At 44.3% G+C, this 72,089-nt stretch overlaps 1 protein-coding gene across 1 annotated transcript; it reads right to left on the bottom strand.

Annotated features, from left to right (window-relative positions):
• Positions 1-35,305: 35,305 nt before the first annotated feature.
• has2 (hyaluronan synthase 2) lies at positions 35,306-59,012 on the bottom strand. Its single transcript, XM_041190434.1, has 4 exons — positions 58,789-59,012; positions 46,739-47,365; positions 40,693-40,794; positions 35,306-38,269 (listed from the first exon to the last, which is right to left on the bottom strand). Exons 2-4 carry the CDS (start codon positions 47,363-47,365, stop codon positions 37,340-37,342), a joined length of 1,659 nt encoding a protein of 552 aa, XP_041046368.1. The 5' UTR covers positions 58,789-59,012; the 3' UTR covers positions 35,306-37,339.
• Positions 59,013-72,089: the final 13,077 nt, after the last annotated feature.

Consider the following 72,089-nt stretch of genomic DNA (forward strand, 5'->3'; position numbering starts at 1 on the left):
TTATTTTATCCAGATACTTCAAGACAAAGGACTAAAGAAATTCAAGCAGGCTTGACTTATTTTAAAAGCTCATTGCATTGCTTTGCATAACCTTAAGAACATAAGAAATGGGAGGAGTAGGATAGTCCCACCATTAAATAAGATCATGGCTGATCTTCTTTTATTAACCACACTTTTCCACCCTGTCCCCCCTATCCCTTAATTCCCTTAGCGTCCAAAAATCTATTGCTCTCTTTCCTGAATATACTCAATGACTATCCACAGCTCTCTGGGGTACAGGATTCCAAAGAGTCATAAACCTTTGAGTGAAGAAAATTCTCCTCATCTCAAGACTAAATGGCCAACCCTTGTCCTGAGGCTGTGCCCCCTAGTTCTAGGTTCTCCCACCAGGGGAAATAACCTCTTTGTGTCCACCCTGTCATAGCCTTTATGATCACCTCTCATAAATGTCAGAGAACAGACTTGTTTTGCTCACTCTCATACAACAGCCCTTTCATCCCAGGAATCCATCCAGAATGACCTTCTCAAGGGCAATTAGGGATGGGTAACAAATCTAACAGCAGTATTTGGAAAAAGAAACACGAGGAAGAGAAGACTTGGAAATAACTCTGCACTTTTCACAAAGTCAGGAAGTCCCAAAGCTCTTTACGGCCAGTGGAGTCCTTTTTGAAGATGACACAGGCTCAGAAGTTCATGTTTTGAGGGTGATGGAATAAAAGATCTTACCAAAGTCAAGAGAACAGGACATCCAGCAAGTTTAGTTTAGGGAAAACTCAACATCAGTCGCTATGGCAAAATAGAATGGAACTTGTACTCAATTCTCTGCCATGACAATTAACTTCAGAATTTGTGGAGACAGACAGCCTAACAGGAGAGCTGACAACTGTATTATCAGGATAAAAGAGACTTGTAGCAACACACACATTCTGTGAAAGAATTTTTAAAAAGTAAATTTGAATCGTTACAGCTTAGTGATACTTTATGACACAATGCAGGACTATTGTACCATCACCTTAGTCAGTTAATAAAGCAACTCTTTTGTAACTTTCTCTTCAAGTCTCTTTTATCCTGATAATACAGTTGTCAGTCTCCTGTTAGACTGTCTGTCTCCAAATTCTGAAGTTAATTGTCATGACAGAAAATTGAGTACAAGTTCCATTCTATTTTGCCTTAGCAACCGATGTTGAGTTTTCCCTAAACTAAACTTGCTGGATGTCCTGTTCTCTTGATTTTGATAAGATCTTTTATCCCATCACCCTTAAAATATGAACTTCTGAGCTTACCTCTGCCTGTGTCATCTTCAAAAAGGACTCCACTGGCTGAAAAGAGCTTTGGGACCTCCTGACTCTGTGAAAAGTGTGGAGTTATTTCCAAGTCTTTCTCCCTCATGTTTCTTTTTTTTGAACTATCGCAGGAATTCCTTGTGTTTCCTTCTCCCTAAAGAAAATGCCAGCATTTATATAGCATCTCTCATGATGTTAGAGCATCCCAAAGCTCTTTCACAGCTAATGAAGCGCTTTTGAAGTTTAGACGCTGTTATAACGTAGAGAACACAGCAGCCAAATTTGCACACAGCAAGTTCCCATAATGACCAGGTAATCTGTTCCAGGGATGCTGATTGAGGAATGAAAAGTGGGCAGGACACCGGGGAGGACTCCCCTGTTTTTTTCCAAATACTACTGTCAGGTCTTTTCCATCCACAAAGGAGAGCTGACAGGGCCTCAGTTTGATGTCTCACCTGCACCTCAGACAGTGCTGTGGTCACCCAGTGCTGCACTGACCCACCATCCCGGATTTAGCGCTCAAGTTCCGACAGCCAGACTTGAACTCACAGTTTAGCCGTTGTCTTGACATTAGTGGAAAAACAGCACAGGGAGATTATCTAATAGGAAGCAAAATTGCTGCAGTTTATCTTGTTAATAGGATCCAAGCTGATTGTTGAAGTCGGAACCAAGACAAAGAGCTTTTCTTTATTGAGGAAGTTTATTAACTTGTCAGTCTCACAGCTCTCCCCAATCAGCCCAGTGCCCTAGCTATCGCCTAGTTATGTGTGCTCAAAGACAATTAATACCCATCACCTGTCTCCCTCTTAACCTTAACAACGTAATGGACATGACATTGACAACCTTAACAATGTAATTGACAACACAGTGACATATCTTTGCCCTTGACAAGTAAGGAGCTGAGCTATGCAGATTGGAAAGGTGAGCCATGAGATTCCTGAGTTTCATGATCCGAGGCAGGGTAATCCAATTGGTTGCAGTTCTTCTGAAACCTGGACCCTGGCCCAGTTGGAAAATGCACATTTCTGGACGTCCATGCATTTCAGGTCAAGGAGGACATGATTCAGGTGCAATGACTGACATGGTGAAATAGCCTGCTGAAATTAACCATCCAAGCTGAATACTGGACGACGGTGAGTTCCTGTGATTCCACAAGCCAGGCATTGAGTGAGTGCCTTCAGGAGACAGCAGGGAAAAGAAATGGGAAAAAAAAACTTGTGAAAATTATCGTGCAACTTTGCTGAATTAACATGTTGGCAATATACGGATACCTTGACAACAGATGTATGGCACATCTGTTTAATAAGATTTTCTAAAACATGCATGTCTTGGAGCTGGGACACTGAATGAATACATCTCTTATACAGAGCGTTACACAGTGGCGCATTCATAGTAAACAAGCAAGCATTTTTCAATTGGTTACGGAAGGTTGGCATGCTTCAGAGTAACAGAGAGCGCAGAATATTAAAACGATGAAGTACTGTATAGGACACAGCACAAGCCGGAATTATTTAGTCAGTTGCTTTCTAAATCACAGAAATATTTTTGAAATTAGCAATATTATACAGTCTGTGGAGGAAATCAGCTATTCCTTCAGAATCAATGATTTTTTTTGCTCTATTTTAATCAGTAGCACACCAGAGAGAATGCCTGACACAATACACTTGGTGGATGGTGTGTAAGAAATTCTTGGGAGCATTATCTTCAATCTATTTGTCTTAAAATAAGATGGATAATTTTTCAGTCCCCCATATGCCTTGTCAAACAGAATACACCTGAAGTGTGTTCCAGCAACCTCATTCTAATCTGGATCTCAGGGCATTTAATATGTTCACCCTAATGTTGCCAACTCTGACTAGATGCAGTCGTGGAGCTTAAAACCTGAACTCCTGCCCATGCCCATTTTCCCCCCTCATCTCCAGTATCTTAGTAACCAATTTTTAAAAAAACGTTTGTAGAAAGTTTACCAAAATCACCACTTTTTTCACTAAAAGCAAAATATGGCGGGTGCCGGAAATCTGAAATAAAAAAAATTAAAAACTGTCTGTTTTTAATGCATGTCCTCCCAGGTATCACTGGCAGCCGGGTCCTGGAGATGAGGCTTTAAGCCCTGGAAACTCCAGGGCAATCCTGGAGTGTTGGCAATCCCTGCTCCACCTCTTGGTGAGGACTGTGCACCTAGAAATGTGAGGAGGAAGCCAACTGCTCCTGCTGACGTCTCAGGTATGCAGCCACGGTAATAGCTGCCAATTTCGCGATTCACAAAAAGCTGTCCAAAAGCCAGAATGTGTCCAGCACTAATTCTCGTCTGCCTGCACCAGAAACAGAACAGAGCTGCCTGTGTCCGTGTTAGCACCTTTGCTGAAGACGATCTACACTGAGGCAGTGAGGATTAACTAATCCCAAGTGTTATTTGACCCCGAGTTGAGCTTCTGATCCCATATCCACTCCATCACCAAAACTACCCATTTCCACCCCTGTAAGATGACCCTACTCCTCTCCTACCTCAGCTGATCTACTGCTGAAACCCTCATCCTTTCCTTTGTTACCTCTGGCCTTGACTATAGCACCACCTGACCGGCCTCTCGTGTTGCACCCTCCATAAATATAAGTTCATCCAAAGCTCTGTCCGTGTCCTAACCTGGATCAAGTCCCATTCACCCCGTCAGCCTTCTGTGCTCACTGACCTTTGTGGCCCCTGGTCCAGCAACACCTCAATTTTAAAATTCTCATCCTTGTTTTCAGATCCCTCCACTCCCTCGCCTTTTTCTGCCTCTGTAACCTCCTTCCACCCTACTGCCAGAGAGAGACCGTAGTAAAAGGGACAGATAGCCAGTCCCAAGCTAAAGAAGAACGTCCCCAAATCCAGGGGCGTGGAGCAGGACAAATTCCCAAGGAGACCTCAGAGGCAAAAGAAGGAGAGGAACCCAGAAAAGGGGACAGGGTCCCCTTCCAAGATCTCTGTGCACCTCCTATACTGATGCCGTGCGCATTCCAAATGTCCTTCAACCCACCGATGACAGCCATGCCTTCAGCTGTGTCGGTCCAAATCTATGGAACCCCTTCACTAAACCTCCCCACCTCTCTACCTCAATTGCCCCCTTAAGATGCCCCTTAAAACCTATCCCTTTGACCAATCTTTTGGCCACCTGCCCTAACATCTCCTTATGCGGCCCAAGGTCAAATCTTGGCTCATGACCCGCCTGTGACGTGCTTTGGGATTTTTATACTCCAATGAAGGGTGCTATGTAAATGCAAGCTGTGTGTTAATAACAAAATTCAGAAACAGTTGAGTTGTTTTGTGATAATATAATGATTTCTATCTATAACGTGTAACGGTGCCAACACTCACACCAATTCAATTCAATGAGGACGTGCTGGCAGCCAGTTTTGGCTGTTTTGTGTGGGATTGAAGTGGACAAGGCAACAAGTGTAATTTCGGTTCTGAAGACTTTTAATCAACAATTAAGGCGAAACTCTCAATCTCCAAGCACCATCTGGAGGATTGTGATAATTCTTGTTGCAAGGAGCTTGTTCCAACAAGTGTTTACCAAAGCAGAGTGTACAGCCAATATAATGAAAAATAATGAGAGGTTATGATGATTGCATTCAGGGCAAAGGAAAGAACAGAGGCATGCCAACACTCACAGCAAGAATTGGAAACTCCCACATGAGGACACGCCACCATAAAACTAGGGTTTTCTGGTTTCTGAGCAGAATCTAATGCCCATGATGATTGTTGGCTAAAACCTGGCTAGAATACTTGACACAATCCCTGCTATCACAGCAACTGGAGTTTATATAACATCTGGACCATCAAAGGAAGAATGTACAACAACTTGCATCTATGTAGCACCAGTGGCAGTGGGTGTGTTACAATTCACTCAGGGAGTCTCAGTTGCTGTGGCAACATCCAGTTTTACATGCATGTTGTAGCCTGGAGCGCTGGATTGTGAGGGAAGAGGCTCCAACATTCCTTCCATCGCATGGCTGACCAGGAATCTCTCCCGCTCTTACCGCCTCCCATTGGCATGTATTGGAAAGATTTGGCAGGTTGATACTCAACCTGTTTGGCCGCGTTATGAACACACCTTCCTTGGCCATCAAGCCATGGGGTAAGGCTCAAACCCGACTCTGGCATAGAGGTGGGGGGACTCTACCAACTGCACCACAAGACCACTTAACACCAACATCATAGTAAAGTCTCCCAAAGTGCTTCACAGAAACAATATTGGACAGCATTTGACATTGAGCCACACAAAAAGACATTAGGAAAACATCCAAAAGCTTAGTCACGCAAATGCGTTTTAAGAAGCATCCTAAAGGTGAAGAAAGAGGCAGAGGCGTTTAAGGAGGGAATTCCGGAGCGGAGGGTCCAGTCAGCTGAATGCATGGCACCAGCAGTGGGGTGAGGAAATCAGGGATGTCCAGGAGGCCAAAAATTGGAGGGCCTAGAAATCTTGCTGGGCTGTAGAGCAGGAGGAGGTTATGGAGGGAGGGCAAGGGAGGAATTGTCAGTTCGACTTCAAGGGCAGAATATTGAGCTCGGGGTGGGCTGGCATGAGCCTGACCGGCCAAGCGTAAAAGGACAGCAATGGGTGGGTGTCCTGACATCATCGCGTAGACCCGCAATATTTGTTCGCCGGGCACGCGCTGGAGTCGACAGCACGCCTGCTGACAACTAAAAGGCTTATTAAGGCCATTAAAAAGTCATTAAATTCAAACTTACACTGTCCGTTCAACCTTACGATTGGCGGGCAGGCGAGAACGCCAAGCGCCCTCTGCACTTTTTAGGAAACCTCATCCACGGGCGAGACGGGGTTTCCTGAAGCAAATAGAAATAAAGTAAAATTTTTGCACTTGAATTAAAAACATGTCCCTGCTCATGTGACAGTCACCTGAGGGGACCTGTCTTATGACATTTTTATTTTCTTCATTAGTTTTTTTTAAACAGTGCTTCGTCTCCCTGAGGCAGCTCCTTACCTCAGGGAGATTGAAGCGCTCTTTCACACTCATGCTCAAACTGCACGCTAGGCCTGCTCATAGAAACATAGAAACTAGGAGCAGGAGGAGGCCATTTGGCCCTTCGAGCCTGCTCCACCATTCAATATGATCATGGCTGATCCTCTATCTCAACGCCATATCCCCACTTTCTCTCCATGTCCCTTGATGCCTCTAATATCCAAAAAACTATCAATTTCTTTCTTGAATACACTCAGTGACCCGGCCTCCACAGCCTTCTGTGGTAGAGAATTCCACAGGTCGACCACCCCCTGAGTGAAGAAATTTTTCCTCATCTCCGTCCTAAATGGCCTGCCCCATATCCTGAGACTGTGGCCCTTGGTTCTAGACTCCCCCAACCAGGGGAAACATCCTCCCTGCATCCAGTCTGTCTAGCCCTGTTAGAATTTTATATGTTTCAAACAGATCCCCTCTCGTTCTTCTAAACTCTAGTGAATACAGACCCAGTCGAACCAATCTCTCCTTATTCGACAGTCCTGCCATACCCGGTATCAGCCTAGTGAACCTTCGCTGCACTGCCGCTATGGCAAGTGTATCCTTTCTTAGGTAGGGAGACCAAAACTACACGCAATACTCCAGGTGTGGTCTCACTAAGGCCCTGTATAACTGCAGTAAGACATCCCTACTTCTGAACTCAAATCCTCTTGCAATGAAGGCCAACATACCATTTAACTTCCTATTTGATCGCTGCACCTGCCTATTTACTTTCATTGACTGGTGTACAAGGACACCCAGATCCCTTTGTACATCCACATTTCCCAATATATCATCATTTAAATAATACTCTGCTTTTCTATTTTTCACACCGAAGTGTATAACTTCATGTTTATCCACATTATACAGCATCTGCCATGTGTTTGTCCACACATACAACTTGTCTAAATCACCCTGAAGCCTCCTTGCATCCTCCTCACCACTCACAACCCCACCCAGTTTAGTGTCATCAGCAAACTTGGAAATATCGCATTTGGAAAAAGATCCATTTATTCCCATTCTCTATTTCCGGTTTGTCAACCAATTCTCAATCCATGCCAGTATATCACCCCCGATCCCATGCGATTTAATTTTGTCCACTAGCCTCTTAAATGGGACCTTATCAAAAGCCTTCTTGAAATCCAAATACATCATATCCACTGGTTCTCCCTTATCTATTCTACTAGTTACATCCTCAAAAAACTCCAGTAGATTAGTTAAGCATGATTTCCCTTTCATAAACTCATGCTAATCCCGTTTGTCTAATCCCGTTAATGCTTTCCAAGTGGTCTGTTACCACATCTTTTATAATAGACACTAGCAATTTCCCCTGATGACTGGTCTGTAATTCTCTGTTTTTCTCTCCCTCCTTTTATAAATAGTGGGGTTATATTTGCCACCCTCAAATCTGTAGGAAATGCTCCAGAGTCTATAGAATTTTGGAAAGTGACCACCAATGCATCCAAAATTTCCAGGGCCATTTCCTTTGGTGCTCTTGGGTGTAGATTATCAGGCCCTGGGAATTTTTCAGCCTTTAACCCCATTAATTTCCCTAGCACCATTTTTTTAATAATATAGATTTTCTTCAATTCCTCCCTCTCACTAGACCCTTGGTTCCCTAACATTTCTGCGAAATTATTGGCGTCCTCTTATGCGAAGACAGAATCAAAATATATATTCAATTCTTCTGCCATTCCTTTTCTCCCCATTATAATTTCCCGGGTTTCTGACTGAAAGGGACCTACATTTGTCTTTGCTAATCTTTTTCACTTCACATATACAGAAGCTTTTATAGTCAGTTTTTATGTTCCCTGCAAGTTTACTCTCATGCTCCATTTTCCCCTTTTTGATCAATCTTTGCTGAATTCTAAACTGCTCCCAATCCTCAGGCTTGCTGCTTTTTCTGGCAATTTTATATGTCTCCTCTTTGGATCTCTCTAGTTGGTTCCTCAACATATTGGTCTAAAAAACCATCACATACACACTCCAGGAAATCCTCCTCCACAGTATTATTGCTAGTTTGGTTTGTCCAATCTATACGTAGATTAAAGTCACCCATGTTTACAGTTGTACCCTTATTGCATGCGTCTCCAATTTCCTGTTTAATGCCTTCCATTACATCTCTGTTACTGTTTGGGGGCCTATAGACAACGCCCACCAACATTTTCTGCCCCTTGGTGTTTCTTATCTCCACCCAAACCGATTCCATATCATGATTTTCCGAACTAATATCCTTCCTCACTATTGCACTGATTTCCTCCTTTACTAACAGTGCAACCCCACCTCCTTTCCCTATTTGTCTGTCCTTCCTAAATATTGAATACCCCTGGATGTTCAGTTCCCATCCTTGGTCACCCTGCAGCCATGTCTCCGTAACAGCAACTACATCATAACCATTTATATCACCCTCCTCCTCCTACCCGCACAGGCGCTGACGCTCGCGTTCCACATTGGGCGAGCCTTCATTGGCCCACCAGCGTGAAATCATTGTGCGGTGCCAATCGTGGGCTGCAGTCGGCTTCTTGACCACCCCCACCCGGTCCCAACGAGCACCCCTGCCAAGGGTAAAATTCTGCCCCAAGTGACAGTTGTAGTGTTCAGTTGTTCAATTGGTCTGTGCTTGATTATGTGAGTCTGGTAACTCTATGCTCACTGTGTTTGATTGGTTAAGCTTGGGTCTGGACTCAGCTGGAGTAAATACAGAAACTGCTCGAAAGTGAGAGCTGGAATTAGCATGAGTGCAGACATTTTGTGATTGCAGAGATATTTTAAAGCACTGTAAATAAATCTGTTGTGCACTTAGAAACTGGCTTCATCTCTGTATTGCTTTGAGGAAATTCAAATATATTAAATATACAACAAAGTGGCAAAACACGACAACATTAATCTCGCTACGAAACAAGGTCTCCAACCCGTCACAAATTAACTCTGGGAATCTCTGCAAATAAGGGGTCAGAAGAGCAGATTTTATCTTCACATGTAACCTCCTTCACTCATCTCCAGAAGGCAAACAGAGATGGATGATGAGGAGGGGCTGGGTGCGGAGGACAGACTGGTCCAGTAAAGGAGTGTATCTCTGGAAAATTTTGGGATATTCAGTGACATATTTCTTCCCTGTTAGATATCATCCAGTCACAAAATCACACAGAATCACAAGATCACACAGTACAGAAGAGGCCCTTCAGCCCATCGAGTCTGCACTGACACGTGAGAAACACAAATCCTTTGAGTTTTTAATGAATGACTTGGAATTTAGCCCAGGTACCGTTCTAGACGTGATCCCGTTAACTCATTTGTTAATTGTTGTGGTCCTGAATTATGGAACAGCATCAACAGTGATGCAAGGCTAGTGCTGAAGCAGATTCTCACACCCAAGAATCACTTTATTTGCAGCTGCTCCACTAACAGTGCACATTTTCCACTAAGGAAACGCTGAATTATTCTATCCAACAATCCTTCAGCACTCAGTTATTCAGCGCCTGGCCTATGTTAGCTCTGTGTTATCGACATATGGACCAAATTTTAATTATTTTGCTGCTATTTAATTAATCTGCTGCCATTGCACACCCATCTCCTGTCAAGTACAGCAGTTTCACCTTTTGTTTTGGTGGGGGGGGGGGGATTTTAAAAAGATATTTCGGGTAAAGTATTTTCAATTGGGTTTTGAAATTGTATTAGCACTTCTATTTTTTATTTTGGTAAGGGGCCAGGAAAAAGCGTGATGGTAATCTGAATCTAGCATACATCCCACACTGCCTCCCCTTCCCAAATGAAACTCCGTGATTAGCCGGGGCAGATGTGTTGTGTCGCTGGTGAGCAAATTATTCCAGCTATCTAAAGTCTGTCCTAGTCTGACTCATCACTGAGTAAAGACCACCGCACAGTCAGATACACACAGGAGACTTTGTAACCAGATGTGCTATGCAATGTAAACGCTACAGAGTGCAGAAATTCTCAATATGTCCCCAAATGTACACAAGGAAGAAACAAATTTATTTCCACCCTTAATTGGAAACTGTGGTTTCAGCTGTGACAAAGTGTTAGGAGAGAGTGAGCCCAGCTGAAACAGAATTTAGGAACTTGTAAGTTACAATCCTAAAAGCGACCCATATACTTTAACTTATTGTCTTCTTAGCTATGTCACATTGTGAATCGGATCCAGCCAACACAGCTGTAAAACAGCCAGTGATGTGGAGACTGATCACTGCCTCCTGAAACACACTGAACAGGAACTATCAAAGTGCCAGAAACCTATACTTCAATCCACTCACATTTGATGAAAGCAGAGGGCAGAAGGATTTGAATATCCTTCAAATATTTAACACAAGGCTTCACCTGCCCTAATTACACTCCAGCAGATAGACCTTGTAAGACCATCACCACAGCTCCCTCGAGGGCTCAAGCACAATAATCTGCATTTATATAGCACTTTTTAATGCAGTTTAACATCCCAAGGCACTTCAGAGGTATACAGTCTGATGGAACTGTAAAATGGTGGTTACACTACTGGACTGTAATCCTCAATTAATTGGCAGACATGAGATTAAATCTCATGATGGTAGCTGCAGATTTTAAATTCAGTTATTAACCAAATCTAGAATGTAAAGCTAGCACTAGTAACGGTGACCATGAAACTACCAGATTGTTGTAAAAACTCATCTGATTCATTAATGTCCCTTTGGGAAGGAAATCTGCCATCCTTACCCAGTCTGGCCTACATGTGATCCCAGACCCACAGCAATGTGGTTGACTCTTAACTGCCCTCTGAAATGGCCGAGGAAGCTGCTCAGTTGTGTCTTCTGGCTTTGAAATGTCGAATGAGAATAAAACTGGACAGATCACGTGGCTTTTACCTAGGCATCAGAAACAACACCACCATGCCCTGCCTGGACAACCCCCTGCCCGAGCAGCTGGACAGGTCCACCACAGTCCGCAGCACAGTGCTATACAGAGAGGGGGCGACTGGCCCTGGGAGTCCTCAATATTCACTCTGGAGCCCATGGGCAGAATCGTCCCAGATTTGCACAAAGTGTGTTCCGGGCGAGAGACAGCCCCGAAAGCAAAGAAGGTGACAGCTCCTAAATTTAGTGACGTCTCTCTGGGATGCCTGTTGGGACACAGTGGAAAGCCACCACAATGTCCTCTACCCCAGCTCTGGCCACAGGAGGTCCACCAGAGTGACCAATCCGGCCTGGGAGGCGGTGGCAGTGGTGGTCAGTACCACCGGAGCACAGAGGAGGTCAGCCATCCAGTGCAGGAAGAGGGTGAATGATCTCATCTGTTCCCCAGGGTAAGTCAACCACCTCATCACTCTCAGCTCACACACTCACCAACCCGTCACACACCCACAGGGACCTCACACCTCAAGGGACAACACCACTAACTCTCACACACACCCTCACATCTCCATCAGCCTCATATCCTCTGGAGTTCGTGTCCTCATCCTGTCCATGGCTCCGCTCACCACACAAACATCCCACACAGTGCCATGTGTCCTGCTCACGCTCTCTCCATCTGTTTTCATGCAGGAGAAGCTGGTTCACAGCAGCAGGGAGAGGTCCCAGGCTGGGGGTGGAGTGGGCCAGATTAGGCCCCTCGCTCACTTTGAGGAACGGCCATAGCGCTGACTGGTGAAGATGTGGACTGTACCTGTGGCGAGGGTGAGTTCGATGGTGAACACCCACATGAGGATCCTGCACCACATCATCCCCCTCTCAACACAAATATGAGCAATTTCTCTCCTGCTTTCGACTCCATTGCCATGCACTTTTTAGCTGCACTTTGGTTCACAGGGATCTCTGCCAAGCAATTAACGCCCTCAGCCAGCCAGTCCCTCGTCTCCATCCAGGTCCTCACCTCCAGCCAAGAGGACACCTCCTCCATTGAAGAGCTGGAAATAAGCAGCCTGGAAGACCCGTCACAGCGCTTACCCACACCCTGCACCAGCGCAGAGACACACACCTCGGTGGGGCCTAGATCTAGAGCAGGCTCAGGTTCACAATCTGGTGGTCACCGTACGGACTCATGTCCGCAGTAGGAGGAGGCAGATTCAGCCGAGCTCCCCGGCACTCGGAGGACTGCTGGGGTTCAGGCATCTGTGAGGTCCGAGACAAATGACAAGCCTCTGGATTCTGCCTTCCAGCTCATCGTGGAGAGTCAGCAGAATGCAGGAGAACATCACGCAGAGCTGTTGGAAGCCCTCAACAGAGTGACATGCAAGTCAGAGGAGTGCGTCTGCCTGCTCTCTGATGAAGTGGTACCCATGTGTCTCCATAGGAATGATAGCTGACGCCATGGAGACCCTGGTCCAGCAGGATGTGGACATGCGCACAGACCTGCACTCCATCACAGTAGCCATGGGTGAGTTCCTGCAGCAGCAATGTGAGAGGGAAAGGGGGCACCTCGACATCCCTCCAGGTGCTCCTTCCTCTCAAGGAGTCTGGTCGTGGCCTCCCCGGGCACCCAAAGGGAGGAGGAGCAGCAGCTGGACACCCTTGAGTCATCCACTTAGGAATCTCACAAGCTGTCCACTCTCTCCGAGTCCGCTCTGCCTGTCACCCCCTCAACCCCATCCTCTGTCACTGCAGAGGGAGCAGCTGGCCCACAGGACAGAAAAAGCAAGCTGGGGCCTTCAAGCCTCAGCTCTCCAGAGGACCCAAGCCGAAGTCATCAGAGGCAACACGTCAACAATTGCACAGGCTGTCTCCACCCCTGCTGCGGATGTCAGGGCAGCACCTAGAAGAAATGGTGGGCCTAGAAACGTTAAGAAATTCTGATCACCAGTGGTGGCATGGGTGAACACATTTTGTCATTTTATAATCTGAAAATATGTTCACTTTCACTGAATAATGTGTAATGTTGTATTTCAGCTCCGTTGACAGGCTTCACGAGTCCTCTGCCTGAGTTCACCACCCCCCTCACCTCCCCCCCAACCATTAGCAGTTCAGCTGCACGTAGCCAGACCATGAGTGATTCTGGAGGGAGGAGTGTGTGTGTGGCAGGGCCTTTGGGAACCCCGAGCAATCATCCTCCACACACGCGGAGCCTTCATCCATCACACTCATCTCACTGCCCTGAGTATTTCCAATGCTGTCTGCTGGGGTTCGCTTTCGGTTATCCATCTGAGCTGACCTGCATCTCCACCCACCCACTGACCGCACTCCCATGCAGCATCTGTGCCGGTCCAGCCCGAGGCTCCGCTCACTTTTGATTTCGATAGCCATGGTTGTGGTCAAGTATAAGTATCTTGTCGGCTCTCCCATCATTTTTCCTCCCCAAGTCATCCATGGCCCTTCCCCCATCACAGTTGACCCTCTGCATCACCTTCCTCCTCCCCCTCGTAACCTACCAACCTGAACCCTTGTCTTTCCAGGATGTCCAGGTGAACGTGTACATTCTCTACCCTCCTGGGAATCCCAGCCCCATCCACATTGACATTCCCGACCTCCTCCTTTCCTCCCCCAGGGTCCGTGGCTGCCTCCGAGTCCCCACCAACCACCCTCACCGTCCTTTCTACCGTTAGCGACCCTCTGCCCCCCTCACACTCACCATTCCCTCCTACCATACCCACCCTCAGTTCACTCCCCAGGAGGCAGCCATTGACTCCGCAGACACCTCCCTTGCACATTCACTCGGACATGCCCCTCTTACTCCCTCGTCCACCCTTGCTCGCCCCTCCCCCTTGAACGTCTTCCCCCTTCTGAGCATCTTCCTCCTCCGAACACCTTCCCCCCTCCAAACTCCCTCCTTACACTTTCATCCCACTTACACCTCCCTCCCCAGTTGCAGCATTCCCCTCCATTACATGATACTGCCCCCGTACTCCCTCCTGCCCCCTCTCAACCTGACCCCCTCCGACACCTTCATTTCCCCCTCTCCCCCACCAACCTCACCCTCCTGACACTTTCGTCCCCACCCCCAAACCCCCACCCCTCCCCAGCCGGTACACCTTCCTCTCCCACTCACAGCAGCACATCCCTCTCCCCCCCTCACCGATTATCCATAACAGCCCACGGCCGAGACCGGGATGATCCGAAACAGACCCCAGATATCAACGGAGACCTCCCACCTTCCGAGAGCTGCTTCGTGGTGGAGCCGTGTCCACGAGAATCCACCCAGCGGGTGATGCACGGGTTCCTCCAGGGTCCGGTAGCTGTGAGGGCTCCAGCATCTTGTGTTCCTCGGATGTCCGCGATCTGAGCAAGGCCCTAACGGTAAGTCCAGACTTCTGCACGTCACACTTGTCCAGACGTGATCTGGGTCGCGTGTTTTCCCACCGGTGTAACGGTAAATCTGGCATGGGGGGGCGGGGAGGGGCGGAGAATTCCGCTGGGGCCTTACTTTACATCCCATTAACGGGATGGAAATCGGGGTTCACGCTGGTGTCCAGCGGGATTCGCTGTCCAGACACCATGGGATGATCCCGCGGTGATTTCATGCCGGCATGAATCCTGATTTCCTCCCCTCACACCAGATTATACCCCACAGCTACCATGACGCCCAGCGCCAACAGAATCGCACGATTCCGTCCCTCATGTCCTTTACACAACTTACTGCCCCACCTATCCATGTGTTATCAGCAAATTTAGCAATCATACACTTGGTCCTTTCATCCAAGTCATTGATATAGATTGCAAATAAGTCCCCAGCACTGATCCCTATGGCATTCCACTAGTTACAGCTTGCCAACCTGAAAGTGACCCATTTATCCCTACTCTCTGCTTCCTGTTAGCCATCCAATGGTCTATCACAGGGCCAGAGTGTTTAGAGATTGGGGCAGAGATAAGGGAGTCTGACGGGTGCTGCCTGGGAAGTTCAGGCAGCCAGCGTTAAAGTCGAAAGAAAGAGAAGATCTGAGGTACACGCCTATGGAAATATTTGAACAGGTGATCCACCCCCTGGATACAGGTTGGCCCTCTAGCCCTGTCCTCGCCTCCATTAAAACCAGAAGTGGGCGGGCTCAGAGTGGGTTGAGTTTGTGTTTGACTTATTTTACAATTCAATATCTGGTCCAAGCTAGATTTTTTTGGGGTGGGGGATTGAAAGTGCGCTCATTAGCTCTGTTCCTCTTTCGGCAGATACTGTCTGACTGTCTGAGTATTTTCCTGCATTCTGTGCTTTTATTGCTCTTATTTCCTAAGATCTTTATTGAATCAGGTTTTATCTTGAATCTTTAAGTAAAACAAACTGTAGAAATATACAGACAAGTCTCTTCCCTATTGTTTTGGGTGGCTTTTTGTATTAAGACTGATCTATTGCTCCTCCTGCACGTACATTGCATGGTTACATCTGTGTAAACCGAACAATTACTCCCTCAAACTCATGGAACCTGGAACAGGATGACCAACGTTCCAGGATTATCCTGGACTATCCAGCAATTGAAGGTTAATCTCCAGGACACTGCTCGGAGCAAAAACCCCACAGAAAAAACATTTGTGGGGATTTTTCAACATTTCCTTTGAATTCTTATGTTTAAAGGTGATAACAATATTGGAATTGGGGGAATTAAATGGCAGCTTGAGTGAGAGTCAAGAAACATCCAATCAGGCGATGAAGACCCTAATCGCTTTCTGGTTGGCTGAAAAGGTGGAGGCCCGAGAAGATGGACATGTCAGGCAACCAGTGTTGGGAGAGTTGGGGTGGGATGGTTGGAGGCAGGTGATCACCCTGGTGAAACCTCCAGGAATACACCCAAGCAGAGTTGGCAACCCTTCTCTGGAAGGTGTCACATTTAATTTCAATGTGAGGTTGAAGGAAAGTTAAGAGAAGAACAGAAAGTAACTGGTCTGGGAGCAGTGTGTGTGCAAAAGCAGCTCTTTATATTTGAGCAGTATAAATTAAATATTTTAGCTATCTTTTGCTCACAGTGAATGGTGTTATGTCCACAGCCCATGCTGTTCGCTGAGCAAGCCAAATCCCAGAGGGAAACTTCTCTTACTGACCATAACCTTTTTTGTATTTTGAAAACAAGAGGGAAAACTACTGACCCCAGAAGCATAGAACCCCAGTAACACCACTTGGACTGCAATGGATCAAGAAGGCAGCTCACCACCACCTTCTCAAGAGCAACCAGGGATGGGCAATAAATGTTGGCCCAGCCAGTGAAGCCCAGGTCCCATGAATGATAATTTAAAAAAAAAACACTTTTAGGATTTTAAAATTAAAAGATGTATTAAAAAAAAGAAAAAAAAACTTAAACAAGGTTAAAATTACATTATGTTTTACGAAACATTCCCCCAAAAAAACTCACTTGGTCAGATAACTATTTGGTCACAAATAACCACTCGGCAGCAGCTCCCTTACAGATTTTTAATCATAAAAATCCAGCAAGGCAAAAACTGCTGCTACTTTAATAAAGTATACCACCTGACCTCTCACTCTCTTCCACTCTGCTGTGGAAATCCCTGAAAGAAAGGTTCAGAAACAGACAGCTTTCTAAAAACAAAGACTTTTCTCACTTGAAACTGGATGGCTGCTTCAAATTCACAATTTCTCTCAGTGCAGATCTGGCCTCAACACCTCTCCCCCACAGCCACCTCAACTCAACTAAACATCTTTCCTTAAATATCCTTTTACCCTTTGATCTTAGAGTCCATTGTTCTCAGCACCTCTTTGAACTTAATTTTTCCAAAATATAAAAATCTTTCATGTCTTTCTATTGCCTCCACTTTCAGGTAAAATAAAATCTAATAACCTTCTCTTGTTCACTTATGAAATCTTTGTAAGTTATAAAAGCCCCTTGTCATTTCTAAACTCCCTTTGAAATTTACCAGCTGAGAAGTCAAGTCCTTACCTATCACCTAATGCAAATTTTAAAACCCAACTTAATTACTCGTACATTCAACTTCACCATAGCCTCTCATTACAAATGCATGCATCTAGCTACTTTACCTTTCACCCCTCTGCTCCTACAGACAAGTTGTCTTTATTAATCTTCCCCCAGTTTAATTACATAAACACACACACACACACACACGCTCACAGCCTTCTTTACAGAATACCACCATATTCCCAAAAATATTTTTAAAAAAATAACAGCCATCTTTACAATGAAAGCCTGCTATTTTCCTTGCCCTGAGATGGTGGGGTGATGCTAATGTTGCTAGACTAGTAACCCAGAGGCCCAGGCTAATGCTTTGGGGGCATGGGAACTGGTGGAATTTGAATGTAGCTAATAAATTTGGAATATAACACTATCCTTAGTAATGGTGATCATAAAACTGTCAATCATTGTCAAAAAAATACCCATCTGGTTCACTAACGTCCTTTAGGGAAGCAAATCTGACACCCTTACCTGGCATGGCCTACATGTGACTCCAGACCCACAGCAATGTGGTTGACTCTTAACTGCCCCCTGAAATAGCTTAGCAGAACACTCAGTTCAAGGGCAATTAGGGATGGGCAACAAACACTAGCCATGCCAGTGACACCCACATCCCATGAAAGATTATTTAAAAACTGGATTGAAGACATCATCAGGTTAACTGTACTTTAAAAATTACAGTACTGTTTTGCTGAGGTCAAAGCCTGCACTGGCTTATGTAGATCATCGGAATATTGTAGCTGTAGTGGATTCTTCCGGAGAGATTTATTTATGCATCTTGATTCTGTTAAACAGTTGAAATGGTCATTAGTACTTTTTTTTGTTGCAATTTCTTCCAGAACCAAACCTGGCAGCAGAAAATTTGGATTTGGTGTTTATTACATTCCTGAATCAAATTGGCAAAAGGACCCCCATAAGTACAAACAACTGCTTTTCAGTTTGGCCGTTTTCATGGTAGTGCTAGACTGATTTGCCAAAGTTATCTTCTTGTGTCAGGACTACAGCTGCCTTTGGAATAAAGCCCTTCCTGAATAAAATTAGCCAGCCAATAAATGGTTCGCCTATAACAAGGTTTGAGTAAAAGTGACTGCGCCAATATTTAACCGAAACCAGGTACAGACTGGGTGTTAATGAAAAAAAAAAATCTGCCTCTGCTGGGGGTGAATACTCGGGTGAATGTAAACTTCAGCTTTGCCCTCCCTTCAAGTGCCAGAGCAACCCTGGAATGAGGCATGTGATGAAGAATTCGAGGTTACCACAGGACAAGGTAATGGCTCAGAGGAATAGGGCATTTGGCACTGGGTAAGAAGGTCAGCTGTTGAAGTCTTACACCAAGAACATCATTTAGACTGGTGAGAGAGTGTTGGAGGTGCTGCCTCTTTGATAAAACATTGAACTGAGGCCTATCTGCCTTCCCAGGTAGCTGTAAAAGATCCCATGACACTATTTTGAAGGACAGCAGGGGTGCTTTCCCCAGTGCCCCTCTGCCGAGTCATTATCCCTCAACCAACATCAACAGGTTATCTGATCTTCTTCACATTGCTTTATGTGGGATCTTGCTGTGCACAAATTGGCTGCAGCATTTCTAATACCCGCAACAGTGACTACAATCCAAAAGTACTTCAAAGCATTTGGGGGTGGCGTGAAGTCATGAAAAGTGCCTCGTAAATGCAAGTCTTTCTTTTATGATTTCAGACAAACTAGATGAGGCAGGACGGCATTCCTGACCACATCTACCAGCCACCACCCCCCCACCCCAACCAGCCACCCCTACCCCTCCCTCCCTGTCCCCTCACTACCACCTGCTCTTCTCTCAATTTCCTGCAACACAGCCAAGGGGTGTTCAGACACCTGAGCATCTTGTAGTATCATGGGTTAATAGTTATGGTAATGAGTTAGTGATGTGTATCATGATGTAACAGTGACATCAGCAGTCATGTGATAGAGACTCTGTAGAGCAGATGGATTAAATGCACACAGGAGAGATGTGCTTACCTGGTAGCTCATCATGTGCATAGTGTTAATAAAGTAGTTTTGAAGTAACCTGCCTGAGTCAGACCAGAGTTACCTGTGTGTAGATGGAAACATTCCCAGTATAGAGTAGGCCATGAGACCTTTCCACAACACACATCTCACCAACCTAATGGAGGGAGCTAAACCGATCAGATCAGAAGGTTTGAAGTGGTCCATTAACAAACAGGCTAGTAGAAGGTTACAGAGATAGGCAGGGGTGAGGCTATGGAAGGATTTGAGCTCAATAATGAGAATTTGAACACACTACTTAATTTGAGATTGTTGACCAAAGCTGAGACTGTATAAGAATGGAAAGAAAATAATAGAAATGGGGAAGGGCAAGAGAAAACTAGGTTGGCTAACTCCAGTGCGGAAAGAAAATAATAGAAATGGGGAAGGGCAAGAGAAAACTAGATTGGCTAACTCCAGTGAGGATGGCAAAACGTGCAAACTGGAGACACAGCCATGGAAAGCAAACTGCACAACGGCCAGATATTCAAAGAGGCAAAACTGTGAGAACTGAAATGGGATATCACACAGTAGCAAGAAAGTTAACCATGTATATCATTTTAACATAGTCTTGTGGTGACTATGCTGTACTATAGTAATTCTGAACCCAATTATAAGGACATTCTCTTAGATACAGTAGCAACATGTCCTCGATAACCAAATGGGAGGGAGGATTTAGATTAATGTTGAGCAACCAATACTTTATTTCTCCATTGGAAAGAGCTTTACGTTCACTGATGAATAAGACAGGCATTGACTTGCTTTCTCAAATAGCAGTGTAAATGGAGCAAATCATAGGAGGATTCTGTAACCTGAAGCTTCCAGTGTGGAATGGTGCAAATCTTAGGAAATGCTGGGCCTGAAGCCCACATTGTTCCATCAGCATCTGCCACACATCTGGTAGTCTGCAAAGTGGAGTAATGTTAATCTAATCCACCCAGCAGGAAACTGATGGGATTGAATCACAGAGCTATTTTACATCATCCACCCCATTTATTTTTAGGTCAATAGATTCATTATGGCACAGAAGAAGGCCGTTTGGTCCATCAAGTACATGCCCTCTGTAGAGCAACTTAAGTCCCAATCAGTGGTCAGTCAGTCCCAATCTCCCACTCTAACCTCATAGCCCTGCAGGTTTATTTCCCTCAAATGCTCATCCAATTTCCTTTTGAAACCATTGACCAGCTCCACTTCCACCACCCTGTGGGCAACGGGTTCCAGGTCATCACCACTCACTGCGTAAAAAGTTAGTTTTTACATCTCTCCTGTGGCTTTTACCCAAAATAAGTATCCCCATTGTTCGCACCATTGGCTAATGGGAACAGCTTTGCTTTGTCTACCTTTGTGCTGGTTACCAATTTTTAAATTGGATGGAATATGTCTAAAGTGGTGAATTTTGGTGGGTGGTATAAGGAGGCTGCCTACTCCTTGGGAAAGTAATGGGATAGAGTAGCAAAGGACAGACTTCAAATCATTAAAGGCAGTGGTGCGGGTTAACAAGGCTACAACCAGTTCAATATTCATTTTTAGATGCTCATTTTCTTTACAAAAGTACCATCTCCTCTTCACTTTCTGACACACAATAACTCTTTGCCGGAATGGATCTTTTCCCCTTGTAATTCAGGAACTCACTGTTTTATAAGTTCCTAGGTACAGTTCTGTTCCGAGCGAACATTTGTTTCAATATTTCTCTGTAGTTTTCGCTTTCTATCCACTTAGGTCAATCCTGAGAGTGCTTCTTGTTGCCGTGTTAGGGTCAATCTAAGAAGGTTTTATTATGCTTGTTGTGGTTCAGTATTCCCTTTATAAAAATTAAGAAATAATTGTAGGGGAAACATTTTATCAACGTCTACTAACAGATATATTAAAAGCCTAAAAGTACCACCGCACCTGTCTAAGAACAGTAAATTATTTTGCTATATTTTATGGTCTTCATGCTTTATTCATGTCCTTCCAGTTATGTCCTTTATATTTTTACATTTTGTCAATGTTGGCAGCAGTTCTGTAAGGTTAGTGATTGCTTTTAGAGATGCTAAGTCCCAAATGACGAAAAAAAAAGACTTGCATCTATATCACTTTTTTCATGTTCACAAGACACCCCAAAGTGCTTTACAACCAGTGAAGTACTTTTTGAAGTGTAGTCAATGTAGGAAACATTGCAGTCAATTTCCCCATACAAGCTCCCACAAGCAGCAACATGATTAATGAGCAGTTCATTGGTTTCAATATTAGTTGAAGGATAAATGTTGGCCAAGGCACTAGGGTGAACACCTCTGTTCTTCTTTGAAGTAATGCTGTGGGATCCTTTATGTCCACATGAGAGGGCAGATGGGATCTCAGAATAACTGATTTTAATGCCACATCTGACATGTTTGACAACACAGCACTCCCTTAGTACTGGCAATGGGCTTGCAGCCTAAATCTTGTGCTCGAGTCTCTCAAGTGAGGCAATGAGCTCACAGGCTTCATGAATGAAAGGTGAGCATACAACCACTGGGCCACAACTGACACGAGCAGTCAATATATTTGCAAGACCCTACTTGAACACACCAAGACAACTCTTCTCTGATCAAATCTCGCCTCTGCTGAGGCAAGTTTCAGTACTCAGGGGGTTTTTATAGGTCAGTTATCTCACTCACCATAGAGCCCTCTCAACCAGGCTGCACATCAGTGTGTTCAGGTGAGAACACCAAACTCCCACACCCTCTCCAGATCATGACAAAGATATTTTTATGAATTTGAATACTGTTGAAAAGAGAGACATGTTACTGAAGCTTTTTGTTTTGCACTCATCAGGACAAATACAAGAATGCCAAATTTCAAACGATCATAAAGCCAACAACATCTTCCTCCAGTTGTTTGCAATAGGTACTCAATCAGTCCGTGCTTGCCAAACTCAAAAGCAAAAACGTCTACGGTTAGTTGTGACTCCTCGATTGATCATCACTTATTGGACAATCCTGAGTTACACTACACTAATGAACAATTTAAGATAATTAGTCGAGCTCGTAACATGGCTCGTGTACTAGAAGCAACACACATTCATACACAGGGACCTGTACTCTGCAAACAAAAGGAATATGCTCAAATCTTGCACTTTTTTTGAATTACCCAGGAGCTTGGAACCTATAGTTCCCCCTTGGCCTATCAGAGTGGACTTGCCAGCACCATTTTTTCCTGTGGTATAAATTGTTGTGATCGTTTGAAATTTGGCATTCTTGTGTTTGTCCTGATGAGTCAAGATGAAAAACTTCAGCAACATGTCTCTCTTTTCAGCACTATTTTAAAGAATGATTTTACACGTATTTATTGCACCATACCTTGCAAAATCATGAGTGAAGCACTATTTGGTATGAATCATGCATATGCAGATGTGCCAAAGTAGTTTGAAAATCCACTTTGAAAAATGAGCTTCTTCAGCATATCCTTTGTCAAATCATCCTGAAGACATTAGCTACAGAAATCTGTAACATCTGCACTGAAGGAAAATTGAAAAGACACAACACATTGGATCCAGGAAAATGAAGCTGATTCCTGCTGCATTTGTCTTCCCAATTCCCACGAGTAGAGGGGGGAGGATGACATGGTGAGTAGTGGGGGGAAGGTGACAGGGTGCGTAGGGGGGAGGGTGACAGAGTGTGTAGAGGGGGGAGGGTGACAGGGTGAGTAGAGGGGGGAGGGTGACAGGGTGCGTGGAGAGGGAGGGTGACAGGGTGTGTAGAGGGGGGAGGGTGACAGGGTGAGTAGGGGGAGGGTGACAGGGTGTGTAGAGGGGGGAGGGTGACAGGGTGAGTAGGGGGAGGGTGACAGGGTGAGTAGAGGAGGGAGGGTGACAGGGTGAGTAGAGGAGGGAGGGTGACAGGGTGAGTAGGGGGAGGGTGACAGGGTGAGTAGAGGAGGGAGGGTGACAGGGTGAGTAGAGGGGGGAGGGTGACAGGGTGAGTAGGGGGAGGGTGACAGGGTGAGTAGAGGAGGGAGGGTGACAGGGTGAGTAGAGGAGGGAGGGTGACAGGGTGAGTAGGGGGAGGGTGACAGGGTGAGTAGAGGAGGGAGGGTGACAGGGTGAGTAGAGGGGGGGAGGGTGACAGGGTGTGTAGAGGGGGGAGGGTGACAGGGTGAGTAGAGGGGGGAGGGTGACAGGGTGAATAGAGATGGGAAGCTTGCTAGGGTGAATAGGGGTGAGGAGAGTGCCAGGGTGAGAAGGGGTAGGGAGGGTGACAGGGTGAGTAGAGGGGCAGGATGCCAGGGTGAGTAGAGATGGGGAGGGGTACTAGAATGAATAGGGAAAGGATTGAAGAAGGTGTAACTCTCCCTCTGGTCGGATGGCATACAACCTGTCCTGGTGTGCAATAGGTAGGACACTCTCTAAACCGGATTGGGTGCTGGAATCAATAGCGCTTATTGATTTTGTGTCTGCCGCAATTGGATTTCTGATGTAGACTCCCTGCACATGTTTTCTCCCTTCAATACACAGAATGAATGTCGATTCTGCACACAGGTTAAGCAACAAAGCCCATCGAGCTACTCGTTTTCATCCTTAGATCAATTCTTGAATAGGCAGCTTGTTCTGGGTGCTAACAGCTTTCCTCAAACTGTTGGGTTTGTTTCTGTTGCTTCCCATGGTTGACACCCATGTGTATCGCAGAACTGGCAATGTACAGCTCCCACAACAGCCATCCAGACTACCTATCATAAGCAATGAGAATATCTGGGGCTGTACTTACGTATATCTGAGAACATGTCAGATAAGGGACACTGCATCACTGCCTTGTTGCTTTGAGGAATGATATCTTTAGCTCAGCTCACATTGCAAAATGCCTTTAGCAAATTGACAAAATAAATTACAGTCAACCCTTACTGCCTTGGAAATAAAATAAAAGTATGTTATTGTAGTTCTAAGAAAAGAATGGCTTGTGGATCAGTGAATGTGTTACTGAGCCGTAGTAGGACATGAGGTCCCCAGCCTTGATCCCTGGTTTTTGGTGCCTCATGTCCATGCAACATGAGTGTGCACATGTACGTGCGTGTGTATGGGATGAGTATAGGATCATGATCTTATGACTTATCCCACCATGTCCCACACCGCCCCCCACCCCTGCCACCCACCCCCCACCGCCCCCCCCCCCAATCCCCAACACCTCGTGGTCAGATTGGCTATCAGTGTCCACTCAAGTGAAGAATGGCCAATGTGGAGAGGTGTCAATGGCCAACTGGTGACTTTACAACTGTGTCTCAGAGAGGGTCAGTGCCTTTAGGGGTGAAGCGGAGAAAATTGGCAGAAAACTTGAATGAGGAGAAAAGAGAACAAATACAATTATAAAGTTTGGAGGTAACAAGCATAGATTATTTCACTTCTAAACTTTATCTCCTTTTCTTTTCTCCAGAAGCCACTGACTCAAAGCTGGATACAATTCCACTGCCCAGAGCAGTTCTTTCTAATGAACTTTTAAGTTGCCACATCCCTTTAAAATTGTCCTTCGTGAGAAATGTGTGGGCCCACACATTGTAAATGAAATCAAGCAAGGCCAACACATGGTTCCAGGTGGACACTAATAATACCCTTACAAACAGCAATAACTTTCATTCATATAGCACCTTTAATGGTGGAAAATATCCCAAGGTGCTTCACTTGAAGCGTTACCAGGCAAAATTCGACATTGAACCACAGAAGGAGATATTAGGCCAGATGTCCAAAAACTTGTCAAAGAGATAGGTTTTAAGGAGCATCTTAAAGGAGGAGAGAGAGATGGAAAGGCTTAGGGAGGGAATTCTAAAGCTTAGGGCATAAACAACTGAAGGCATGGTCGCCAATATTGTCATGATTAAAACCGGAATGTGTAAGAGGCCAGAATTAGGAAAACATAGGTATCTCAGAGGATTGCTGGGTTGGAGGAGATTACAGAGATAAGGTGGAGCGAGGCCATGAAGGGATTTGAAAACAAGAAAGAAAGCACGCGTTGATAAACACCTGATTGGAAAATCTTATCGTGAGGGTTAGAGTCCGATTCCCAAGAGAGGCATAAAACCTAATACTGACCATATGCTCACCTGGCCTCCATATACTTACACTCCCATCGGGGCAAAAACAAAGAGCAAGAAACCTGGCAGATTTGCCCTTGTTTAACAGAAGGGGCATGATCACTATTGTTGCTCCCATCTTCCTAACCTAGTTGAGATGAATTAACTGGGATCTTCCCCCTCCTTTTTGTTTTTTCCAATAATTTACATAGATTTTTCTTTTCCCACCTATTTCCATTATTTTTAAATGTATTTCCACCCATTGTTTATCTCTACCTTTTAGCACTTTTAGTATTCCCCCACCCCCACTAGAGTTATCTGTACCTTGTCTGTCCACTTTTAATTAGCACATTCCTTTAGATAATATCACCACCTTCAACACCTCTTTGTCCTTTTGTCTGTGACATCTTTTGGTTATCTCCACCTATTACTGGCTGCTTGTCACAACAAACCCCACCCCCCTTAAACCAGCTTATGTTTCATCCCTTTCCTACTTTTACTTAGTTCTGTTGAAGGGTCATGAGGACTCGAAACGTCAACAGTGCTCTCCTCCGCCGATGCTGCCAGACCTGCTGAGTTTTTCCAGGTATTTCTGTTTCTGTTTTTGTTCTGTAACTGGGATAGAACTTGTTCAGTAAGGGTCATATCACACAAAGGAAGAAAGACTTGCATTTATATTGCAACTTTCACAACCTCAATACATCTCAGAGCATTTTACAGCCAATGGAATGCATTTGAAGCGCAGTCACTTTGTAATGTAAGAATCATTAGAGTAATCTTCTGATATCATTCAACAGCATGTGTCCCGTTCTATATAGTTACTTCCAAAATCAATGGTCTTTACAACACTTGGTGAAGAACAGGGCAATGAAGTATACTTAAAAACAGAGTTTGATTAACACAGGTTTTGCGGAGAAAATCTAGAAATTAAAGCCTAAATTTTATGCTTCAACCTTTCAGGAACACCAATTGATCAGGCATCTGGAAATCTGCCCATAATTCTCTGACTATTAAAATTTCCTTCAAAGCAGGAGTGCCGAAGTGAGGAGACCAAGCCCTCAAGTTGCTCACCTTTGTTTTGTGTGATTTTAATGTAATATTCAATGGCTTCAATGGTCCTTGATGGTAGAAGCGCGTTCCATTGCATCAGTAGATGCTTAGAAACTTCCATTGAGTTTGCCTGATGTTCGCCCTTTCCCAGAAACAAATGGGATTCCAGGAAACAGTCTGAAGAATCAAATGGAACTTCCTGGGAGAATGTCAGTCACTTTGGTGTCCTGCACCCTGTGCTTGTGAATTGAGGTTTGATAGACAGTGGGATCCACAGAGCAAAAACAAAAATACCTGGAAAAACTCAGCAGGTCTGGCAACATCTGCGGAGAGGAACACAGTTAATGTTTCGAGTCCGTATGACCCTTCAACAGAACTAAGTAAAAATAGAAGAGAGGTGAAATATAAGCTGGTTTTGGGGGTTGTGGGGGGGGCGGGGGGGTTGCGGGGATGGTGGGGGTGGGGGGAGGAGGTGGTGGCGGCAGTAGTGGGGGAGGTGGGGGGGTGCGGGGGGGGTGGGACAAGAAGAGCGGGATAGAGGGCCAGTGATAGGTGGAGACAAGGACAAAGAGGTTTTGAAGGTGGTGATATTATCTAAAGGAATGTGCTAATTAAGGATAGAAAGCAGGACAAGCAAGGTACAGATAGTCCTAGTGGGGGTGGGGTGGGGGGAAGGGATCAAAATAGGCTAAAAGAGATAAAACAATGGATGGAAATACACTTAAAAATAATGGAAGTAGGTGGGAAAAGAAAAATGTATATAAATTACTGGAAAAAACAAAAAGGAGGGGGAAAATCGGAAAGGGGGTGGGGATGGAGGGGAGAGTTCATGATCTAAAATTGTTGAACTCAATATTCAATCCGGAAGGCTGTAAAGTGCCTAGTTGGAAGATGAGGTGTTGTTCCTCCAGTTTGCATTGAGCTTCACTGGAACAATGCAGTAAGCCAAGGACAGACATGTGGGCATGAGAGCAGGGTGGAGTGTTGAAATGGCAAGCGACGGGGGGTCTGGATAATGCTTGCGGACAGACCAAAGGTGTTCTGCAAAGCGGTCACCCAGTCTGCGTTTGGTCTCTCCAACGTAGAGGAAACCGCATTGGGAGCAAAGAATGCAGTAGACCAAGTTAAGGGAAGTGCAAGTGAAATGCTGCTTCACTTGAAAGGAGTGTTTGGGCCCTTGGACGGTGAGGAGAGGGGAAGTAAAGGGGCAGGTGTTGCACCTTCTGCGGTTGCATGGGAAGGTGCTGTGGGAGGGGGTTGAGGTGTAGGGGGTGATGGAGGAGTGGACCAGGGTGTCCCGGAGGGAATGATCCCTGTGGAATGCCGCCGGGGGGGGGTGAAGGGAAGATGTGTTTGGTGGTGGCATTATGCTTAAATTGGCGGAAATGGCAGAGGATGATCCTTTGAATGCGGAGGCTGGTGGGGTGATAAGTGAGGACAAAGGGGACCCTATCATGTTTCTGGGAGGGAGGAGAAGGCGTGAGGGCGGATGCGTGGGAGATGGGCCGGACACGGTTGAGGGCCCTGTCAACGACCGTGGGTGGAAAACCTCGGTTAAGGAAGAAGGAGGACATGTCAGAGGAACTGTTTTTGAAAGTAGCATCATCAAACAGATGCGAAGGAGGCGAAGGAACTGAGAGAATGGAATGGAGTCCTTACAGGAAGCGGTGTGTGAGGAGCTGTAGTCGAGGTAGCTGTCGGAGTCGGTAGGCTTGTAATGGATATTGGTGGACAGTCTATCACCAGAAATTGAGACAGAGAGGTCAAGGAAGGGAAGGGAAGTGTCAGATATAACACACTTGTTTAACCATGGTGGAATTTGACAAGAGACTTTCCTGTGGGTCAGGTCCTTAATCACCTTCGAATCACATTCTGACATCCATGAGCTTCCGCTATGCTCACATTGCAAGCTGTTTTCCTGACGCCCAGGGGTGGGGGTTGAAGGGCTGTGTGACCCTTTAGATGTTGCTGAAATCAGTATAATGTTAATGGGGTTATAGGAGGCCTGGTGCTGGAGTGGGTAGCATCCCTGCCTTTGGGCAGAAGCCTGCATTCAAGTCCCACGCCATGGATGATGCCATCATAAACATGGTCAAACAGCTTGATTATCAGCCATAAATCCTTCTGCCTTTGGCAGACAGTTAAGAGCAGGAGAGCCTCCTGGTCAGCTAAGCTTGGTGTGGAAAGGTGCCCCTCAGACCCCTGGTAATAGGCTGGTGACCTGTCCCTGGAATAACTAGCCATGGAAACAGACATAAGCATGTGCTTTGTTTGCCTCATGCATCACTGGATATGGGAAAGATCTAATGCCTTTGCCTTAATGGGGTTATAAGGCAAAAACCAGAACTGGGAACTTTCCCAGTTGCTTCAGCCTGTGCAACACCTGGCCTTGACCTACTCGCTTGAAAAGAAGCTTGTTCCTAGACTGTTCATAATGAATCTTGTCCTGAAAGTGCAAATTGGTTGGAGGGAATAAATGACTGTCATGAAACTATGATAATTTTCATAATATTATTGTGATTTATTGTAAAGGTAGGTTAATAGTGGGGTTTGGATTAGTTTCTCTGTGTGAGTTTGTGCATGGGGAGGGTTTAATTGAATTAGAGGCAGTTGGTCTGGAGCTTTTGAGTTATCAGAAGGGAAGCTAGGTTTGAAAGGCTAAATATGTAAACATAGCTGAAGTTTTAGAATGTGAGGTGTGAGGAACATTTACATTCATAGATAAACCGGAGTAGAGAATTTCAAAGTGATGGTAAGGTGTTACACCTAACCAACATTAAGCCAAACAGTGTATTTATTTTTTCCCAAAGATTACTGATAATATGAGTGCTGTGGAAGATTTATATTACGCAAAAAGTAAAGTTGCAAAGATGTATTAGAACAATGGGATTTACAGTAAAAAGGGAGAAACATGTATAAAGGAGATGAGGTTATGTAGAAGGAGTAGGCATTCTGAGATCTAACAAGTGTGAAAAGCCTCCAGTCTCTAGGTATCAAGTTGCTGTCTACAGGAACCAAAGCTAAGAAAACTCGCTGTGAATGTCACTGTCCAGGTATTGTGTTGCTTTGCCTGGGTCTGTTGAAATCTATTTGTTTTTATTGTTGCCTTAAAGGAGGTGTAACTAGGAGTCAGATTAATTAGGAGAGCTAGGTATCTATGTGCTTAAAATAATTTAGTTTTGTAAAAAAAAAACCCTCTAAGCCTCGGTGGACTTGTTACTATTGAATTTAAGGCTCAGATCTCAAAATAAAAATGCAAATTGCAAAAACAGTTGAGGCAGCTGTTTCAAGTTTCCCTCTGGGATTTACCACCCGCTGTGCCATAACGGTGTCTCTCCTCTGTGGTTAGCACTTTTATACCATGAATGAACCTAATTGGTTAGCCTGCATATTGCATATGTTGTCAGAATCACAAATTATACAAGTATTTTAGACAAACACCAAGGGTAGGATTTTGCCCTTGGTGGGGGGGGGCGGGGGGGGCGGTGGAGCTTGGGGGGGGGAGGTGCATGGCTGGAGCAGGCGCAGGCAGTCAGGAAACCGGCTGCCGCCTGCAATCGGCACCACACCGCAATTTTGCACTGGGGGGGGTGCCAATTGCAGTGAATGGGCGTAGCGTGAACTTTGTGCATGCGCGCGATAGAGCGCTTCAATCTCCCTGAGGCACGGAGCTGCTGTTTAAAAACATGAAGCACTGTTTAAAAAAAAAATAACAAAGAGAATAAAAATGTCATAAGACACGTCCCCTCGTGTGACCCTGTGTCACATGAGCAGGGACATGCTTTTAATTCAAGTGTGAAATCGTTATTTTATTCTTATTTCTTTTGGGAGACCCCATCTCGCCCCTGGATGACGTTTCCTACAAAGGGCAAAGGTCGCTTGGCGTTTTCACCTGCCCCGCCAATCATCAAGTTAGACAGGGATGGTAAGTTTGAAATCAATTACCTTTTTAATGGCCTTAATCGGCCGTTTAACTGTCAGCAACACGGGTGGGATGAGTTTTCGATCCATCATTAAAAAAAGAATTCATCCTAATTTCTAACATGTCTCTCTGCTCATGTGACAGAATCACATGAGGGGACCTGTTTTTTTTACACCTTAAAGTTCTTTATTTTCAGAACTGTTTGTCTCCCTAGGGCAGCTCTGTGCCTCGGGGAGTTTTTCTAGTACGCACCCGCGCACGTGCACGGAGCTCATGCTCACCTTCCTTCCGCCCCCCCAACCGCACCCCCCACACACACAGGCAGCGCTGAGCGTTGCAGCACACGATTTACCCTGGACAGGCCTTAATTGGCCCTCCGGTGTGAAATTGTGATCCGGCCCCAACCAGCCCCACCCACCCCTGCTGAGCCCACCCGACGAGCGCAAAATCCTGCCCCTTAAAACCTATTAAGGGGGAAATAAATGAATAAAACAAAACTTGCCTTCAGAGGAGCAATACCAGGCAAATGAAGGAAAAACCTATGTTTCTATAGTGGCCTTTCAGAAAATCCCAGTGCTTTCCAGCCAGAGGAGTAATTTTGAGGCAGAGTCACTGTCGCCGTGTAGAAACACAGTAGCCAACGTATACACAGCAACAGTAAAGAGGTAATGACCCAGATACTTCTGTTTTAGTGCCATGGGATCTTTTGTATCCTCCAGAGAGGTGGGACCTTGGTTTAATGTCTCATCAGAAAGATGAGATACTTCTGACAGTGTAGCACTCCCTCAGTACTGAGCTGAGCAGGCCAAGCCAAACGTGCTGAAGTGTTCTGGAGTGAAGTTTGAGCCCACAATCTTCTGACTCAAGACAAGTCTTTCTGTCCTGTCCTGCGGGATGTCTAGGATGTATTTGGAGATCTGTATGTGTGTGAGCATGTGAGTGTGAAGAAAGCTTTGTTGTTACATAGCAGCTTGGGTGACAATACGATTTTCCTCAAGAATAGTAGCTACAGGAGGTGTTGTAGGATGATACAGCAATTTTGTTAATTAAAAACAGTTAAAGATGGTGTTGGATGGCACAGTGGGTTAGCACATTACCCTTTCACCTCTGTGACCTGATTCAAAATGTATCCAGACTGATGGATTGATAGCCTCTTTGTAAGAGCTGCAAGGGTCCTAAATGATGATGGTTTGGACAGTCTCAATCCTCTGTGGTCCAATAAGCTAATAATGTGTGCTAATTGAGAGTCTTGCCCCATGGACACACGGAAATTAGCACTGATTTCAATTTTGAGATAAAGCACATTGTTGAGAGAGATTTATCCTGCATTGGACTAATGATGTGCATAAACTGTGAGCAAAAGAAAATCACATTCTCTACTACTAACGTACATCACCCTAAACAACAAGTGTATGAAATATATATATATATATTTAATACTGCAGCAATAGTTCTATTCCATTGTGATTACAATATTCCAATGGTTTAACCCAATTGGTCCTTTGGAAACAAAAGTGTAATTTACTTCAGATGGATTCTCCAACCCAGCATTAAGGTTCTATTTTTGAATCATGTTTGCACAAATGAGGCTACATACTCTCCATCTGTGGCCCTGCGCTAACTGGCATTATTTATGTCAGTGGTGTTTTAATAGGTGCTGTTGTGTGTTACACTGAAAAAAGACTCGTCATGTGGACTTTTCTGAAGAATACAAAGATGCTTGAAATGGATGAGACCAATGTTAACATTAATGTTAGCTAGAGCAGAACCCCTCCTTCAACTATCTTGCACGTAAAATATGCAGCAATTCTACCAGTGGAAATCAGAAAACAAAACTACACTTGAAAAAGAAGTTAATGCTTTTAACAAAGCAGCTAACATCAAGAATAATAAAACATCTGTCAGAACAATGTATACAATTGCCAAGTCTCTTTCCCTTCACTGAAACCTGCCAAGAAGGAATTTAACACTTTCTCACCGTTGGATGTTTACATAAGATATTCTGAACAGATGAAACAATATTGTCGGGAGATAGAATACAACTGCCAAGTAACCTAACTGTCACTGTAAAGTGATTGTGTTATCTCAGTCACACACTCAGGACACAATACAAAGCAAAACAGAAAGTCATCAGCCAAAGTTTTTAAGTAAGACGGAAGGCAACTAAGATCACTGTTTCCTACAACAGTAATTACATTTCAAAAGTACTTCATTGGCTGTAAAATCCTTTGGGGCATCTTGAGTCACCATATAAATGCAGATCTTTCTTTTTATTGTTTGGAATTGATAACGCCAATGTTAACATCAAGTTAAAATTGAATGTCTCTCTTTCTCTCTCCATCCTCAGTCCTTGGTCCCTTCTCTGTACATCCAAATCCCTTTTTGTCCCTGTATTCTATCTCCAATCTCTTTCATTCCATACTCAGTCCTGGGGCCCTCTCTCTGTCACCAGTTTCCAGAACCTCTCTTCACATCCAAGTCCCTCTGTCTGTCTCCAATACCCAGATGCTCTCTCCATCTCTAGTCCCTCTCTCTGCCCCCCACTTCCAATTTCTCTCCCTGTCCCTTGTTCCCCCCTTTCTGTCCGAGTCCCTCTCCATTCACAGCCCCAATCCATCTCTCTCTGTTCTCAGCCCCAGCCCTTCTCTTTCTCTGTTCAGTCCCAGTGCCTCGATCTCGGTCTACAGTCTACTGATATTCTAAGTGATAAGTGGAACAAGAGTACATCCCTGTTAATTTTGGATCTTTTTTTGCTCTGTCCTCTATTTTAACACACATTCCATTTATTATAGTATTCCTTAATGATGATCCAGATTACTGCGTTAATTGAAACAGTAGCTACCTAACAAGGACAATCGCAGGAAATGTGAGGAATGGAGCTGACAAAGCTGGCTAGAGAAGAAGCTGCTACAAGTCAGTGATCTGAGCAGAGGTACTGTACTTCACCAAAAACAGGATGAGCTTCAAAGGCTTGGCTGTGTGCTGAGGTCTCTAGAAACTATAATTACACCACGAAGCATGCATTTCTCCCACTAACTTTACATTCTGAATGAATTCTGCTCCCCAGCCGAGTTGCAAGAAGCCAGGTTCCTTTCCTGGGCCGTTAAATTGAGTCAGTGAATGATAGTGGAGTTAACACTAGATGTTGTCACAATGGCAGAGTGTTCAATATTTATTGTTTGTTTTAATTGATTTTCTTTCCCTCAACTTTCTGTCCCCAACGTCCCACTCCCAGCTCTAAAAGGCCGATTCAAATCGCACTGTGTTTCTAGCAACATCCACATGACTATCCTTCAAGTGTGAGCATTACCGCAGCTCAAAAACTCCACAAAGTTGATCATTCATCACCCAACCCCTACACACACGCAGGCACATTCCAGCAATCACTGGACGGTGATCAGGAGAGGTGAGCCCAGGTGATTCTCTCCCTCCCTAAATTAGGGAGACTTTGAAAACAATCGCAGTGGGGGGATGATTGCACCAGAGCTGCAGGGAGTGGGTAGGTATTTGGGGTGGGGATCACCTGATACACGGCCACACCCCTGGTGTCTGTCCATCTTTCTCTGCCACAGCTCTGGGCCTTCTCCTCTTTGCTACATCTACCCTTGCTCTCTGCTACTCTGTTGTAACCATTAACACCGCCTCTGGATCCATCGCTTGTTTCTTTACTAGTTCCACTATCATCCGCTTTTACATCTGGCACTAGCATCCCTTTGGTCATTTAATCATTCCTGCTTTCCATCTCACCACTTTCCTCCCCCGTTCCTGACTGTTTTTCTTTGAAAACTTAAATCATCCCCCAGCTCCCACCATCCAGGACAAAGCAGCCCGCTTGTTTGGCACCCCATCTACCAACTTCAACATCCACTCCCTCCACCTCCAATGCACAGTAGCAGCAGTGTGTACCATCTACAAGATGCACTGCAGGAATTTACCAAGGCTCCTTTGACAGCACCTTCCAAACCCATGACTGCTACCACCTAGAAGGACAAGGGCAGCAGATAGATAGGAACACCACCACCTGGAAGTTCCCCTCCAAGTCACTCACCATCCTAAATTGGAAATATGTCACTGTTCCTTCACTGTTGTTGGGTCAAAGTCCTGGAACTCCCTCCCTAACAGCACTGTGGGTGTACCTACACCAGATGGACTGCAGCAGCTCAAGAAGGGGTCTCACTACCACCTTCTCAAGGGCCACTAGGGATGGGCAATAAATGCTGGCCCAGCCAGCGATGCCCACGTCCCATGAATGAATACATTTTTAAAAATGAACAGATTTAATCCTGACACATTAACTCTTGGTTTCTCTCTCCAGAGATGCTGCCTGAGATGGAGTGTTTCCCAGCATTTTGTGTTCTTACGTACAGGCTGCTTGTACTTTCTCTGCTTTTCAAACTTGAGGCTTTCTTCAACTGCACCGCTCCAACAATGCACACAGACTTGACCCACCATCGGGGCATCGATTGGGAGATCAGGCACCTTTTTATTCACGGGATGTGGGCTTTGCTGGCTAGGCCAACATTTATTGCCCATCCCTAGTTGCCCTTGAGAAGGCGATGGTGAGCTGCCATCTTGAGCTTCTGCTGTAGGTACACCCACAGTGCTGTTAGGAAGGGAGTTCCAGGATTTTGACCCAGCGACAGTGAAGGAACGGCGATATATTTCCAATTTAGGATAGTGAGTGACTTGGGAGGGGAACTTCCAGGTGATGGTGTTCCTATCTATCTGCTGCCCTTGTCCTCCTAGATGGTAGCAGTTGTGGGTTTGGAAGGTGCTGTCGAGGGAGCCTTGGTGAATTACTGCAGTGCATCTTGTAAATGGTACACACTGCTGCTACTGTGTGTCGGTGGCAGAGGGAGTGAATGTTTGTGGATGTGGTGCCAATCAAGCAGGCTGCTTTGTCCTGGATGGTGTCAAGCTTCTTGAGTGTTGTGGGAGCTGCACTCATCCAGGCAAGTGGACAGTATTCCACCACACTCCTGACTTGTGCCTTGTAGATGGTGGAGAGGCTTTGGGGAATCTGGAAGAAAGGTACTTGTCACAGGATTCCCAGCCTCTGACCTGCTCTTGTAGCCACAGTATTTATCAGGCTGGTCCAGTTCAGTTTCTGGTCAATGGTAACCCCCCAGGAAGTTGATAGTGGGGGAATTCAGATATTCTGATATTCTAAGTGGAAAAGAATAAACAACCGTGTTGTGTTATCAAAAATATTTATTCATGTTGAAATCATAACTTTATCTATTACAATCCGTATTTTGGAGTATGTTGCAACATTGCTTAAATAAATACAGGCAACTGGGTTAACATTCTACAAGGAGTGATATAGACTACATAAGACTTTTAAACGTTTGCAAATTTATGAGATTTAATGACTTGCATGTACATTTTTGGTTATTATTTGCAATACCATGTCAAGAATTACCTTCAAAGAAAAACGTAATAATGCTGAATACATCAAAAACGTTACCATTCATTCTATTTACTTCGGAAAATGAAGTCAACTTTAACCAGGAAATGTAAACAAAAATTCAACGTCCATCAGACGCAATATTACTCAGAATCCTAGATATACACCTATGGATTCCACCTCTCACTAGAGTGTCTTGCTCACTTTTGGCAGTTTGTTCACAAAGTGTATTTTATTTCCCCCAGGGATGGTTGTGGGAATCTCATTTTTTAAAAAGTAATTTGTAAATGTTATTATCAGCATTCGATACTTTCAGTTGCTATTATGTGTGTGTTAAGCCCATAAATGTGCTGTAGAAATGTCAAGTTGTCACGCAGAAGTTTGGTGGTTGTTGGGTTGGGGAGGGGGGTGATGGAAAAACCAACAAGTCTCTAGGTAGCAATCTTCAAACCACTCAGTAAATGCATGTTGTTCAATAATTGATTGGCTGCATTACATCTATTAACTTTCTAGTCTTGCCATACATCACTCACATAATTTTTCTGAACTGATGCTTTTTTTCTAATAGTGGTTTGCAAATTATTCCTCAATAATCCTTATTTTTCTATTCATAATCCCAAGGTTTTGGAAAATGCATCAAAAATGGGATGAAGTTGACCCACAGGATTTGTTTTTGTATCTTCACTTAGCTTCAGCAAGGAAGGGTAGATTTAAACAGGCCATGGACATCACACTTGCAATGGTGTGAAGGAGAATATTTTTGGTTCTTCCCACTACCCCCGCCAATTCCTTTGCCCATAAGGTAGAGTGTTTAGTCTACCTTAAAGCACTTCCCAAGATCCAATAAAACTCATCCCACTCGGACTAGTCAATGTCAAGTGGCTGCTAACAATGGGATCTTGAGTTTTCTTGCCAACTTGGCATGAAGTCCCTAAAAGGAACTAGCACTGACCTGTCCATCTATATAATAACCCCTTTAGAAGCAAAAAGACCTAAGACAGAATGAGCTGCAAATCTGCTCCCCATTTCCACTTTAGTCTTTGACCCGAGGCACATGGTTGACACTGGACATTTCTTACTGCAGTATGTTAAAATTGTCATTGGTCTAAAATCAGCTGTTGCAACAATTCACATTTTCATCACGTATTCACATAAGTCATTCAAGGTAAAGTTTAATAATGATGATAAATCTTTGGTTTGATTATTTAAAAAAGAAAACGAACAACCGTTAAAATAGGCAGAATTCGGTCTGCTGTTTCCCAGGAAAATACAAATATAGATAAACTTACACAAACACTAGAGCCTCGGACCTCATGTTCCGAAAAAACACATTTTTAAAAAAAAGTCAACTTCCAGCACTGAGAGTCAGTAGCTGTGAAAGAGGAAGTTTAGTTGGGGCCCATTTACTTTCGCACAGTTAATATGGCTTGGTTTGAAGAGACATCAGCTGAGGTTCGATGAAGAAGTGGGCGAGAGAATCGCTTCGAGAGTTCTAACGTTAAGGTTCACCCCGCTATCCACAAACACTGCCAGTGAGGTATTCCGAGACACCATCAAGCATTTTGCCTGATGAAAGAATAAAAAGTGCAGACATCAAAATGGTCACGATTGTTCCACACACATCGGTTCCTTCAGCATGAATTGCATGGCAGATCAAAAATATTTTAGTTTCTTTGGCACAACTGTATGAACTCTTATTGCATTTCTTGAAGTGACAGCAGCAATGATTCATATCCTTTGGCGACAACCACCTGTTAATGCCACCAGATGCTCGACATTTTGTAATGCGTCAATAATAACGATACGCGCACATGTAAACATCATACGTCGAGCACCATATCATACTGCTGCTCGCTTCTCCGCCTGCAGCATTTGGTGATCAGCACAACGTACAGAGTTAACAGCAAGACCCAGTAGCAGGCGTACAGGACTGCCCCAATAATGAGAACCGTCAGCTCTGAATCAGAGAAGGGATCCTGGGTCTCGTTGTATATCGTGTACATGACCCCTCCCAGAAGTATGCTGAACCACACTGAGACCGGGATCAGCCCAATGAAGTTCACTACAATGGTCTTCCTTCCTGACGTCCCCCAGCCTGCTTTGTTTATGGTGGCGATGGCAAACATCTTTGCCGGCAGCAAGCTGGACATGTAGAGCACTGAGTAGAGAGACATGAAGATCATCACAATGTTGCCCCTCAGGCAGCTCGCAAAGGAAGACTTGATAAGACCCACGAGCTGGACAGTGAGGAGAAACAGAAGAATATTCCAAATCCTTCCCCGGTAAAAAAGTTGGATGACAGTGGCTATGAGGAAGAAAGGGAAGAATCCAGTGATTACTGCTTCGTACGTCATCCACAGATGGTGCTTGTGGAACCACAGGGCATTGTACAGCCATTCCCTGAAATAGGACTTACTCCAGCGGGTCTGCTGGTTTAACCACCTCAGGTATTGTGTTGGGGTTTCAGTCAGGCATTTGGATCTTGCTGTGTATTTTGTGGCATATCCTAGACTCAGTACACGGTTCGTCAGGTGCCTGTCATCCCCAAAGCTACACTGTGAGCCCAGGAACTCCTGATTGTACCAGTCCTCCATAAACTCATGGAGTAATTCATTTCTGTACATCCCTAAGGGACCACTAATGCACTGCACACAGCCAAAGTAGGACTGACAAGCTCTTTCGATGTTGAACGCCATCCAATATCTGACGCTACTAAGGAACGAAATCCAGGAGTCGTATTTGTTGAGAATCTGTCAATTGGTGAAGAGAAACACAAGTTATTAGCTCTAAAATGATCTGATGGTTACAATTAAACAGCCACTTGCATGATGAGAAAGGTAGGGGGGAAATACTTGCCCATTTGTTTTTTGGGATAACATATCCAACTAACGTTATGCAAGTAATAACCATATTATCGGATGCTTCTGTCAATGGCAATAGGCTTGTTTTCAGCAGTACTAAGACAGCATGGTGAAGTGACCATACCCTGATTGGCTGCACCTACAAGAATGACATCACCCACATCTGCAGCTTCTGGCACATCTGGTGGACAACACCTATTGGGAACTACATCTTCTCAGTGAGCAAGTCACATAGCTGACTCTTTGAAAGAGCTATCCAATTTTATCCCACTGTCACCCTCCTCTTTCCCCATAACCCTGCAGTGTTTTCACCTTCAAGAATTTCTCCAATTCTCTTTTGAAAGTTAATATTGATCCCGCTTCCACTGACCTTTCAGGCAGCGCGTTCCAGATCACAAATTGTGCATGAAAAAAAATCTCCGCATCTCCTGTCGTCCATTTTGATATAAATTTTCCCCTAACCCCTCCCCCCACAGGGCCATCTGTAACTTGTTCTTACATTTTGTTTTCAGAGAACGCTGACCATCGTTCTGTTGTTAACACATTTTGCTATCTGGCCTTTATGCCACTATTAGCACCTTCCTCACTCTTTACTGTTATCACTCCCTTTGTCTTGTCTCCATGACATCTTTGGCAAATCCCGCCTGAGTTCCCACCTATACCTGATCATCTATTTAGCTCAACCTGCTTCATCTCCTCTCTTCAACAGCATAAAACCCCACCACATTTCTACCTTTCTTCAGCTCTGAAGTAGTCACTGTCTCAAAATATTAACTGTTTCTCTCTCCACAGATGCTGCCAGACCTGCTGAGTTTTTCCAGAATTTTCTGTTCTTATCTCCACATCTCCCCTTCTGCTTCTTTGCCATTCACCTTAAACCTGTGTCCTCCGGTTATTGGCCCTCCTGCCAGTGGAAACAGTTTCTCCTCATTTACTCTATCAAAACCATTCACAATTTTGAACACCTCCATTCAATCTCTCCTTAACCTCCTCTGCTCTAAGGAGAACAATCCAAGTTTCTGCAGTCTCTCTTCATAACTGAAGTCCCTCGCCCCAAGTAGCATTCTTGTAAAAATCCTCTGCACTCTCACCAGCACCTTGCCATCCTACTCATTCTCTTTAGGAAAGGATACAGGATAAATATAATAACGTACATGGTAATTGATGACAATTGAATTGTATCATCTATAATTATGATGTGTGAGATTTTCATCAGCCACCTTGACTATTGCTGTTTGTTGTATATATTAATGATTTAGACTTAAATGTGGGAGGCATGATTGGGAAATTTGCAAATGACACAAAAATTGGCTGTGTGGTTGACAGTGAAGAGGATAACTGTCGACTCCAGAATGATATCACTAGCTTGGTTGAGTGGGCGGAGAAGTGGCAAATAGAATTCAATCTCGAAAAGTGTGAGGTAATGCTGGGCTGAATGACCTCTTTCTGCACCATAATATTTCTATTTTTCTATAATTCCCAATCATTTTTTAAATCATTCATTCATTGTGACACAAGAATTGGATACAATACTCCAGCTGAGATCTAACCAGTGACTGATAAAAAGGTTCTTTACAAAGAGCTGTATCATCTGTTACGAAGGGGCCAACTGCAGCGACAGGACTGACTCGGTAGTGATGGGTTACAGCCTGAAACTTAGCCTCACCTCCTTGCAGGGTGATTCGATGTGACCTTAATGGAAATGGAATCACAAACTGAAACAGTGTGCAACCCTTTTCACAGGGACCTGATGCAGAAGGCCAGCCACAGGGGCTGGTGGGTGGGGCGGGATGGAGAATGGGAACTAATCCTGTCAGCAAGACCCCAGCAGACTCGTGGTTTGTGCCTCCTTGCCCCATCAGCTGACTATAGATGGAAATATACCCCCTGAACCTTTCCTGAAGCTGAACCAATTTCTTCCACCCCCACTCCCCCCCACCCTCTCCCCCATTCCAACACTTCCATTTTTAATCATCTAACTCCATTCAACATTCAAGTTTCCTCTTTTCAATAATTATTGTGGCTCTATACACACCCAAACCAGAACCTGGAGCAACACATCATTCTGGTAATGAGCTAACAGTGCACCGACATTTCAGTCAGTATTGAACTCATTTTGAATCAGTTGAATGGTGTAATATTAGATTCCCTTGGGAGATCCAATGTTCAATCAATAGGCTCCATTTCCCCCATATTTACATCCTTCCCTGTAATGATCCCCAAAATTCACCCATTCCCTCCTGTGATGAACAGACAATTTCTCAATGAGCACAGACTAGTTTCAGTAAATAGCCAAGGACGCTGCACTATACCTGAACGTCACCACCAACCCCTCCAACCATTGGATCCTCCTCCAGAATTTTAACCATCTCCACGGTTGCAGCGGGATCCAGCATCGTATCGGAATCACAAACCTGACCAAAGAAATGCAGGAGTGGCAATCACTTAAGAGCACATTTCAGAAAAAAGCACCCACTTACTCTGCTACAAAATCAGTCTACAGCACAGAAACAAACTGGTCTATACTGCTGCTTAGGCTTCACAAGGGCCTCCCTTCAGCTATCCAACAAGCACTTGACATAATTGGTTATAATAACATAATCTACTTTAGTTGTTTGGTAGTACATAACGTGTATTGCTGAAAAAGATGCATGTTGTTGAAGCAGAAAGAACATGTACACACATTGTGCTTGTTTCAACTAAACAAAATAGGTGACAGTCACTCTCTGGTTCATTCCTCAGGGCAATGCCTTGACTGATCAGAGTGAACCTGCCTAGCTTGAATTTAACAAGGCTTGGCAGTTAACTGTCAGTTATCAGTCAAGGGGTGCATTCTCCATGACAATGCCTCTACCGATCAGAGTCCACTTGCCAACCAATCAGCACTCTCTTCTCATGGAGTATAAATTGTTGTTCCTTTACATTTGGTATTCTTGCGAATAATCTACTTACTGAGGTTTACAAGGGACTGGGGTGATGGGGGGTGGTGGGGGAGTTTGTTTGCCCACACAGATGGATCCACTGGTAACTAAAATGAGATAATTCATCCATATTTTTGAATGCAGCCAGGACAAGTCCATGCCTCATCACCCCTCTTTGAGTGGAAGAAGTTTTAAATAAGATAAAAAGTATAAATACAACATCAGTAATGATTTGTGTCAAATGTTGGTTTTTAAAATGTTAATAAGTTAATTTATTTTGCCTTGGTCTAATGTTTTGAATTTAAATTGATGAACTTTACTAAGGTTTCTCCAATGACAAACTCAGTGAACATGTCACAATCTATTTATTGATATAAATCTGATGATGGGCCCCTATGGATCAGTGAGTTAAAACGTCTTAAAGTTCACAATATACTGTTCAAGGAAGAGCTGAATAAAACATCTCAAAGTCAGGACTCTAATGCAGTGGGACTTGTCAATATAGCACCAATACCAGTCTCCCCGCACCCCAACTGCCCTTCTCCCTGAATCTCACTGGGCTAAGAAGACATGGAACATCAGCCCAGGTTCTTGCTCATGATTCCTGCTAGAAAGTTAAGATGTTGGGATAAGGGGAAAATCAGTAGTGTCTTGCTTAGCCTCCGATATCAGATGGTACCACTGATGGCCAATGTCTGGAGAATACCTGTTCAGGTGAATACTGTCAGTGGTCATGGCAGTAATCACTCAATTTCGGAAAGATATTGAATAAATTTTGGATAAATGTGATAATAGTATATCTGTTAATTAATGAAAATTGAATTGTATCATCTGTAATGATGGTACGTAAGGTTTTTGTGAACCACCTTGATTATAATTCCCAACAGTTTTCCTAAGCATTGCTTCTTTACAACGCTAGTATAACTTTGCTGCGATATGGCTACCTGGTAAACAGTCTTCGCATGCATGGTCTTGCACTGAGCTCACTAACACTGACACTTTCCTTATTATGTTGGAGGTTTGACTCTTCCTTTGCAAGTGTAATGAATAGCCTGCTGACACAAAAGACTCCAATGTTGAAAAAATTGGTGGTTTTTTTATGCATTTGACATTTTTTCTCTGTCAATTGTCAATTTTCAAATCTATTACAATTCTGCCCTGTAATGAGTGCTCGCTGTGGTGTGGTTCTACAAATTCCAATAACCAACTGGCACCTTGTGTAATGACTATTAATTCATGACTGCTGGGAAGCTATTCAACCACATAGAGCATCATTGATCCTATGCATGTCCAATCTCAGCAAGAGACCCTAGAGAGTAATGATCAATAGTGGCTACCCTTTTCTTTCTATTCATTCACTGGATGTCAGCAACGCTGGCTAGGCCAACATTTATTACCCATCCCTAATTGCCTTTGAGAAGGCGGTGGGAGTGACATTCTTGAATGCTGCAGTCCATGTGATGTAGGTACACCCACAGTGCTGTTAGAGAGGGAGTTCCAGGATTTTGACCCAGCGACAGTGAAGGATTGGCGATATATTTCCAAGTCAGGATGGTGAGTGACTTGGAGGGGAACTTCCAGGTGGTGGTATTCCCATGTGTCTGCTGCCCTTGTCCTTCTATGTGGTAGAAGTCACGGGTTTGGAAGATGCTGTCAACAGAGCCTTGGTGAGTTGCTGCAGTGCATCTTGTAGATGGTACACATTGCTGCCACTGTGTGTCGATGGTGGAGGGATTGAATGTTTAAGGTGGTGGATGGGGTGCCAATCAAACGGGCTGCTTTGTCCTGGACGGTGTCAAGCTTCTTGAGTGTTGTGGGAGCTGCACTCATCCAGGCAAGTGAGGAGTATTCCATCACACTCCTGACTTGTGCCTTGTAGATGGTGGACAGGCTTTGAGGAGTCAGTGAGTGAGTTACTCGCTGGAGAATGTTAATATGTTATTTATTGGAGAATGTTAATATGTTATTTATATTGTTAAGATGCACTGGTGAAGGGCATTGGTTAATTACATACTTAGAGCACTTATAAAGAGAGACTGTTGGGACACTAGGGTTGGTAGGTGGGAAGCAGACCTACGCTGTGCTGCATTCTGTGAATAAAACCACCATCAAGAAAAGTATTAGTGTCTTGTTTCATACTTGGTTAGCTGGCTTAGGATCAGATCGAGCACAGAATTCCCAGCCTCTGACTTACTCTTGTGGCCACAGTATTTACATGGCTGGTCCAGTTATGTTTCTGATGAATGGTTACCCTTAGGATGTTGATGGTGGGGGATTCAGTGATGGTAATGCTGCTGAATGTCAAGAGGAGGTGCTTAAATGTCCTCTTGTTGGATCTGGCATTCCTGGAATTTGTGTGGCACAAACATTTCTGCATCTTTATGATTCTGGGTCATTGAGGCCAATGGTCTAGCCCCTTCTAACCATCTCAGGTAAGGGAAGCTAACTCAACACAGACCAAGGATGAAACTCTGGGACATTCCTGGTCTCTGGGGCTTATGTGTCATCAGACAAGCTCCTCAAAGTCTTTGTGGGGAGCTTACAGGGTCGGTCTAAATGAAATGGTCCGAAGGAGGGGTTTGGTATAAGGAAACTGGGTTCAATTTGTGCATATTGAATACTGGAAACTGGTTCTGTAATGATATCCCAGTCTGAAAACCATTGACAGATCAGTTGCTGCTAAAATTAAGCCTTCAATATGACTATATCGCACTACATCAGCTGCTGACAGGGTCAGCCTGGAACACATTATAGCAGGAAGAATCATGTTCACTACATCAAACGTCTTGCACATGTCTCTGTTGTAATTCACTGTACATGAGCAAGGCTGACATCACTTTACTCACAATGATACTAGCAGAAATTTTATTTTACTTGAGGAAATGGGAATTTTACTACCTGTATGTTAAAGCTGAAAGGAAACATTTTCAGGTCACTTTGGAGTGCCTTCAAGACCCAGGTGTATTTTTGTTGAGGATCTGTGTAGTTTTTTTTAAAAGGGAAAAACCTGATAAAACTCTAGCTTAGCCTGAACTGTGTCCAACTCTGGGCACCGCACTTTAGGGAGGATGAAAAGGCTCCAGAGGGAGTGCAGAGAAGATTTAAGAGAATGATTCCAGGGGTGAGGGCCTTCAGTTACTTGGATAGACTGGAGGAAGGGTCGAGCACTGGGACAAATGGTAACAGAACCAATGGTGACATGAAGGAAAACATTTTTACAAATGAGAGTGCACTGCCTGAGTGTGGTGGAGGTTTATTCAAGTTGTGACTTTCAAAAGGGAACTGGATAAGCAGCGGAAGGAAAATATTTGCAGGGCTACAGGGAAAGGGCTGGGGAGTGGAGTGAGTTAATTTTTTTCTTGCAGGGGACTGACACAGCATGATGGGTCAAAAGGCCTCTTCTGTGCTGCAACCATTCTACCTTTCTATACATATTTGCAGTTCTCTGGACAGTTAAGTAAGTCAGATTCCTTAAAGGCAAAACAATGAAATCTATACATTGCAAGGATCCTCTTACAGTTCGTATTGTCTAACCTTCTGTAATTGTGGCAATGCGTGTTTCTGGCAGTTTGCTTTCACAGAATTGCTGTGCTGCACGCGCTGGACCCAAGTGCCTGAACAACCTTTTAGTGATATTACAGAAAATAATGGATACTGGGGAATGATTATAAGGCAGCTATCTAATGCAGGGCTTTCCCATCTTGTCACAAAGCCAGGAAGAGGAGATTTAATGGTTTATAATGTTTATCCGAGCCCTCAAGATCACCCTATTACTTTGAATTTATTTCGGAGACTACGATTTGTTAAAAAACATCTATGTGGCCAGTTTTGTTCAGAATGTGGTCCACTTGTGTCTAACCGCTAGTCCTAGTTGATTGTTGTTTGTGATGGCATCCATACGAAAGGAACAACAAGAAATCATTTTGAGCTGTTTTCTAGGGAATTCAACAGCTGTCGTATTATCATATAGTGAAAAATCTCGAGAGGTTATACCCCATCAGGAGAGACCGAACAGACTGGCTCTATCCTCTAGAAAAGTGAAGGTTGAAGTTGTTAAAGATTACGTGATGGTTCAGAAGGGTAGAGGTAGAGAGGGTATTTTCCACTTATGGGGAAGGTCAAAGATAGGAGCCATAAATGTTAAATAATCACTAATAAATCCAATCAGGAATCCAGGAGAAACTTCTTTATCCAGAGTGCTGAGAATCTGGGACTCACTACCACAAGAAGTGGTTGAGGAGAATGCTGCTGATGCATTTAAGGGGAAGCTGAATAAATGCTTGAGGGAGAAAGGAACAGAAGGATATGCTAATAGGGTGAGATGAAGAGGGGTGGGAGGAGGCTCATGTGGAACATAAACACCAGTTGGGCTGAATGGCCTGTTTCTGTGCTGGCAACTCTACATAGTATGAAAGGTCATGCTTGTGAGAACCAGATGATATTGTTGGCATTGATTACAGGCTCCAAGGAGTCACACAATTCAAAAATAAACAACCTTCAGCTAGCATTTTTTTTATCACAGCTATAAAACCTTGCAAATGTTGATGTTTCGATTGGTAAGTGTGTTGCCAACTGAGGCAAAGCCAAGATCCCATTATTGATCCCTAATCCACACTCAGCTGATTTTAGTCCAAGATTTGCAAAGGGCCCGTGGGTGAGTGGAGGTGAAAAATGAGCACTGTTTGCACCCCTGATCCTTATCCAACAACTCCTATTGGACAAGAACGTTAGGGAAGTGACCAGGCACAGGCTGATGCTCCCCATCAGTGAATATTCTGCAGGTATACACCTTCTAGACCCACAATGAAGAGTGACTACATGTTTGGGGCTGTAAGGGAAGAAACTGAAGAGAAGCAATTTTATTTCTTCAGTCTAGAAACCATGCACAGTGTGAGGGGAATGTAACTGCGTGTGTAATCCAGACTAATGTGGATCCTTTGCTTTCTGGAACTGGGTTCAATCTCAGTTTGAGGAAGTTGGAGGAAAGGTTGTTCCAGTCAGTGATGGCTACTATTATAATGACTAGTGGGCAACATTCCACAGCTTGGAAACTTGGCATGGAATTTACCACATTTCTTTGAGACAAGTATTAGAATTCTCACAGAAATCTTTTCTGTGCGGTTTACATGACATGACTGGGTTAATTTAAATGACCTCCATTACTATAATTTATTATCAATGGTGCCAGACCTCATAATGTGCATGGTATATAAGATCTAACCTTTCGTTATAATCAGCAGAATTTATTTAAGTGCATTTTTCGCTAAATATAAATCTTATAAGGGTAGTGTTTTCTTTCTTACAACATTTACCTAACGGATGCAAGAAGTTTTATTGGAACATTATTATATTATATAGGACTCCTTTTATGTCACAACATTTACAGAGTTGTTCCCTGGTCTCACTACTTGACTTGCAACTGTCTCAAGAGCCTTACTTGCACATAGTCCACAGTGCGCCCCAGTGCCTTGAACGCAGTGTACATCACTTCTCGTTTGCCTCCCCACTTCTGCATTACGCACACGCTCTTGTTGGACCTGATCAGCCTGGTGAGATATTGCATGCTCTCCCCATGGGACTCGTCACTCTCACCCGGGCCTTTCTCGTGGAAGTTGCTCTTCCATATGTAGCTGGCTGACCGCTCCCTCCCCATGACCTCACCGAATATGTCCATCATGTACAGATCGTCCTCGCTATTCCCATCTATGACCATGATGACATTCATCCCCGGGTAAGTCAGCCGCTTGACAGACAGCAGGCACTTCCTCAGGTAATCTGGGTCCTCTTGGAAGGCAGCGATGCACAGAGCCACTGACTTGTTCAACTTAATGGGGGTTTCCAGGGATCGCTTCATTTTCCGGTGCTCCAAGTATGCAAAGAGGCTCTGAATGAGGAGATGCAGGGCAAGGATTGCTCCATACAGTCCAAAGGAAAAGTAATAATTGTCTGTGGCTATGAACTGATATCCGACGATGTAGGCGGCTGCGATTCCCAGCAAAAGAGCAAGACCAAATAGAGTTGTCCCCACGATGCGCAGGATGGAGGTCAGGTTCTTGCACCGCATCTGTAACATCAAAAAATCACAGGGAGGAAAAAAAAAATTGGAATTCACACTTCTTTAGAAATTAAAATGCTATTAATTAAACACTTTCTCATACTTAATGCTACAGCCAAGTCAGCACTTGACACAGGCTTTTCCAGGCTGATTCATCCGCACGAGTACACTTTGCTTTAATTGATTCGCAGCAGGTCTCTGTAGCTTGTCCCCCTGTCCTGTTATCATATTGCTCCTCAAATTGTCGCTTCATCTCAAAACAAGAACTTTTACCGGGACTAAAAAGGGTTCATTACTCAGGCAGGTAGATTAGGCTTGTGTTTCCCTGAGTGTGGAAGATTAGGGGATGATCCAGTTGAGTTACGTTTTAAGACGATTGAAGGAGTTTGATAGGCTCGGTAGTGAGAAGATATTTCCTCTGGTGGGAGGAGTCCAGGGGAAGGGGGCAGAATTCGAGCTGGGCTGTTCAGAGGCGGGGTCAGGAAGCACTTCTTTACACAAAAGTCGTGGAAATCTGGAATTCACCTCCCCCTGAAAAAGCTGTTGATGCTAGAGGTCAATTGAGAATTTCACAACTGAGATTTTTGTTAGGTAAGGATTAGGTAGGTGTTAAAAGAGTCAAATGGAGTCAAAATACAGGTCAGCCATGATCTAATTGAACAGAGGAACAGACTTAAGGGGCTGAATGGCCTCCTCCCCCTCTTATATTTCCACTTTAGCAATGACTGTGGTTGGAGCTGTGACAGTATAGCTAGGAAATTTTGGAAAATGCCACGGTTTACCAGCGTGAGAGGTAATGCAGATCCTGATGACAAGCTATTCACGAGCAATAAACGAGACAGGAAGACCAAAGTGTTATTTTTGTTCTCCTCCCAGTATCAATGAGTTGAAGAGTGAAGAGGAATGAGTGTCAGTACAGTAACAGCAGTCTGAATCGACCCCATGTCTGGCCGAGTATATTTATTACACTTTGGCCGGCACTTAATGCTCTAGTGTTTATTTTTCCATTTGTCTCTGTTTATGTTACCTTCAGAGGGACAGTGCTCTTTCTGTTGGCTCACACACACTGGGTTTTCTTTTTATAAGGAGGTTTTAGAATTAAACTGGTAGACTTCTTGTACACATGTAATCCATTTCAGGGAATATATTTTCGCGGCAACCATTCAATCCTGTTCTATTCCGATTTCAGCTGTGTTAGGACAATCTTTCAGGTAATCTTCTAGCTACCTCTGTGACCAAGGGTCTGCCCACCTGTCCTAATATCTCATAATGTAGCTTGATGTCAACATTTAGTCTGAAATAGCTTCTGAAGTGCTGTGGGGCATTTTTACCAAACTAAAGGCGCTGTATAAATGCAATTTTTTGTTGTTGCGGAGCTCTGCAGTAAGTGTATGTAAAGGAAATTTTTTAAATTTATTCTTTCATGGCTCCTGGACACCGATGGCAAGGCCAGCATTTGTTGCCCATACCTAATTTCCCTAGAGAAGGTGGTGAGTCACTTTCTTGAACCACTGCAGTCCTTTCACCCAACTCCATTTCTTCCATTCAATCCAAAACTGCACATTACTGCCCAACAGATCAGGTCAAACATTTCCAAACTAACTCAGGAAGGTCCTAAGAAGGATCCCTCCCATCTTGTCCAGTCGGCAAAATTGGCCGGGTAATTAATGCTTAATGAAAGAAATGAGATGACAGAGCTAAAATACGATCAAACTGTTTGAAATTGCTACCTAATGATCCAGCAAAGATTGTCACCTTTAAGCTATAGCTAGGAAATTCAGACATGCACCCACTTAACACAATGCCTGGTTTAAAAGCCACTCTTCAATATTTGATTCTCCTCACCTTTTGTTAGTGTTTAGAAGTTGTGTAAAAGCAATGGCCAAGGGACACATTTAATCCATGCTCCTCCCCCCTTGCCTCCATAGTCCCTATGTCAGTTCCAGCATCAAGTAGAAAAGCTGTGAATCCTCCCCAGTACAGGGAGTCTGATGAGTGTGTGCATTCACTTTGTACACTTAATATTCTAAGCCAAGTAGTTTTTCACTTCGCACTAATCCTTTCGAGTGTGAAACTGGTCATGGTCCAACCTGCGTTTGTATAGCACCACTAACATAGTAAAACTTGCCTAGGCGCTGCACAAGAGTGATTATCAAGACAAAATTTAACACTGAGCCATAAAAGGAGATAGTAGCACAGGTGGACCTTAAGCTTTGTCAAAGAGGTAGGTTTTTAAGGTGTGATGTAAATGTGGAGAGGCAGAGACATTTAGGGAGAGAATTCCAGAGTTTAGGGCCCAGGCTGCCAATGATGGAATGATGGAAATTGGGGGATGCGCAGAAGGTCTGAATTGGACCAGTGCAGAGGGGTATGAGGGGTTGTAGGACTCAAAGTGTTTACAGAATTAGGGACGTGCAAGGCCAGGTAGGGATTTGAAAATAAAGATGAGGATTTTAAAATTCCAGCATTGCCAGAGTGGCCAATAACACAGATCAGCAAGCACACAGGGGTAATAAATGAATAGGAGTTAAGGACCCTGGCAGCAGTACACACCCAGTGCCTTGATTTTGCTTTATAGTGGTAGATCCTGCAAACTTTCTTAGTCTAATCTAACCTCTAATTTAATTGTTTGGGGAGCGGGACTCTCCCTTCCCCTACCCCTCTCTCTAAATTCTTTCTGTCCAGACACAGGAACAGGCCGTTCAGCATTCCAAGCCTATCCCGCCATTAGTAAGATCGGGGCTGTTTTGTATTCTAGCTCCTTCCTTAGTTCCACGTTAAGAGGATACTTGTGTAGGTGTCTCTCTTGGGCAGGATAATTGGATGTTGAAGTCAGGCAGAATGCAAGCAATCTAAACATGGTACAATAACCATGTGGCTGGAACCTGAACTGCAGCTATCAGCCACAAGATTTCGCCCTAATACCAGCTTCAGTCCAAAATCCGATCCAGTCCCACTCCAAGGTCACTTGGCAACTTTTAGCAAAAGAATGACTTGTATTTCTACAGTGCCTTTCATGATCTCAGGACGTCCCAGAGCCCTTCACTGCCAATGACATATTTTTGAAGTGTGGTCAGTGTTGTGAAGTAGGAAACATGGCAACTAATTTGCACACAGCAAGATCCCACAAAAAAACAACACAATGTGATAATCTGTTTTTAGATGTTGGTTAAGGGTTAAGTACAGGACCCAGGACACAAAGGAGATGTTCCCATCACACTTCTTTGAAATACTGCCACGAGATCTATTGAATTCACCCAAGAAGTCAGACAGGGCCTCAGTTTCACATCTCATCCAAAGGACAGCGCCTCCAACAGGCTAGCGTTTGCACCTACATCTCTACAATAGGACTTGAACCCACAACCTTCTGGGTGAGGATGTTACCAACTGAGTCACGGCTGATTCCATACAGCCCTACACATGATCAGCAGTTTAAGCACTAATTCTGAACCAAACATCTCCGTTTGATGCAAACTGAATCATAAAATAATGATATCCTATAGCTGGGCTTGGAGGGAATAATCCTGCACAATGTTACATTCATCCAAAGCACCTTCAGATTTTTCTTGAAGTTGAGACAAGGGGTGGATATTTGGGGCATTTAATCATTTCCTTTGAAACAGTGAGAATACTGAAATATTAAATCTTACAAATATTGTGTGAGAATGCTTAATTTAATGAAATGAGTAACTAATTTTCTGCAGTTTATAACTGGACCAACTAAAGCACCAGCATGGTTTATATTTCATTAAACCACTCCCCCCCCCACCCCCAACCCCCACCAACCCCCCCCCCCCCCCCCCCCCCCCCCCCCCCCCCACACTCCCCGCCACTAATCAAATGGATTCTGGACTCAATTATTCATCAGAAGCTACATTTAGGCAAACACTTCATTTTTCACTCTTCCCTTTTCCCACTCGGATTGTTTATTCATCCACTGCCTTGGGAATGGCTCTTGTTGAAATGTCATCGCCCCCATCTGGTGGCCGTGCCCTCTGCTCCAGATCGCCACCCTTCCCACTTCCATTTGTTGATGAAAGAGAAAATCACTTCATGGTTGAGAACATGGGAGTGTGTTACTCCCAACTGTGAGTCTCTTGTCTCCCTGACCTCTTGGTTAGTGGGAGAACATTAATCACATCAAGGGTTGGGTTCATTCTGTACAGGAGCATGCTTTTCCATTATCTAACGTATCTAGGATTGGATTTCCAGAAATAATGATCAATAATCTTATATTCAGTTGAGGAAAGTTAGAGGATGAGATTTGTTAAAACGTAACTGAAATCTTATACGGAGGATGCAAAAGCTGAATTGGTCACCAGACTGATTCCTGGGATAACAGGATTGCCATATGAGCAGAGATTGGGTCAACTAGGCCTATATTCACTGGAGTTTAGAAGAATGAGAGGGGGTCTCATTGAAACGTATAAATTTCTGACACAGGCTGGACAGACTGGATGCAGGGATGATGTTCCCTCTGGCTGGGGAGTCTAGAACAAGGGGAAACAGGATATTAAGGACTGAGATCAGGAGAAACTTCTTCACTCAGAAGGTGGTGAACCTGTGGAATTCTCTACCACAGAAGACTGTAGAGGCCAAGTCACTGAATATATTTAAGAAGGAAATAGATGGATTTCTAGACCCTAAATGTGTCAAGGGGTATGGAGGGGGGGAGAGCGGGAGTATGGCGTCGAGATCATAATGAATTGCGGAGCAGGCTTGAAGGACTGAATGACCTACTCCTGCTTCTATTTTCTATGTTTCTAATAGCTCATTGAACATCTGTTTTTTTAATGAGGTCTGGATTTCCCTCCCTAAACCTCTTCACTTCTCCCTCCTCCTTTAAGACACTCCTTAAACACTGTCCCTCTTATCAGGTATTTTGTCACCAGTCCTAATATCTCTTTACATGGCTCGGTGTCACATTTGGCTTGACAACACACCTGTGATAGAAGACTTGCATTTATATAGTGCCTTTCATGGCCACTGGATGCCACAAAGTGCTTTACAGCCAATTAAGTACTTTTTTCAGAAGTGTCACTGTTACAATGTAGGAAATGTGGCAGCTGATTTGTGCAGAGTGATTTGTGCACAGCAGGATCCCACTACAGAAATGTTATAATGTCAAGATAAATCTGTTTCTTTTGTAATTTTGATTGAGGGACAAATATTGACCAGGACACCAGTCAGACTTCCCCTGCCCTTCTTCAAGACAGCACCAGGAAATCTTTTACATCCACCTGAGGGGGTAGACAGGGCTGCAGTTTTAATGTTACAGCCGAGAGACAGCAAGGGAGTATCGGTGATGCTGCCAGACCTGCTGAGTTTTTCCAGGTATTTTTGTTTTTGTAATGAAGTATCAGCATTGTTCGTTGCACTGAAAGCCCTGGATTGGGATTTGAACCCAGAGCCTTCAGAGTGAGAGGAGGAAATGCCTCAGCACACCTTGCAATGTTAAAGTTTACATGAATACATGTCATTTTTGTTGCCGAGCTGACAGGGCAATTGGTGTTCTTGTTTTATTGAGAAATCTTGTCAGGAAGACCCAGCAATGAAATAAAGTTTAATCGATGTTGCAGACTTAAGAAGGGAGGCTGCCCATTCTTTCTGGAAAGGAAATGAAGGAAATGGAAACAGACAGTAGATTGAAATGCTGCCAATAAGTGAGAACATCAGCAAGTGGAGTTCAGAGCCTCCCCATTCACTTGTTTAATGGAGCAGTTCCTTCTGTCCTACATTACTTATGTTTTATGGCCCTAAAGATGAATTGTTCCATTGCCTCTCCAACCTTTGAGCTTCCCTCTCTCATTACTTAATGATTCAATAAGATCAAACTAATTACATCCAATTTACAGCAACCCAACTGCTTAATGCTGTTGTTTATATTGCACTCAAGGCTCATCTCACCCGTATTCATCTCACCCTGTCAACATGTCCTATTCTTTTCTCACTTGTGTTTATCCAGCTTCCCCTTAATTGCATCTATACTGTTTGCCTCAATACTCCTTATGGTAGAGGGGTCCACATTCCCACCACTCTCTGGGTAAGGAAGTTACTCCTGAGTTCCTTATTGGATTTATTAGTGACTGTCTTAAATGTATAGCTCCTATTTTTTGGATTCTGCTAATTAACTGACAAGTAGCAGTCAATAGAACAGATTCCAAGCTCCTTAAGGACTCAGATCAGTAGCTGAGTCCATTTCGATCAGGAAGGGTCTTTGGCTCCAACCTGCTGACAATGCTGCCTAAGTTAGTTAATGAAGAGAACCAAATAAGCAGTGTTCTGGAGCTGAGAGAGGGAAATCAGATCATTTCCCTAGTCTTGATCACTATGAAATGACCACCCTTGCCTTCATTAGAAGCGGGGTATGTTACACAGGACAGGGCAGGGTTCTCCCGTGGTTGAATACCCTTCCAATATCCAAGCTCAATGCATGAAATATGTGGACTTGAGCAAGGTCCAAGGACATGTGAAATAGGAGCTGGAGTTGGCAATTCAGCCCTTCAAACCTATTCCCCATTGAATAAGATCATGGCTGATCTATCTAGCTCCACCTTCCCAACCTATCCCCATGTCCTTTAACTTCCTTAGTGCCCAGAAATTGCTGAAATTGAATGTATTCAACAACTGAGCATCCACAACTCACTGGGGTAAAGAATTCCAAAGGTTCACAATGCTCTGAGTGAAGAAATTTCTCCTCATCTCAGTCCTGATTGGCCCATCCCTTACCCGGAGACTGCAACTCCTCTAGTTCTAGGCACTCCATCCACTACTGATCCTCTCAAACCCCTTACATATGTACTTGTACAACACATTCCTCCCGAAAAACTAATGTCTTTGGAAAAGATGAGAAAAGAATTGGAAAGGGTGTATGGAACTGTAAGAATTTTGATAACAGCAAGGAATTTGATTATTCTGAGTGCAATACAATGATTGTTAAAGTGTAAATATGCTTTGCATTTTTCCTAGTATTTGCATAATGAAGCTGTGGCCTGAGATAAGTCAGCGAGGCACAAAGACTAAAGTACAGTATGAAGGAAGTTGCATGTTGTTTCATTTTCCATGTGCTAACTATTGTGCTCAAATGGTCGATTTTTGGATCTGTTTGATAATTCAGATTTAAACATCACCTAACTCTACATGAAGTTAAAACAGAAAATGCTGGAAGAACTCAGCAGGTCTAACAGCATCTGTGGAGAGAAAAGCAGAGTTAGTGTTTCGAGTCCGAGCTCTGAAGAGTCATACGGACTCAAAATGTTAACTCTGTTTCTCTCTCCACAGACACAGTCAGACCTGCTGAGGCTTTCCAGCGTTTTCTGTTTTTGTTTCAGGTTTCCAGCATCTGCAGTATTTTGCTTTTACCTATCTGAAGCTCCTTGTTATTAATGAATGTAAGTATATTAAAAAGTTATGAAAGTGTGATGCATTTGGTATTTGAATGAGAGCACAAGGACAGGGTCTATAATGCCACATGGCTCAAAACGAAACAAACTTGTCACAGTTAAACACAAAAGTTCCTGTAACAATATCATTTAAACAGACATGACAGCCTTGGCTAAGTGTGTAGCACTCTTGTCCAATGCTGTCCAGAGCACCAAGCAGCGACTCACAGGTTTACAAATTGTGACAACAAATTGCATTTATATCCAATTTAAACATGCCAAGGCACTTCACTGAAGTGTTACCAAACAAAATTTGACACCGAGTCACATAAGGAGATATTTGGAGCAGGTGGACAAAGAGATAGTTTGTTAAGAAGCATCTTAAAGGAGATAAAGGAGATAAAGACAGATAGAGAGGCGGAAAAGTTTAGGGAGTGAATTCCAGAGCTTAGAGCACAGGCCAATAGTGGAGCAATTAAAATAGGTATACACAAGAGATCAGAATTGGATGAGTGCAGAGATCTTGGGAAGATTACAGAGGTAGGGAGAGATGAGACCATCAAGTGATTTGAAAACATGAATGAGAATTTTAAATTGGAGGTGTTGCCAGACTGGGACCAATGTAGGTCAGAGAGCACAGGGTGTGATAGCTGATCAGAACTCGATGTGATTGTGAATACAGGCAGTGGGGTTTTGGATGAGCCCCAAGTTTTAGAGGGTCTGCCTGCTTGGTAGTCCAGGTTTCAAATAGTTCTTTGGTTTCAACACATGGTCCAACATTGATCCCAGAGTATACAGCACATACAGCACAATATACATGATATAGGGATAGTGAGAGAATCCTGCAGACTTGGGGCACTCGTTCTGATGAATGGTAGCTGTATCAGCCTAGACCCAGTGGTTAACACTTTTGCCTCTATGTCACAGAGTTGTGAACTAAGATCCCATTCCAGAGGCTGGAACTGGCATTCTATTTGGGGGGGGGGGGGGGGGGGGGAGGGTGGCACCGTGGGGGGTGCCCTCTCAGCTGGACAAGGATTCCATGGCACTATTTTGAAGAACAGGGGAGTTCTCGCCTACCTCCTGGCCAATGTTTCCCCTTCACGAATATCACTAAAAACTGATTATCGGATTATTAACGCATTGCTGTTTGTGGGAGCTTGCTGTGCGCAAATTGACTGCTGCATTGCCTCTGTTACCATGCTTTGGGATGTGAGCAGTGCTATATAAATACAAGTCTTTCTAAAGATGCACTAAATGGACTTCTGATGCCAGAAGTGTTCCTACTTTCTTAACAATGTCATTAGGAGGGAGTTTATAGACAGGCGGACTATAGATGAACAGGAGTGCGATTGTCCCCACATAATGAGGCCAGATGACCCCTGGCGAGCGGTTCCATTACATGTGGTTACTGTAGGTTATTGCTCCTCTCCGGACTAAAGCTCAGGGAAACTCGTTTTTAATAACATTCGAACCAAGTCCCAACGTTAATCACGTCCATCTGGTAAGCAGCAATCCTGACTTCACTGAGTCCCACCCTGCAGCTGGGGAGTTAAGGGTTACATCTGGAACTGATTTACTGAACTAACCGAGCAACTGTATCTAACAATCAGGACACTATACCCTTCTTGCTAAAACAATCCCTAGATTTACAGATCCCGCATAATTTCACTTCCAGATAAGGAGCCAGTTAAGACTTCTCTCAGCGAACTGGAGAATGGTTCCTGTCGTGGGGGCGCAGAATTACTGATTGCAAGAGAGTCCCTGTCCACATTTAATCATGGGCTAGGTCTGCGCTTGTAGGGGGGCCGGGAGAAAGGAAGAGGGTGGGGTTTGGGGAAGCCCCCATAGTGTGTGTGTGTGGAGGGGGGGAGCGGGGGAGAGTAAATAGTAGTTTGTCTCAATAACCTCTTGTATTTTCTAGATAATTCTATACTGGCGTTCAGTGTGATTCGTCACCTCAATAAAATGCTGAAGTTTAAAAAAAAATAATATACCTATATAATTGACCCATAATATAGTGTCCACCGCATTTCCTGCCTGAAGTCCTGGTGGAAACGCTTGAGAGAGACCGGGCTTGTTGTGCACATGTGATTGTTAACAGCAACCCCCTCAGCCCTTTCCTGTCAGGTAGTCCAGCCGCACATTTAAATCTTCGCCCACTTCAGAGAGGAGGCTTGCAAACACCTCCAGGCAGGGGCTCGGGGAGCCACTGAGAACCATCCCTGGAAAGGCTTGGGGACGATAATCAAAAACAAAAAGAGGGGGAGAAAGTTGGCGTTTTTTTTTTCTTCTTCCCGAGGCGGGCACACACAATTGCATCAATGGTGTTTGTGGGTTTTTTTTGGGGGGGGGGGTGGGTGGTGGGGGGGTGGGGACCGAATTGGGTTCCACATCCACACACGGTGGGGGTCCCTCTCCGGGAAACAGGGCTCCCTTTGTGTGCGGTGCCTCCTTGAGATCCGGCAACATTAACAGTTTTCACTTTGACGCTGGCCGAGGTGTTGCTGTCAGGGCCACAAAAGGTGGTGGTGGTGGGTGGTGGGTGGTGGGGGTGGGGGGTTGGGGAGCGGGTTTTGGCAAACGCCTGAGCGCAACTTACAAGCGAAACCCATCCACAAAAGTTGACCACCCCACCCCCTTGATCAAAGCGACGCCCAGCATCGGCCCATCACCTCCAGCAGTGAGATTTCAAAGGGGTTGGTGGGGGGGGGGGGGGGGGGGGGGGGGTGGTGGGGGGAGCGCATCAGTGAAACACACAAACCCGACACTTAGCAGCCACTTTTTAAGAGTGTTTTGACTCTTACCAGGTGTTTAGGGTCGGGATATGGGAATATTTTGCACAGGTATCCTATTGTGTTAACCCCACCCCCCCCCAGCCCCCAAATCTCTCTCTCTCTCTCTCTGTCATTTTAAATGAAGGAGTCAGACGCGTCACTCCCGGGAAGCTCCCAGATCCCGAGGGGAAATCCCTCTCCAGCCAATCGGATGGTCGGGCGTGACGTGAGCTGGGGCTGTGACATAAAAGGGAGGAGGAGGGAGGAGGGGATGTTCCCTGTTCCCCGGGCATCTGCCACGCGGTTCTAGTGTAACGCAGCGGCCTGGGGGAAGTGCACTGTACCCATTGGCACACACACACACACACACACACACACACACATACACACTGTGTGTGAAGGGGCTGTGGGCTTTCAGTAACCAGGAGCCAACACTGTCCCGATTCCCCCATCCCCTTTTTTTGCTCTGCCCCTCTCACCTCCTGCGAGGGACAGGCTGCTTCCCAACTGCATTTTATAATCACATCACACTGCTTCCCCCCCCCCCCCCCCCCACCCCCCACCCACCACCACCACCACCACCACCAACCACCACCATCAACACCACCACCAACAACACCAAAAAATAAACCCCTCCAAATTTAAAGTCTCAGCTTAAAAGTTAGGCTGTTCCAACCGCCCCAGCCAGCCCAGTAATTGGGGAGTTGTAAAGAAAAAGTGTATTTAACATTGAAGTCATGGACAAAGTTAAACAGGGGTCTGCGGGGCAGGCAAAGAGGCAGTCATTACACTGCCAATACCGCGTGCTGTACCTGTGTAATATGATCCTTCACCCCAAATTTACCATAAATACATCTTCCAGCTAATTTGGATTGAGAGGGTGGGGGGGGGGGGGAGGGGGCTAAGCGGACCGCTCTTTCCTCTCAGGTAGATGTGCCTTTTTGTGTCTGGCTCCGTTTTTTTTTCTGGGTTTGCATGGTGACCCTCAGTACGTTGTGTGCAGTTGGGAGAACTGTCTCCTCTCGACTGTACACCGCACAGCAAACCCATCTGCCCAGAAATTAATCCAAATCTTCCCTCAAATCAAGGTTTCGCAGGATCCGTCCTCCTTTTATCTACTGCGCTGTTCTGGCACCGGACACTCTCTCGTCTCACTTGGAATTACATTTTACAATGACCCACCGATAGCGGGGATTTCTTTTCCGTTCTCAAGCGTGTTAAAGGCAAATCCGTCTGGCTTAAAGTGTTAATATAAAGGTTTTTTTTGACGTACCTTGTAATATCTTTTGATGCTGCGAGCTTGGTGTTTGTCCCGCTCCTTTCTGCTGTATTTTAAGGTCAGTTGGCTCCCGTGTGTGTGTGGTCTACAGTCTGATCTCTCTCAATGTTCAAGTCTTCAGGATAAAGTCAGTGCTTCATGATGTGTGCAGAGTACTTGCATCAGGGAACTCCTACAGATCTCAAACCGACCGGAGTTCGTGCAGAAATAAAGCAGCCAATTACACCCCCCCCCCCCACCCCCCCCACCTCCGACCCCACAAAAGAAAACTGCACAATCTTTAGAACAAAACCTCTTCAAGTTAAATCTTCAGTTCCAATAGCAGTTTTTTTTTAAATCACAAGCTATTCCCAGCTGTAATTGCGGAGTTAGACATCATTATTCCACACCTATCTAACCGCCAATAAATAATTAAATATTTTTTTTTTAAAAAAGTTTCACTCGCATTAAAAGCTCCTTTTCTTAAACAAAAAAAAAACCTGAATTCGCAATTGAAACTCCTCCACGTACAGGAGTCAAACCAGCCCCCAGGTCGAAGTTAATGCGAATTTCCTTACTCTAACCCTCGCACACACCAAACTTTTTTTTTTGGGGGGGGTGGGGGTCGGTTGTCCTGCTTCTGTGCTGATTCTTTCTAACTCAAGTGCAGCTCAGAGGAAGTTTCGCGGACTTTTATAACAAGGCAAACCTTTTTTTTTCTCTCTGTGAGTGAATCGAGGGGGTTTAAGAGGAGGGGTGGTGGGATGTCTAAACCCGCCCACTGGCGCAGCCTGATAGTCAAATCAGAGCTCCCTTGAAAACTAAATCGGCCAGTTCAGTTATCCTCATCCATAGAAAGTAGCCCCACATTTTGGCAATTCCTCTGGTTACTACACTTCAACACACACACACACACACACACACACATAGACACTGGAACCTTCACATCCTTACAAAGACTGGCACTAAACATGATCTGTGCGTCCTCGACCCAAACATCAAACTCATTTGCGTTTGTAAAAGCGCTTGTGAGCTGGGTGGCTCTTTCAAAGGGCCAGCCTGTTCGCGATGGGCCGAATAGCCCCTCTCCCTCTGCCCTTTCTTCCATTCTATGATTCTATGTTGGGCTTCCCGGACGGATGCTGGGGGGGGGGGGGGGGGGGGGGTGCAATTTGAGTGGCTGCCTCTCACACGCAGGCATCCGTTCAAGCTCACAGCAGAGGGGCTGGCTATTCGGCCCATCGTGCCTGTGCTGTCCCATCGAAAGAGCTATCCAATTAGTCCCACGCCCCTTACTACCTCCATGCAAAATTGTCTCGCTGGGCTTGATATCCATGCAATGGTCTTTTTTTTTAATTGTCTATTGCCTTATCTGGGTGTGGTAAGAGGACGGACTTTATATAAAAAAAGACAATGCAGCTTCATTCAGAAGACGGGAGTCCCGCAGACTCATCTCCCAAAGGCTTTTCACTCTGTCCTGTAACATTCCCCCTGTAATGATCAACAGAGGGCGCCGCCGGCGGCCACTGCACACAGTCCAGAAACCAACATTGGAGGCTGCGCGCTCTTAGTAGAAAGCTGTGATAGCAAATTAACATTTCAACGACAGTCCAGGAGTGGATTGAATAGAATTTTACACCCCAGAAACAGGCCATTCGTCCCCACTCCTCCCGTGCTGGCGTTTACGCCCCGCACACCAGCCTCCTTCCAACCCCCCCAACCCCCCTCCCCCCCACTCCTCACCCACCCCCCCCCCCTCATCAGAATATCCTTCTGCTCCTTTCTCCCCTTTTGTTTGTCCAGCTTCCCCTTCAATGTACCCAGGCTACTCACCATAACCACTCCCTGTGGGAGCGGGTTCCACATTCTCACCACTCCCTGGGTAAAGAAGTTTCTCCTCAGTTTCCCTGTCGGGATTGTGGGTGCCTATTCTCTGTGCCCGAGATCTGGATTCCCCCAACAAATGGAAACCTGTTCTTCCCCCACCTCAAACCTCTTTTGTCATTATAAAGTGCATTAAACGAGCCATGCGAGCAGATGTCCTTAGTGGGTAACAAGGGGTTAAATGTGAGGAGATAGAGGCTTGTGACTCCTCTCTGAGAGTTGGGGGGTTTGGGGATAAAGCTGTCAGAATTCACCAGGAGGTGCACATTCTCCTCATAACTCCTTAAAACAGTCACACAGAGGACATCATTCTGGCAAAACTATGGCTCCTCGTGACAGCCCATGTGTTAACATCTTAGAATTTTCAAAGCCATGTTTTACAGGAATGCTTTGCAAAAACCTGACAAAGAGGTTAAAACTTCAAAAGAAACTCGTTTGGAGTTTCAAATATATCAGCATCGACCTTGCGAAACATTTAATTCCGCTGGAGTTCAAACATCTTCAAGTAAATTAAATCCAACCCTGCAATGTAAGATATGTCTTTTCTAAAATTTGCAGGTCCATGAAAGTGTGTTCGCTGTCCTAAGTACGGATTACATCTGTTTGGCAGCACAGTTTATAATGTAGGTGGAATTCTTAGGTATAGTTCAGATGGGGGAAATGCAGCCTGAGTTCCTGCCGCCCAGAATCCCTTCAAATGCTCAGAAATACTGAACAGAATTTGGTCAGAAGTGGCTCTGGTTCAAGGAAAGTAGGAGTCACAGTTTAGGGTCTAATAATGAGAAGGAAGTGCAGAACATTTAACAGGGTTTCCCGGAGTGAGCTAACCATTTTTTCAAAGGATGGTTCTTGTATAATTGGAGCCGCGTTTGGTGATTCTCCCACTGCAGGCTGGACACTGGGATGGTTCTGTGCTTAAAGAGAGTCTGGCATTCACTAGCCTTTTTTTTTAAAAAAAAGCAGTTTCGTGGAATGTACGTTAGCTAGTTTTGTTTCTCCTTGTCCTTTGAGAAAAGGTGAACTGCGCAGTATTGCTGTGATAGAACCGGTGAGTCCCCCAATTCCTTACTCTCTCCTGAAGGTGGTGACCCATTCAGGGATCAGCAATCTTTGAATCTCCCACTGTAATTTCATTTATGAACCTAAACACTGAGCACCAGCTTATTCAACTTTGGTTCTATTCATACCAATGATTAAATCCTGAGCTGTGGCTCGCTGGATAATACTACTGCCTATGGGACAGGTGGTCATGGATGCATGGTGCCCATTCCTGAATTTGAGCAACTAACCTAGGCTGACAGGCTCGAACAATATTGAAGGAGTGCTGCACTGTCAGAAGCGTGCAGTGCTGACTTTCAGATGAGATGTCAAACTGAGGCCCCGTCAGTTAAATATTAAATATCCCATGGTGCTACTCAAAGAAAGGCAGGGACATCTGCCCAGTGTCCGGAGCAGTATTTATCCATAAAACAGATAACCTCGACATTATCACATTGCTGTGTGTGAGCATGTGTGTATACACAGAGCTCAGTGATCCCACAACCAATGGATCAGATCTAAGCTCTGCAGTCCTGCCACATCCAGTTGTGAATGGTGGTGGACAATTAAACAACTCACTAGCGGAGGAGGTTCCACAAATATCCCCATCTTCAATGATGGAGGAGCCCAGCACATCAGTGTAAAAGATAATGCTGAAGCATGTGCAACAATCTTCAGCCAGAAGTGCCGAGTGGATGATCCATCTCGGCCTCCTCCGGAGGTCCCCAGCATCACAGATGCCAGTCTTCTGCCAATTCGATTCACTCCACGTGATATCAAGAAATGGCTGAAGACACTGGATACTGCAAAGGCTTTGGGCCCTGACAATATTCCGGCAATAGTACTGAAGACTTCCACTCCAGAACTTGCCATGCCCCTAGCCAAGCTGTTCCAGTACAGCTCCAACACTGGAATCTACCCAGCAATGTGGAAAATTGCCCAGGGATGTCCTGTACACAAAAAACAGGACAAATCCAACCCAAATTACTGCCCCATCAGTTTACTCTCGATTATCAGTAAATTAATGAAAGGGGGCATCAACAGTGCTATCAAGTGGCACTTGCTTAGCAATAACCTACTCACTGATGCCCAGTTTGGCTTCCACCAGGGCCACTCAGCTCCTGACCTCATTCTAGCCTTGGTTCAAACGTGGACAAAAGAGCTGGACTCCCGAGGTGAGAGTGCTCTTGACATCAAGGCAGCATTCGACCAAGTGTGGCATCAAGGAGCCCTAGCAAAACTGAAGTCAATAGGAATCAGGGGAAAACTCTCCGCTGGTTGCAGTCATACCTAGCACAAAGGAAGCTGGTTATGGTTGTTGGAGGTCAGTCATCTCAGCTCCAGGACATCACTGCAGGAGTTTCTCAGGATAATGTCCTCGGCCCAACCATCTTCAGCTGCTTCATCAATGATCTTCTTTCCATCGTAAGGTCAGAAGTGGGGATGTTCGCTGATGATTGCACAATGTTCAGCACCATTCACGACTCCTCAGGTACTGAAGCAGTCCATGTCCAAATGCAACAAGATCTGGACAATATCCAGGCTTGGGCTGATAAGTGGCAAGTAACATTTGTTAAACAAGTGCCAGGCAATGACTATCTCCAACAAGAGAGAATCTAACCATTGCCCCTTGACGTTCAATGGCATTACCATCACTGAATCCCCCACTATCAGCATCCTGGAAGTTACCATTGACCAGAAACTGAACTGGACTAGCTATATAAATACTGTGGCTACAAGAGCAGGTCACAGGTTAGGAATCGTGCAATGAGTAACCCACTTCCTGACTCCCCAAAACCTGTCCACCATCTACAAGGCACAGATCAGGAGTGTGATGGAATAATCCCCACTTGCCTGGATGAGTGCAGCTCCCACAGTGCTCAAGAAGCTTGACACCATTCAGGACAAAGCAGCCCACTTGATTGGCACCACATCCACAAATATTCACTCCCTCCACCACCAACACACAGTGGCAGCAGTGTGTATCATCTACAAGATGCACTGCAAGAACTCACCAAGTCAGCACCTTCCAAACCCACAACCACTACCAGCTAGAAGGACAAGGGCAGCAGATGGGGAACACCACCACCTGCAAGCTCTCCCTCAAGCCATTCACCACCCTGACTTGGAAATATATCGCCGTTCCTTCACTGTCGCTGGGTCAAAATCCTGGAACTCCCTCCCTAACAGCACTGTGGGTGTACCTACACCACGTGGTCTGCAGCGGTTCTAGAAGGCAGCTCATCACCACCTTCTCAAGGGCAATTAGGGATGGGCAATAAATGCTGGCCCAACCAGCGAGGCCCACATCCCATGAATAAATAAAAAAACAATGTAGAAATAAATTGGTGGATGTTTCCTCCAACAATAGTGACTGCACTTGGTTGCAAAGAGCCTAAGGTTCTGAAAGGCATCACATCAATGCAATTTTTCTTTTCCTATGTTACTATTGTGTGCAGGGACATACATTTCTAATAGGATGTGACTGGTCCATGATCATGGACCAGTGACTCTCGCTGGTATTGATGTGGATGTTTTAAGGCCAATACTGCTCCAGCCAATGAAATACTTTCAAAGTGTAGTCACTGTTGTAATGCTGGAACCTAGTACCTTGCCTAATGCTGAGCGTTGGCAAACAATTCAAATTCCAGAGGTAACTTGGCCGGCCGCAGATATATATAAGAGCAGATTTTGGCCAGTTTTATCTCAATGCAGTTTTGTTCTGGAGAAGCCTTTGTTATAAAGTCATTCATAACTAACACTCGCCTCAGGTGCATTAGCTTCCAGATCAAAGGACAAGGTTGCACTTGTGTGGAAAAAAATTAATGGTCCAGGTTTCACGGTCATTGGCAAAGAAATGGCACTCACCACAGAACTCAAAGAAAGTTCCCACAAAGACCTAGCAATATCTGTGATGTGGATTTCCCTTTGCCCAACATTAGATTAAATCTGGTGCCAAGTCAGTGGGATCTCCAGATGTGCAGTGATGTGCAGATGTGCAGTAAGCCTATAGGATGTGACTGGTCCATGATCATGGACGAGTAACTCTCACTGGTATTGATGCGGATGTTTTAAGGCCAATACTGCTCCAGCAGTACCAGAGGACTGATCATATGAATAAAGGTGAGGAAGATTCAGATTTCTTGGTACTGACATGTGCTGGGATAGACATTGCAACAATGCTGGTCTGGACTCTGCTCAACACTGACTTCTGCTGAGGGAAGCCTCGCTGAGAGACCTCGCAGTGTCTGGGTTGAGAGCTTTCCCTCTTTTGCTGTCCAGTGGGTCATAGTGTTTTTTACTCCGAGCAAGGAGCTGCAGTCATGCTATCAAGTGACCATTCACATTAAAGCATCCTCACAGACAGCAAACCAGTAAAAGAGAATCAAATCACTTTTTAAAAATTTTACAGAGAGCAAGATGAAGATGGGGCATTAAAACAGGAAGCTGAAATATCAAGAAAAATCTTTTTAAAACATTATGATTTAAAGAACATTCGTTTTAAAAATCTAGTATTTAACCCTAATGGTGACATTTAACAACATTCCACATATATGATTTTTTTAATACCAGATCTGTTCTGCAGCAATAGTTATTACTCAGATTGCTGTTGGAAACCCAGTTACACCCAATTTTTGGGGATTTCCAGCTGTGATATGAGGGCGGAAAAGGGAAAGTTTTCGACACATCGACTGATTTCAATAGTAGCTGGCTCGGAGGGGTATAGGGCTGCCACAGCACAGCCTATGTGGTGGAACAGTGAATGGCAGACTGCAACCTCAAGATTTCCGCTTTAATCTGTCCTCATGATACACCTTGCAACCATGGTCAATTTCTGAGGACTGAGGTTTAAGGTGAGTGGCAAAAGAAGCAATGGCAACCAAGATAAAACTTTTTTCATGCAGTGCTTGGTTAGGATCTGGAATGTATTGCATGGGAGTGTGGTGGAGGCAGGGTCAATCAAAGCTTTCAAAAGAGAACTGGATAAGTATCCGAAGAGGAAAAGAATTCAGGGCTCCGTGGAAAAGGCAGGGGAGTGGGATTAACTGCGTTGCTCTTGCAAAGAGCTGGAATGGACACAAGGGGCTGAATGGCCTCCTTCAGTGCTCTAACCATTCTATGATCCTATCATTCTGGGATTCTATAGTGAGCACTGGCAATTCGCCACCAAAAACCCATGTGTAACATCCAGGATCTTATGTGAAAATGAAAGTTAATCGAGTGGAGTATTTCAACATAACTGCCTCTTAAATTGAAGAACTGTAAAAGGCAAGTTGAGAACTGGTGCAGGAAACACTTGTTCAAGCAAAGTGTGATTAATAACTGGAATGGTCTTCTGGGGCAGTCAAATCTGGAATCATTAATTAGACTGTTTGATGCAGTGAAGGTGCAGAAATAGATTCCCTTGGAAGGATGAAGCTGAGCTGAATGGTCATTCCTGATCTGTTCTTATTTTCACTTACAGCACAAACCAAGCTGTGAACATCTTTCCTGCTGGTATGTATGATTTATGCTGCAGGAATTTTTTTTTTCATTTTTTTCTTCTTTGTTAACTTCTATCCTGTCTCCAAGGTGCTGACTCACTGGGGAGTATGGATTTTTGGACACCAGCTGTCCTCTGACACCTCAAACAATGAACCATTCTTTCATCTTGCGGCTTCTTTCTGCCAGTTTTCTCTAATCTCACTTCCTGCTTCTCTCCTGAAGGTGTTGACTCTGCAGCACAGTCACCCGGCATCATCCTCGAAAGAAAAGAAGGATCTTGGATTTATATCATGCCTCTCACAACCTCACAATGTCCCAAAGCGCTGCATAGCCAATGAAATACTTTCGAAGTGTAGTCACTGTTGTAATGCTGGAACCTAGTACCTTGCCTAATGCTGAGCGTTGGCAAACAATTCAAATTCCAGAGGTAACTTGGCCAGCCGCAGATATATATAAGAGCAGATTTTGGCCAGTTTTATCTCAATGCAGTTTTGTTCTGGAGAAATCTTTGTTATAAAGTCATTCATAACTAACGCTCGCCTCAGGTGCATTAGCTTCCAGATCAAAGGACAAGGCTGCACTTGTGTGGAAAAAAATTAATGGTCCAGGTTTCACGGTCATTGGCAAAGAAATGGCACTCACCACAGAACTCAAAGAAAGTTCCCACAAAGATCTAGCAATATCTGTGACGTGGATTTCCCTTTGCCCAACATTAGATCAAATCTGGTGCCAAGTCAGTGGGATCTCCAGATGTGCAGTGATGTGCAGATGTGCAGTAAGCCAAATACCGCAGATGCTGAAAACCTAACGTAAAACAGGGAAAACTGGAAATGGTAGGTCTGGCAGGATTCTGTGGGAGAAAGAAACAGAATTGGTGTTTCAGGTTGATGACCTTCCGTCAAGTCATTGATGGTTCTGAAATGTTAAGCTTTATCTTTCTTCACAGATGTTCCAGCATTTTAGCAGCGCTTCTCAGTTTTTATAGCCAATTTTAATACATCTTCTGCGAAAGTTCATATGCACAATTTTTTTTCAGCAGTGTTATGTTAGCAGTGAACATTAATGGCCAATCTCCCCCTCGCTAATTTAGCAGTGCTAAGATCAATTGTAGCTCCCAGAAAGCTGCACTATTTAGCTTCAAATTGTCCCAGAATACTTTCAGTTCAACATCTTATCCAAAAGATGGCACCTCTGACAGTGCTGCTGTCTCTTAGTACTCAATGTACTGGAAGTCTCAGCCTAGATTTTTGTGCAAGAGTCTCTAACTCAGAAGTGACCACATTACCAACTGAGCCAAGTCTGATACTGTTTGTTTGCTTGGATGATTGCAGAGTATATCAGCTTGACTTAGTTATTAATGGCCTGGATTTTGCAGTGGCAATGATGGTGAAACTGTCAATGTTCATCATATCGTTCCTCTAGCTGAAACTGACAGCAACCTCTGGAGTCCACACATATGCAGACTAACACAGAGAACCTGAAGTTGATGTCAGTGATTCCCCACTTCTCCAGAGGGCTGTTGAAGCACCTCCAGATTGCAACCAAGAAGAAATCACTGATCTGACAAAAACTTGCCTTTTCGCACTTAGTCCTGCTGCACAAACCCTTGAAGACTTGACACCTTCTTGAATGAGATCTAATTGGGTTTTTAGTGACATACTAACTTCATTATTATTGTTAAATTGGCCCTGAGAAGCTAATTTCATATTTGTAGAAGTTAAATTTCTCCCTAATGATTAAAGAGAAAAAACACATTTTAAAATAATTTTTTAAGAAGTTTGTTTATGATACTTCAACTTCTACCTGAATCTTAGATATGTGTCCCAATCATTTATTTTGCTCCCTGTAAAAATTAATTAAAAATGAAAGATAATCAATGGATTGAACATCCTGGTTTGCTATCTGTGAGAATACTTCATTATGACTGGCTACTTACCCTGCTTGATGGCATCACTGCACACCTGGAGATCCCGCTGACTTGGCACCAGATTTAAACTAATGTTGGGCAAAAGGAAATCCACATCACAGATATTGCTAGGTCTTTGTGGGAACTTTCTTTGAGTTCTGTGGTGAGTGCCATTTCTTTGCCAATGACCGTGAAACCTGGACCATTAATTTTTTTCCCACACAAGTGCAGCCCTGTCCTTTGATCTGGAAGCTAATGCACCTGAGGCGAGTGTTAGTTATGAATGACTTTATAACAAAGGCTTCTCCAGAACAAAACTGCATTGAGATAAAACTGGCCAAAATCTGCTCTTATTTTGTAATGGAGTGTGGGTCTGAAGAAAATAACTAGAAGGGGGAGTTGACAGAATAAAATAAGAAACCAACAGTGCATGAGGAGTCAAAGCACTGTCTAAAATAACAAAGCCTATCGGATTAACCACAGAGGCAGGTTTTAAGTGCAATTTAATATTAAGCCAAATTTCATTGACATGTGCTGTGTCCCAAGGAAGTGACTGAGTTAAATCAAAGTAATGAATAAAATCATGATTGACTAGTTGCCTTTGGAAATAAGCGTTCTATAGTTGTACAGCATTGTGCCAGTCAATTTATTTTATATCATAGATTTTTGAAAAATAAATGTCCATGGTAACATGCACAGTATGTAAGAAAAGAGTCACAACAACTTAAAAGAAAGTGGGCTAGGAGATAGGAGAGTTTAAATCGGGTGTATGTGACTTCTGACAAACTTTCAGCCAAACTGTCGCATCATCAAAGTTTGTGGCCTTTTATTACCTTCCTCCTCCTTTGGACATACTCATCAATGTTTCCTTTGTAGTTTTGTGCCTTTATCGATTGCATTCAACAAACACATGAGAAACTCTTCACTTCTCTCACCTCTTAACAGGTTAGGGAGGGAAGTGTCACTCAGGATCACGCTCCCAAGGAACCAAGTCCCGACTGGGAAAACAGATTGTGGCTGGGCTCCAGTTTCTGCATCGGTAACTCTTCAGGTTTTTTTTACTTAGATAAAAGCAAAAAACTGTGGATGCTGGAAATCCAAAACAAAAACAAAGACAAGAACAAAAACATCTTTTGGTTATCTCCACCTATCACTGGCCCTCTATCCAGCTCTTCTTGTACACCCCCACCAACCCCACCGCCCCCCCCCCCCCCCCGCCCCACCCCAAACCAGCTTATATTTCACCTCTCTTCTATTTTTACTTAGTTCTGTTGAATGGTCATTCGAAATCGAAAGGTTAACTGTGTCCCTCTCCGCAGATGCTGCCAGACCTGCTGAGTTTTCCAGGTATTTTTGTTTTTGTTTTAGGATTTTTTACTTTCCTTGCCAATTATATCCCACTCCCTTTGTCTCCTGAAAGTGTCGACTCCCTCAATCCATCAATCAGTTTCCAGTAACTCACTCAAACAGCCACTATTAACATGTGAGCTGTTTGAGGACAGGGTGCACTACAGCCAAGCCTAATCTCATTCTCACTCCTAGAAAGTTGTTGGTTCGAGTCCCGCTCTGGGACTTCAGCACAAAGCTGAAGCTGAATTTTCCAATACAGAACTGAAGGAGTGCTGTCAGAGGTGCCCAATTTCAGATGAGAAATCAAACTGAAGCCCTATCTGCCCCCTTGGGTGGGCATAAAAGATCCTGTGGCACTTTTTTCGAAGAAGACCAGGGGAGTTATCCCTGGCGTCCTCAACTAGCATCATTAAAACAGATAATCATGTTGCTATCACATTGGTGCCTGTGGGATCTTGCTGTGCGCAAATCAGCTGCCGCATTACAACAGTGGCTACACTTCAAAAAGTGGTTCATTGATGTGCTGGGGCCATGAGAGATGCTTTATAAATGCAAGTCTATCTTTCTGTAAGCATCATACATGTACTCCACCAAGGCGTTGCAGAATAACAATTAGCAGAGAAGATAATTGTCAATAATTGTCAATATTTTGTTTCTCTATCCTGGAGCTTTGAAGCTAACCTGACCTAATGTCAGGGTCAAACGTCAGATTGTCCCCTTTTACTTTAAGTAAATAGTCTACCACTTGTAATAGGATTTGTTTCTGAAGTTATTGCACATTTTAAGTAACTTTATACTTGAACTATTGGTTCTGGTTAAGTGATTCAATGGCTTCACACAAACAATAACTGTATGCAGTAGCATTTGTTTACAATTCAGGTGAATATTTTGTCCTATTGTTAAGATTGCCTTATTGTAACCATCACCATATTATCTCCGAGACACCAACTAAATGAAGCCAGTTAATACTCGAATAATATTACGCATATGTTAATATTTTATATTCAATGTTTTCAAACATTTTTATTCCGGTTCATAGAATCATTCAATAGTGGGGCACAGATGGAGGCCATTCAGCCCATCATGTCAGTTCCAACTCTTTGAAAGAGCGATCCAATTAGTCCCACTCCCCTACGCTCCCTTAACCCGGCAAGTTTCTCCTTTTCAAGCATCTATCCCATTGTCTTTTCGAAGCAATTATTCAGCTTCCACCACCCTTTCAGGTAGCACATTCCAGATCACAACAACTTGCTGTGCAAAAAATTCTCCTCATCTCCCCACCTGCTCCTTTGGCCACTTCTCTTTGAGCTGGGTGACCAGAAACAATTTTTGCTTATTTCATCTGGCAAAACCCTTCATGCTTTTGAAATTAGAAAGCTCTCCAAATAAGGAGACTATCCAAAAGGCAACTGTTTTTGATTTTTGCAGCACTCAGAGCTCCAGCCTGCTTTTTCCACTCAAGCCTCAGTCTTGAACCTGTACCCTTCTGACTCTGAGGTGAGAGTGCTACTAACGGAGCCATGTCGGTCCACCACCACTGGACAGGACATCTGCACATGGAAATGATTACAAGGTAGAATTGATCCCAAAGGTGTCATAAGAACATGACAAGCACAAGAGTTTCAATGAAATGAAGCCACAATGAATAGGAAATATGATTCAAAAAATTCACAAGAAGCCAATTATGCATTTGCACTTTAGAATGAAGCATATCTAAATATATGACCTTCTACATGAGTCAGTGAGAGGGGAGTAGGGATGTTGAACTAAAACCCTGGAACCCGATGAAAGAACAATGAGTGGACAACAGGGAGAATACACTCATAGCAGCAGAACATTCTTGGTTTGAATGTAACACAAAACTTTATAATAAAAGCGCCCACTGATAAGAGGGGCTTCATGGCCAGCAGGGTGTAAGCAATTATAACTGGAGTTATTTACGTGCTAAAATAAAGTGATGTGTCAGCAAATCTCAGTTGGTAGCCCTCTTGCCTAGAAGCTTGTGGGTCCAAGTCTCCCTCCTGAAATTAATCAAAATCCAGGCTGAAACCCCCAGTGCCTGACTGAGGGAGTGCTGCACTGTTGATAGTGCTGACTTTCTGATGTCTTTCAGATAAGATGTTAAACCAAAGTAAGGTCCTGTCTGCCCTGATCTCTCCTTGTGTCCTGACCAATATTTACCCCTCAATTAACATCGCAGAAACAGCTTATCTGGACATTATCACATTGCTGTTCATGGGAGCTTGCTGTATGTAAATTGGGTGCCATGTTTCCTTTGGAACATCAGTGGCTACACTTAATCAGCTGTAAAGTGCTTTAAGACGGTGGGTGGTCATGGAGGATGCAATATAAATGTAAGTCTTTTTCACAAAAGTATAGTTAGGGTTAATGTGTTACTTTACGGTTTAGAAAATTTGAGTCAAACTCAAACACCCACTTCCAAAGATATTGGCCTGGCAGTCAGCAGCAAAACTGACCTCACCACTGACCTTGAAGGCTATCCTTGCTGAGAGATCCATTAACCTTTCTAGTGAGAACTTTATTTGGTCTCTTGCCCTGCTTTCATTAGTGGGGATTCCCAGCATAGAGCTGCAGTGGTGTCATGAAGCTGCTTAAGGGGGCCAATCACTAATTCCTGAAGTTGTGGTTAGAT

This window comes from Carcharodon carcharias, chromosome 6, assembly GCF_017639515.1.
Source record: "Carcharodon carcharias isolate sCarCar2 chromosome 6, sCarCar2.pri, whole genome shotgun sequence".
Classification (NCBI taxonomy): Eukaryota; Metazoa; Chordata; class Chondrichthyes; order Lamniformes; family Lamnidae; genus Carcharodon; species Carcharodon carcharias.

What these genes read in the sequence shown, in the direction of transcription:
- has2 (XM_041190434.1), bottom strand. Translation starts at nt 47,365, where the DNA reads ATGCGGTGCAAGAACCTGACCTCCATCCTGCGCATCGTGGGGACAACT. An exon ending in GCACTGTGGACTATGTGCAA is followed by an intron (nt 40,795 to 46,738) that starts GTAAGGCTCTTG and finishes TTCTTTGGTCAG; the next exon opens with GTTTGTGATTCCGATACGAT. An exon ending in GGGTTGGTGGTGACGTTCAG is followed by an intron (nt 38,270 to 40,692) that starts GTATAGTGCAGC and finishes ACCAATTGACAG; the next exon opens with ATTCTCAACAAATACGACTC.